Source organism: Diaphorina citri, unplaced genomic scaffold (assembly GCF_000475195.1).
Source record: "Diaphorina citri unplaced genomic scaffold, Diaci psyllid genome assembly version 1.1 scaffold532, whole genome shotgun sequence".
In the NCBI taxonomy this organism is placed as follows: domain Eukaryota; kingdom Metazoa; phylum Arthropoda; class Insecta; order Hemiptera; family Psyllidae; genus Diaphorina; species Diaphorina citri.
Genome location: NW_007377966.1, coordinates 1 through 58,336, shown reverse-complemented (window position 1 = coordinate 58,336; position 58,336 = coordinate 1). Strand labels below are relative to the sequence as shown.

The following is a 58,336-nucleotide window of genomic DNA, read 5'->3' as shown; positions in this document are numbered from 1 at the left end:
ACTCTCTCTCTCTCTCTCTCTCTCTCTCTCTCTCTCTCTCTCGTGCTATTGAGAGAGATAAACATATTGGGTACCTACCTACATTCATAAAAAGATTTGACTAATCGCATTAGGGCTGTCTCTGTCTAAATTAATCTTTCTCTCTCTTTATAGGTCATTCCTTTTATCTCTCTACCTCTCTTTTTATATTTCCTTTTCTCTCTCGCCCTCTCCCTCCCTTTCCTTCTCTTCCTCTTTCTTCCTCTCTAACTCTCTTTCTCTCGTCTCTTGGATTTTTTTATCTCAGACGAATTAAATTAATACAACTACCTACATCTCTGTAAAGTCTGGCACTCGGTTAAAAACTTCTCTTCTTCTTTAGGCGCTCGAGTCACCCCTACAGCTGGAAAGTTCGAGAGTCAAACCCGGATCTCCTGTATGCTGGGCTAGTGTGACCACGCGGCTATGTATCTTGGATACACTCTGTGTACAGTACATATATGTAGGTAGTATGTATACTATTCAGTCTAATCAGTTATATCCTGTATTAGCTTTGCAGATGAAAAAGGAGAGAGAAGGAAGACAGAGAGGGAGCGAGAGAGAGGATAGACGGAATATCATATTTAATAAATCCCCCAAAAACACCTCTCCGTGGTAAAAAGTTCCTGCCAAGGTGTTATAGCCCCGCTCTTTTCCCTCCTATAATGATATCAATTCTGTAGTAAGTCCCTCATCAGATGGGCGAGAAGAGACACAATTACTTCCCATTTAGGTGCTGGGTCAACACGAGAACACCAGAAAGTACCCCGTTGAAACATTCGCAATCGAAAAACGAGTAGGTACAAATTTTTGTCAATGGTGTGGATCGAACCCGGGACCTTCTGCATGGCAAGCAAGCGCTTTTCCACTGGACTTACTTACTTACCTATCCGTGTCCACAATACACATAAATTCAGCATGTGAACCTCCAGAATTCTAAGTAAGTTTTGGCGGAATGAAGCGCTACCAGCACTCATCATATATTTACAATTTACAATGATGACCCATGTCCTCGTTAGTGGATGTTGCGTGCACTCTATAAAATACGAGTATAGGTACAAATTTTTGTCAATGGTGGGGATCGAACCCGGGACCTTCTGCATGGCAAGCAAGCGCTTTTCCACTGGACATACTTAGTTACCTATCCGTGTCCACAATCCACATAAATTCAGCATGTGAACCTCCAGAATTCTATTAAGTAAGTTTTGGCGGAATGAAGCGCTACCACTCATCATATTTACAATTTACAATGATGACCCATGTCCTCGTTAGTGGATGTTGCGTGCACTCTATGTATTTATCTATTTACACACTGTACCTATGTACATATTGTATCTATACATATTTAGATATTTCTAATATTTACAATGTCAGGCCAGCGTAGCTGGTGGCGTAGTTTTTGAAGTTGTTAACGCTCTCGACTGTAAGATACACACTGTATAAGTATAGATATCTATTTACATACTGTAGGTATATCTATGTTCATATGTGCACACACTATGGTCATATTACTATGATCTACGAGCTAGAGTGTTCATATGTTTACCTTCTACAGGGTGTCGAAATCTTAACGTACCACACTTTTTTGAGAGGTATGATAGAGGAAACTGTATTAACAACGGAGTTCTTTTCGTCCAGAAATCGAAAAGAGTACAGGATAGGAGAAAGCTATCCGTTCCAAGAACGAATCTTATCTATTTAGGTCGTTTATTATAAACTTCGCCCGGGATTAAACTCTAATCAAGCTAACTATTCTGGAATTACCAAATTCAGAAGAATGAATTACTCATGCGTTAAAATAAGACTGTTTTCCTTATTTTCTATAAACAAGTATGCAAATGGTCTCAATTCAAGGTATGTACAGGGAGTCCTCAGTTGCGTCTACAAAAATGGAATTATCGTTACGAAGATAAAATGAATTTTGATAACTTTCTTAACTTTTTGACACCCTGTATGTAGGTCTAATGTAGGTACATAATTATGATCCACACTGTGCGAGGTCCAGTGCAAATATTATATAGGCTCTCTGTTATCCAGTGAAGAGTTTAGAGTTCGGTTCCCGGATTGAAAAACTCGTAACCAATGGAAACCAAATCGGGCCAATCTGGGTCATGCGAAATAAAAACAAACAAAAATAACAAAAAAGGTCTGTACAGCGTGTAGTGGATGAGTAATACTGTTTATGAATAGGGAGATAGACGGAGATGGCCTAGCAGGTACACCTACTGTTGCCAAGAGTATCCGTGATTTATGGCAAAGTAGTTGTTGATCAACAAAACTTGTAATTGCTTGCACGTAATTATAAAGATATCAAATTGTTTACCGCTCCTCTTAGTAAAATGGTGGTTTGGTGGTTCCAAGTGGTGCAGAAGTCACAGGGAAATTTTGGTCGTCGACGGCTACCAATTCTATCAAAGGCCGACCTATGGGGCCGAAATACTAATGAAAAACTTTCCCTTGTTTATGTTGATCGTTTTGGGGAAATTTCATCAAATTATAGACACAGCGTACAGTATAGTTATCATGAAACAAACAGACAGACAGACAGACTAATGTATAATAAATAGCTCATACCTCATTCCTAAAGGGGATTTAGCTAGAAACGTCGAAACTTTAAACTCACTTCGTTCATGCATTTACACTGACAAAGGACAAAACTTTGTTGTCAAGAGAAGCGTGAGTATACCTGAGATTCTACTGGCCTTACCAATGTGATGTGGAATATTTTTTGCTGATAAATATTTTACAACTCTTGATGATAATGTCTTCCGAGTACCTATTATTATTATCATAGGTAAGTAGTAATTTAGTCATGTACATTTATGTTTGAACTGAAGGGCCCAATTTGGTGAGTCATAGTCAACGGCTGTCGATCGACGAGATGAATCTTTGTTGTCGTGGCGACGTCGATCGACGACCGTCACCTATGTGTGGACACAACTTTAGAAATTGTGCCCAGACAACCCTACATCGCGCGATCGAATCATATGCCACGCCCCGAAGTCTAAGGTCGGCCACTGACGCTCCGACTGGCTGACAGACCTAGGTCTGATCACCGATATGGTGGGAAAAAAACGTTTCTAAGTCTCTCAGACGGCCTACATCTCGAAAGTGGTTTTTCCTGTACTACTGGAAAATGGTACGACTTTTCCGAAAATTTCTTTCGCCAAACGATGTAAACCGCCGTTTTGCATATGGCCTTGAGGTCAGTCAGCTAATTTTCGCACTCCTTATGGCCAATCAGTTGAATTCTCAACGATTCCAGTCTAGGAAACTTCCTTGGTGCAGTTCACACCTGGTTAGCCATCCGAAGTCCATGGAACACTACTCTGTTCAGCTTTACAAGTGCCGACTTCAAACGTGGTCTGGTCAACAAGGTGTCGCTAGGCAGATCCTCTGTCGACGACAAACTAAAGAAGAGAAAGCCCAATGAGGAATTCACATTCGACATCACAGAACGGCAGCATACTCAGCTCCTACAAGCGATAGAAGACTTCTACAAGACGCGTCCCAAGTATAGTCTCCTCCCACAGGATGATAGCACGTACAACTGTGTCACGGCCGCAAACCGTCTGTACCTCTTAATTTTAGTTACTTTGTTTTTTTACCTAACTCTTTACTTTTACAAAATATAAGTATTTTGAAGAAAATGGGAAAGCTCTTTTTTTTAGTTCCTCCACCTTTTTTTATCCACGATCTACGATATGTAGGTACAACAAGCTGTGCAATTGTGCAAGGAATATACGAATTATACCATTCACCTTGGCATTCTTGCTCAGTAGGTACACGAGATTGATTTATGATGAGAAGATAATTTATCCATAAATTAATTGAAACAATATCTACTATAATCATGATTATTATGAATGATAAACAATACCTAGGTATAAATTTTCCAGGTCGATGTAATAGATTAGAATAAATTCGCAAAGCTAAAACTTACCATTGTGAGAAAAAAAACCCTGAATGGTGACAGCTAGTGCATCCACCTTCATACAAAGTTATTGCCATGTATATTAATGTAATTATCAGTTAGGTATTCCCTGAATGGTGACAGCTAGTGCATCCACCTTCATACAAAGTTATTGCCATGTATATTAATGTAATTATCAGTTAGGTATTTAATTAAATTGAGAATAACTTAATTAATCTTACAACTTACATTGATATGTATTTATTTGTCTACCTTGGCACCTCGGTGGTACCGTGGTTAACCTGCCTCGGTAGTGTAGAAGTCAAGGCGCTCGCTTGGTGAACAGGAGGGCATGGGTTCGATCCCAGCAGAGAAACGGAATTTGTCCTTATTTATTTGATTTGTTGAAATTTGAAGACGGAATTGCAAAATATCTGTTCATTTATTTGAGGACAGAATTTGCCCACATAATGAATAGAGATAGAGCTCTTGACTGGTTTTTGTTAATAGGTAGAGAATCCCTTTGGGTGTTAATTTTGCTTCCAATCCTTCCACTTGGGACTATATTATCATTGTTAAGTGTTCGCCTGCTGAATGACTGACTTGCCACGTGGAAAATTCTACACAACATATTTTACAGTAGGTAGTTACCTAGGCTAGGTGTTATTCTATTCATAAGTAGATACTATATAGGTACAACTAAGTAAGTAGTGTTGTAGTAGGTGAATATGTGCATAAGTTCTCTTATAAATATGCTAATAGGTCTGATACCATGTTCATTCAGACCTTGTTGATTTGGGCAGTTTAATTTGTAAGTAAAATTACGTCTATAAAATTCATTATGATAACACACATGGTAAGAACGGAATTTGTCCTTATTTATTTGATTTGTTGAAATTTGAAGACGAAATTGCAAAATATCTGTTCATTTATTTGAGGACAGAATTTGCCCACATAATGAATAGAGCTCTTGACTGGTTTTGAGTTAATAGGTAGAGAATCCCTTTGGGTGTTAATTTTGCTTCTAATCCTTCCACTTAAGACTATATTATCATTGTTAAGTGTTCGCCTGCTGAATGACTGACTTGCCACGTGGAAAATTCTACACAACATATTTTATTGTAGGTAGTTACCTAGGTGTTATTCTATTCATAAGTAGATACTATATAGGTACAACTAACTAGGTAGTGTTGTAGTAGGTGAATATGTGCATAAGTTCTCTTATAAATATGCTAATAGGTCTGATACTGTGTTCATTCAGACCTTGTTGATTTGGGCAGTTTAATTTGTAAGTAAAATTACGTCTATAAAATTCATTATGATAACACACATGGTAAAATTATAAATTTTCCTGTCTTTATATGAAGTTACTTGTCTCTACATTTTGGTCAATTCTTGCACCTAGACCTAGAGCAATTATCTATGGGAAAACTCGTCCTCTGCAATAATATTATACCATAATACGAGTGAGGACTCGGTAATATCGAGCGTAATCCACGATTATACAAACCTTAGTCCTTAGTGGTCACCCCAGGCAGGCAAGGAATCTGATGGCATGTCCTTGTGTTATTATGTTCCAGCCAAGGCCTGGGGTGCACCTAGTGATCCTCCCATCCTGTGTGTCCACGCCATGCAGGATAACGCTGCCTCCTTTGACAAGCTCCTCCCTCTCCTACCTGCCCGCTACTATTACGTCTGCATAGATCTTCCTGGACATGGACTATCCTCACACTTCCCGCCTGGTATGCTACTGGACTGGCTCAACTATCTACTGGCCTGTCACCGTGTGGTCAATCACTTTGCCTGGACCAAGTTCATCTGGCTAGGGCATAGTCTAGGAGGACAGCTTGGTACGCACTATGCTGCCATGTTCCCACAACTCATGGACAGGTTGATCCTCCTGGACGCGATGAACCAGCGTAAAACCAAAGTAGAAGACACGCTGACGAAAGTGAGGGACATCTTAACCAATCAGATGAATCTGGAGGAGAAACTAAACAATGGAACACAACCAGTGTACACGAAGGAGCAAGTAGTGAGTAAACTCAAGCAGCGTCTCTTACTCAATGAGATATCAACCGAGTCAGCAGAGATTCTGTTCACCCGCGCCGTGTCAGCACGGGATGGAGGCTTTGTGTTCAACTTCGATCAGCGCCTCAAGAACAAAATCTACCTGGTGATGACAGAAGATCAGCAGCATAGCATTATCCGTAACATACAATGCCAGACGTTGTGTATTCTGTCACAGGATAGTTTCAATAGAGTGTGGATTGTGAATGAGAACTATATCGGAACCTATTGTCTGTACTCCAGACATCCCAAGTTTCATGTTGAAATGGTGGACAGTGGACATGATATGGAGTTAGAGGAACCAGAGAAACTGTCCGGACTTATTAGTGACTTCTTAGACTGAAACCCCGTTCAGATAATAGAGCTTGGTAAATTCATCATTATCTAGGAACTAGGACTTCTAGGAAGGCTTGGTATTAGAAACATAAAATAAACCTTTTGCACTGCCTTCTGTATTCACAAATTGGAAATTTAGGAATAAACAAAAGTTTACCTGTCATAATTGTACAGAATGTCACACACCTGTGTCTTGTAAATTGCTTGATGTAAAAGTGCATCCTACATTCGTATAAATTTCGACACGAAGTAAATAGGTAAAGTCTAGACTGAAACCCCGTTCAGATAATAGAGCTTGGTAAATTCATCATTATCTAGTACCTAGGATGTCCTAGGACTTCTAAGAAGGCTTGGTATTAGAAACATGAAATAAAGCTTTTGCACTGCTTTCTGTATTCACATATTGGAAATTTAGCAATAAACAAAAGTTTACCTGTCATAATTGTACAGAATGTCACACACCTGTGTCTTGTAAATTCTAAAGAAACAACATCAATTGATAAGGATATTGAGAAAACTACATCTGAAACTGCTGAACCCATACTAACTGATCCTAAAGTTACGGAGCTATCTAGTACCTAGGATGTCCTAGGACTTCTAAGAAGGTTTGGTATTAGAAACATGAAATAAACCTTTTGCACTGCCTTCTGTATTCACATATTGGAAATTTAGCAATAAACAAAAGTTTACCTGTCATAATTGAACAGAATGTCACACACCTGTGTCTTATAAAACATTGTGTATGGTAAAATACATAATATTGAGACTTAAAATGATGAAGGTCATTCTATTCCACATAACCTAATTTTCCTAATACCAATTCAAAGTACGGTGCATCCTACATTCGTATAAATTTCGACACGAAGTAAATGGGTAAAGCGAAATGAACATTTTCAATTTCCATACTCTTCCTGCAGTTCCTCCTTTATCAAAAGAAAATCCCATCATCCCATTTTCCCAAGTTCACTCTGAGGAAATGTTACTAAATGGAAAATTGTACAAGAGAATGTGTGGAAATGGGAAAGGGTTGAATGAGAATTCATCTGATAAGTTTTCTACTTTTCTAGTAAATGTGTAGATTTAAAGGAAATTGGAAATGGATTGAGAGACAAAAGAGAGAGATTTAGGCGAAACAATCTAGTAAATGTGTAGATTTAAAGGAAATTGGAAATGGATTGAGAGACAAAAGAGAGAGATTTAGGCGAAACAATTGTAGATTTTCTAGTAAATGTGTAGATTTAAAGGAAATTGGAAATGGATTGAGAGACAAAAGAGAGAGATTTAGGCGAAACAATTACAAACCTTAGTCCTTAGTGTTCACCCCAGGCAGGCAGGCAAGGAATCTGATGGCATGTCCTCGTGTTATTATGTTCCAGCCAAGGCCTCACCCCAGGCAGGCAGGCAAGGAATCTGATGGCATGTCCTCGTGTTATTATGTTCCAGCCAAGGCCTGGGGTGCACCTAGTGATCCTCCCATCCTGTGTGTCCACGGCATGCAGGATAACGCTGCCTCCTTTGACAAGCTCCTCCCTCTCCTACCTGCCCGCTACTATTACGTCTGCATAGATCTTCCTGGACATCAAGGCCTGGGGTGTACCTAGTAATCCTCCCATCCTGTGTGTCCACGGCATGCAGGATAACGCTGCCTCCTTTGACAAGCTCCTCCCTCTCCTACCCGCCCGCTACTATTACGTCTGCATAGATCTTCCTGGACATGGACTATCCTCACACTTCCCGCCTGGTATGCTACTGGACTGGCTCAACTGTAGTAAATGTGTAGATTTAAAGGAAATTGAAAATGGATTGAGAGACAAAAGAGAGAGATTTAGGCGAAACAATTTACGAGGATATTGAATTGGAAAATTCACATTATTAATATGTAGGTAGGTATTATGGAAAAAGCAAAATATATAATGTCCATTATCTAATAGAACATCGTCAGGAAAAAACAAATTAATAATAAATCTGTTTAAAAAACATTGTGGATGGTAAAATACATAATATTGAGACTTAAAATGATGAAGGTCATTCTATTCCACATAACCTAATTTTCCTAATACCAATTCAAAGTACTTTAATTCCTTTTTTACATCATAATCATAAAAATCATATGTAAAGTAGTTCTGTAAGTAGTGATATGATTCAATAAAACAATTTGTAGTTTTGATAGTGTTATCAAATGGAAAAAAAAATGTTGGTCTTATTTACGTTCAATGAATATCAAAATTCATTCATCTAAGCTTCGCTTTCGCAGACACAATAAGGTTTTACCCTATCCTATGTAGTCTAATGTTCTACTCCTTCTACTATTTGTAATGTGGTGTTATTACAATTACCAAAGTGTCGCACCTATGTAGTAGAGTATATAGTTACTGAATCGTGTAAAACCGTGTGTTTTGTGGTCTGCGCGGAAAGTTTGAATCTAAAGGTATTGGTTCGAGTTCGAGTCAAGTTATAAAATCCAACTAGTTTTAATCGTAGAATTCCTTTTTTACATCATAAAATTCATATGTAAAGTAGTTCTGTAAGTAGTGATATGATTCACTAAAACAATTTGTAGTTTTGATAGTGTTATCAAATGGAAAAAAATGTTGTTATTTACGTTCAATGAATATCAAAATTCATTCATCTAAGCTTCGCTTTCGCAGACACAATAAGGTTTTACCCTATCCTATGTAGCCTAATGTTTTACTCCTTCTACTATTTGTAATGTGGTGTTATTACAATTACCAAAGTGTCGTACCTATGTAGTAGAGTATATAGTTACTGAATCGTGTAAAACCAGTTGTTTTGTGGTCTGCGCGAAAAGTTTGAATCTAAAGGTATTGGTTCGAGTTCGAGTCAAGTTATAAAATCCAACTAGTTTTAATCGTAATTCAAATTCCTTGAAATTCTACTCCTTCTACTATTTGTAATGTGGTGTTATTACAATTACCAAAGTGTCGCACCTATGTAGTAGAGTGTATAGTTACTGAATCGTGTAAAACCAGTTGTTTTGTGGTCTGCGCGGAAAGTTTGAATCTAAAGGTATTGGTTCGAGTTCGAGTCAAGTTATAAAATCCAACTAGTTTTAATCGTAATTCAAATTCCTTGAAATTCCTATTAAATCGTGTGTTGTATTGTTTTGCTAGTATCAAGCTCCTCTACAGATCTTGTGTGTTTCGTTCTTTTGGTTGCAGCAAATTCAAATGAAGGAACATGTGAAAAGGAAGGAAAACTAATGAATGATCAAGAGGAGAAGGAAAAAGGAAATGCATCCAAGAAATGTGATCTAATACGTGGTATCATGATCAAACCGAAACAAACAACTGTAGAAACTAATAGCGAGGTTAAAATAGACAATCAAAAGGTAATGGAATCAAACACGGAAGCTGAAACACTGCTTTCGAAACTGAATATAAAGTCTGTCAAAGTGACAAGCGATCAAAGTAAAATAAACCCTGTTAAAAGTATACTGAAACAAAATCCGGTAACATCAAACACAACAAAGCAAACGAAACAGTCGGTGGGAAATAAAACTAAACCAAATACTCCAGAGAAAGTTTCACCATCTAAAGTGAAACATGTGAAAACTAAAACCAGTGAGATGTCCAAGTCTGAAGACAAATCTACCAGTAGATCTACTGCTACTGAAATAAATACCTCTTCTGAAATAACTCAGGATTCAGAATTACTGAAACAAAATCCGGTAACATCAAACACAACAAAGCAAACGAAACAGTCGGTAGGAAATAAAACTAAACCAAATACTCCAGAGAAAGTTTCACCATCTAAAGTGAAAACTAAAACCATTGAGATGTCCAAGTCTGAAGACAAATCTACCAGTAGATCTACTGCTACTGAAATAAATACCTCTTCTGAAATAACTCAGGATTCAGAAGAGAATACCGACTTCCTGAGGACTACATACAATATGATAAAAATAAACAATCCTAAACTACTGGCATCTAGAGCAGCTAAGTTGAACTTGGTCAAGCAAACCCTATTAAATATTGAAAATGAAAAGAGCTCCAAACCTTTAGGCAAAGATAAAACTGAGAAGCGATGTGATGACTGTGGTGCTCCTTTGAGTTCAGGACGAGATTTCATCATGCACAGAGACAAGTGTGAAGTTAGACAAAAGAAACTGGAAAAAATACTAAGTGGGCTCAAGCTACCAAAGTCGCTTCAGAATACACCACAGAAAGACGAGTCACTTGACAGTCCTACCCATGTTCCAAGCAGAATCATTATAAATCTTTCAGACCGGTTTGAATCCAATGAGTCTGATCCTAGGCCAGAGAATATAACAGAAGATGTGGAGAAATCCGCCAGTGATAGTGATGAGCCGATTCCAAATCCAGGTGATATGGATGAACAATCAATGACAGAAAGTTCTCAATCAAACACATCTTCAGCTTCACAGAAAACACCAAGCAAAACTAACAAGTCACCTTTTAGAAGTTTATACAATCTCTATGACGGCCTAAATAGAGAACATATTGATATTATTTTAAATGCTTCAAGAAATGAAAGAACTTTGAGATCGAGGCCTCAAGAAAAAGAAGACAAATCTGAAAAAAGTTCTAAAGAATACAAAGACAACAATTATGAAGTTGAAAAGACACAGAATGAAATCATAATAACAACTCGTATCACCGGTAATGTTATCGAGCGAAATACTCTAATAAGACCTGTACAAAATGACTCTAATACCACCACAAGTACTGAATCAAACACTGTAGATGAAGCTCAAGCTAATAGTAGAACACTTTATGAAACATTGAAAAACACCTAAAGTACTGAATCAAACACTGTAGATGAAGCTCAAGCTAATAGTAGAACACTTTATGAAACATTGAAAAACACCTATCAGAATGTACCGTGGTTAACCTGCCTCGGTAGTGTAGAAGTCAAGGCGCTCGCTTGGTGAACAGGAGGGCATGGGTTCGATCCCAGCAGAGGCAGTAGAACACTTTATGAAACATTGAAAAACACCTATCAGAATGCACATTTAAATACAGACTCAGATTTCCAAGAAGTCCAGGAAACACCTCAGCCTCATCGAGAACTCATATCTGATTGTCCTCAAGGTTTACCACGGTCGGCCAATATTAAGAAACTACTGAAGAGAAATGTACTCAATCCTATCAGAATGAAAGGCCCACTATTACCTGACGGCAAGAAATTCTTCAGATTGGATAGGAAGAGCTTCCCATTGGAAAAATCCAAAGTGAAATCCATGAAGAAAAAAGGCAAACTAGTGAAGATAACATCACTGTTGAATAATTTCATCGAAAGTCCAAGTGCGAAGAAAAGCACAATAAGTAAGAAGAAAAAGTTCTTGAAGGAGTGTCAGAAAGATTTGAAAACCAGTTGGCAAATTGAAGAAACCGAGAAGAGAAATGATGAAATTAAAAATGCCAGAGCCATGAGAGCGAGTAACCGAAGTATACGCAAGATGGAAGATCCAACACAAGAAGAAACTGAAGATATCCTAATAACTGAGCAAAGTAATGTTACAAATGAAACTCAAACCCCTAATGAACCTCAAGCTCAAGTTGTAAATAACTCTGAGGATGAAGAAGAAGAGACAGGTGAGGAAGAACAAGTAGTACCTGTTGCTAATCTGTTCATCCCGTATAACTTTGTCAGCACAGTTTCTACTCCTTCTAAAGAATAGCATAACTCGGAATTGGGAATATTGGGTTTTGGGTAATATTATTAGGTTTATTAATAAAATGGAGGAGTTGCAATTGGGAAAATATTATTAATAAAAGGTCGATTCCTATGTAAAAAGAGGTCAAAACTCCGAAAAAGTAACTTTAAAAGGTTGAAGATTCAATTTTTAATTGCCGTTCTAATGAAAAAGTTCAAAGAGTTGTGACGTCCGATTTCACGTCAAAATGCGCAGAAACGCTTGCGCGCAAACAAACGAAGCGAGATTCATAGATTATGACGTCATCACCTACGGGAGCGTATGCCGTGACGTCAAAGTTCACGATTTACCGGTACTTCTTTAATCGATTTATCTCGGGATCTAGAAGTCGTAGAAGAAAAAGAAAAAATCCGTTGATCCTCATTTTTCCTGCTCTATGACTTTGAAACATCACCCAAGTAAGCGCATTTAAACAATGAAACTTTGAGCAAATAAGATTACGTTTCGAAAGAATAAATTTAAATAAAAAGAAAATTGACAGAGCTCTTTCAAAAGCAAATAAAGGCAGTACGATTTTCAAAGCCTCACACGAGCTATTTTGGTGATTATTTAATAATTGTCATTACTTCAGAAAAAATGTGACTGCTGTAATAAATATCCAATACGGAATTAAAACAGAAAATATGTAGATAGAAAGACCTAATGACAATATTTAAAATGAAATTAAACGATTTTCTTGAAAAATAATAATTATTTTGAAAATTATCCAAGGGGAAAATACTCGTAGTAAAAAAAGGAAGTTACTTCTTAATCTAAATAAACAAAAGTCCATCTTGTTTCTTCGATTCCAATATTATTAGATTCTTAATTTGTACATACATATGTAAAAAATTGCTTTTCTAATGTGGAGCATATTGTTTCATGAATGAATGACAGTGGTTTTAGACAGAAGGAGTAGGACTTTTAGTCCTCCACAAGTAGGTTAAACAAGATAACATATTATACTATTTAATCTTTGAAGGTACAAATCAGAAGAAAAGCATCCCTAACGTTACATTTGACGATTCGCCCTAGAAGTACATATTCAAATATGTATAGGTTACTGATCAAATAGAACGGTAAGAACACATTTCTTCGTCAGTACTGACTTTTTAATATGGACATTATTAACCAAAATATTCAGCATACACCGCAGTTTTACACCTTATACAATCAGAAGTTTCACTTTAAAACAATAACATCCCAAAGTTTTCCAACATTCTATTATGTACAGGTTTGCGAGAGCTCCGTCTCAAGATTGTCGGTTTACATTGAGAAGAGCTCTTCGTATACTTCTCAATTCGTTTTGAATGTCTTCGTCAAGGAAACAAGGCTGTCTTGATAACACCTCTCCCTTCCAACTCATTTACTAATTTTGCGGCTGCCGTCTTGTGCATTTGTGTCGTGTAATGCCTATGCAGCTGATTATTCGTTGTGAAGCTCACTTTACAAACAGAACATACTTTGGTTTGATAACACCTCTCCCTTCCAACTCATTTACTAATTTTGCAGCTGCCGTCTTGTGCATTTGTGTCGTGTAATGCCTATGCAGCTGATTATTCGTTGTGAAGCTCACTTTACAAACAGAACATACTTTGGGGAAGAAGAAGCTGTTGAACTGTCAGAAGAGGAAAAAGAAGAAGAACCTGTGCAGAAGAAAGGACGAACTCGGAATACTCTATCTTCAAGTGAAAATTCCAAGGATCCAGAAGCTGTTGAAATGTCAGAAGAGGAAAAAGAAGAAGAACCTGTGCAGAAGAAAGGACGAACTCGGAATACTCTATCTTCAAGTGAAAATTCCAAGGATCCTGTGATCCTCCCATCCTGTGTGTCCACGGCATGCAGGATAACGCTGCCTCATTTGACAAGCTCCTCCCTCTCCTACCTGCCCGCTACTATTACGTCTGCATAGATCTTCCTGGACATGGACTATCCTCACACTTCCCGCACTGATGATATACAGAAAGAAAATACCTTTGTGCAGAATAAAGGAACACCTCAGAGCAGTAAGAACAAGGGGAAGATGTGCACGACTTGCAATGTAAGCTTCCCTAGTGACGTGCAACTCAACAAACATTACTCGAGCAAGATGCACAAAACTGCAGCCGCCTTGATAGCAGATGGAAAACCCAAAGTATGTTCTGTTTGTAAAGTGAGCTTCACAACGAATAATCAGCTGCATAGGCATTACACGACACAAATGCACAAGACGGCAGCCGCAAAATTAGTAAATGAGTTGGAAGGGAGAGGTGTTATCAAGACAGCCTTGTTTCCTTGACGAAGACATTCAAAACGAATTGAGAAGTATACGAAGAGCTCTTCTCAATGTAAACAGACAATCTTGAGACGGAGCTCTCGCAAACCTGTACATAATAGAATGTTGGAAAACTTTGGGATGTTATTGTTTTAAAGTGAAACTTCTGATTGTATAAGGTGTAAAACTGCGGTGTATGCTGAATATTTTGGTTAATAATGTCCATATTAAAAAGTCAGTACTGACGAAGAAATGTGTTCTTACCGTTCTATTTGACCAGTAACCTATACATATTTGAATATGTACTTCTAGGGCGAATCGTCAAATGTAACGTTAGGGATGCTTTTCTTCTGATTTGTACCTTCAAAGATTAAATAGTATAATATGTTATCTTGTTTAACCTACTTGTGGAGGACTAAAAGTCCTACTCCTTCTGTCTAAAACCACTGTCAATCATTCATGAAACAATATGCTCCACATTAGAAAAGCAATTTTTTACATATGTATGTACAAATTAAGAATCTAATAATATTGGAATCGAAGAAACAAGATGGACTTTTGTTTATTTAGATTAAGAAGTAACTTCCTTTTTTAACTACGAGTATTTTCCCCTTGGATAATTTTCAAAATAATTATTATTTTTCAAGAAAATCGTTTAATTTCATTTTAAATATTGTCATTAGGTCTTTCTATCTACATATTTTCTGTTTTAATTCCGTATTGGATATTTATTACAGCAGTCACATTTTTTCTGAAGTAATGACAATTATTAAATAATCACCAAAATAGCTCGTGTGAGGCTTTGAAAATCGTACTGCCTTTATTTGCTTTTGAAAGAGCTCTGTCAATTTTCTTTTTATTTAAATTTATTCTTTCGAAACGTAATCTTATTTGCTCAAAGTTTCATTGTTTAAATATTGTTGTATAAAATTATTATGGGCTCTTTTCAATCGGTAAAAAAAGTTTTTTCTTCTGTTTATTAAAATATTTATTAAATAAATTTAATTTATTTTTATGAGATTAATCCTGGTTATTTGGGAGGAGATAATGGTTTTTGACTTACAGCATTTGAAATTTTGCTACGTACATTATTTCAGATATGATGAAAAATTAATATTGTTATACTTTTTCTTTCAATCCTCATTATATTATTAGATTGTGTAGAGTTTTATTCTTGTACCTACCTAATTTACCCAATTCTTCCTCTCTTTTTTTCCATTTCTATTAAAATAAAATAAAGTTACATTATTGACTACGATTTATTTGAAACCTGTTTTCCATTTTCTTTTCATTTTCAATGATTATTTATTTAAATGAAACTTTAGGAACCAAAAAATAAGAGTAGATAATAATATCCAATCTACTAATAATGATAATTTGAAGAGTAAAAATAATATGGTCCTGGGCTTATCACTGACACAATGTTGCCTTTAGTTTGTCCATGTACATTTCAGATTTTCAATGCATGTAACCTCAGGTGATGACGGTAGTATCTAGGTTGAGGTGAGGGGTAATGTCGGGGGACTATTCCCATCATCTAACCCAACCTAACCAGTATGAAGGTGATGGTCACACGCTAGGAAGAAATGAGAAATTGAAATGAACTTAAGTATAGCATGCATAATGGTGATCTCTATCCTGGTATATCAATGTACAAAGAGACCATCAACCCCGTGTATAGCAGATACAAAAAGATATCTTTTCTTTATCCTGCTATCGCCATTCGGCGAAAGCTAAAGCCGCTACAACAACAACAACAACAACAACAACAACAACAACCAATGCAGTATGAAGGTGATATGGTCACACACTAGGAAGAAATGAGAAATTAAAGTGAACTTAAGTATAGCATGCCTAGATAACATCGCCATTTGGCGAAAGCTAAAGCCGGTACAACAACAACCACCAATGTACAATGATAATTGTACAATGTATATGTACATGCAATGACTGTGCTACTTGTATTCCACGCACATAACAAAGCATGTATGTACCTATTTGATGCAAGTGCTTTATTATCTAAGTAGCTTCCAATGTGTTGTTCCCAGGTAAGGTGTGGGGTAACAAGTCTCACCCCCCTGTCCTCTGTCTGCACGGCATTCTAGACAACTGTAACACGTTCGACCGCCTCCTCCCTCTCCCACCAATGTACAATGATAATTTTACAATGTACATGCAATGACTGCTACTTGTATTCCACGCACATAACAAAGCATGTATGTACCATTGTACCTACTTGATGCAAGTGCTTTATTATCTAAGTAGCTTCCAATGTGTTGTTCCCAGGTAAAGTGTGGGGTAACAAGTCTCACCCCCCTGTCCTCTGTCTGCACGGCATTCTAGACAACTGTAACACGTTCGACCGCCTCCTCCCTCTCCTCCCCTCTTGTTTCTTCTACATCTGTCTGGACTTTGCCGGTCATGGTCTCTCCAGTCATCTACCTCCCGGATTCCAGGATAATGCACTCATCTTCGTGAAGACAGTAGAGCGAGCGGTACGACATCTCGGTCTCAGCAAGTTCATCATCATGGGACATAGCTATGGTGGGAGGACAGGTGTCTTGTACGCATCCATGTTCCCGGAGAAAGTAACCAAGCTGATCCTACTGGATACGATAGGGTTTGGATACGTCCACCTCAATGAAACACAAGGTCTGTTCAGACGCAACATTCACCTTGCACTCAATGTAGAGCATGCCCTAGCGACCAAGCAGCGGCCCAAGTATACATACGAGGATCTGATCAACAGAGTAATAGCAGGCAGAAGTCGACAAGACTCGAGTTTCAAGCGAGAAGCAGCTGAGATCGTACTAGCACGACATATTGAGAAAGTCCCCAATGAAGACAAATATTACTACACGCCGGACCAGCATTGTAAATTCTATGATGATTTCACCCCCGGCTTCACACTGGAGCAGCTCAAGTATTTATATACGAAACACATTAAATGTAAAGTTCTCATCATAATATGCTCGGAGTCTTATGAGAAGCCTTCACACTGGAGCAGCTCAAGTATTTATATACGAAACACATTAAATGTAAAGTTCTCATCATAATATGCTCGGAGTCTTATGAGAAGCATAATGCGAATAATTACAGAGATCTGCTTTCTGTCTGGAAGACTAAACCGGGTACTGAGATACATTATGTGGAAGGCAATCATGATGTTCATATCAATGAACCACAGAGAATAAATAAATTCGTTGAAACATTCCTGCTTGATCCAAAGGATTTAGGAAGATCCAAGCTCTAGAATGCAGAATGGAACCAAGAGAGAGTTCTGGAATCTGGATCCATACTATGAAGCCTCTGGTACAAGAGGCGATTGTTGAGAGCCGCCAGCTTGTTCAGCCTTTGGTACACCCTCACCCTTAGCATAACTGGAATATTGGGTTTTGGGTAATATTATTAGGTTTATTAATAAAATGGAGGAGTTGCAATTGGGAAAATATTATTAATAAAAGGTCGATTCCTATGTAAAAAGAGGTCAAAACTCCGAAAAAGTAACTTTAAAAGGTTGAAGATTCAATTTTTAATTGCCGTTCTAATGAAAAAGTTCAAAGAGTTGTGACGTCCGATTTCACGTCAAAATGCGCAGAAACGCTTGCGCGCAAACAAACGAAGCGAGATTCATAGATTATGACGTCATCACCTACGGGAGCGTATGCCGTGACGTCAAAGTTCACGATTTACCGGTACTTCTTTAATCGATTTATCTCGGGATCTAGAAGTCGTAGAAGAAAAAGAAAAAATCCGTTGATCCTCATTTTTCCTGCTCTATGACTTTGAAACATCACCCAAGTAAGCGCAAAACATGATACCTAATAATTCATTTGACCTGATATGGCTATTTAACTGTGTTAAAAGGAACTTGAACTGTGTTAAGACTTAAACATGAAAATAACACAAATCTTTGTTACAAAAAAAAATGTCGCTTCCCGTCCCTTGTAGGTATTAACACCTCGGCTCATTTTATAACTTGAGTAGGGCTCAAACCACCAACTTCCAGATTCGAAGTCCGCGAGAAAGGGGAATGGTCTCAAGGTTATGCAAATGCAAATGCAGTTTCTTTGTGTTATTATGTCACAACTTTGGTGCTCACTGCAGCATTGTAGGATTTTCCCAATATCTCAATAATCCTAAAATCCAATGTTTACCTACCACGCTGGCACCGGTCGCTATGCGCATTTATATGACAAAGCTACTCATTTTCCTCACGAGGCTGAGTGGGCCCCGCAACAGCCAGTCACGGAATCAATCATTTGCATGGTACAAATTTCTTGACCCCGCCGGGAATCGAACCCGGGTCTCCCGCGTGCAAGGCGAGCGCAGTGACCACTACGCCATGGGAACTCACTCTATCTGTAGATAAATTATAGGGTAATGGGTTCGAGTCCCACACATAGTGAATTGTTTATTATTATTACCTATTTATAGTTTTATAGTACCTATGTAAGTATTTATTATTTTACTTTGATGTTTAAAGTGGAGTAGTGTTGTGAATGGGGGGAGTTCAACGTTACTCCCTCTCTAATGTAGAGAGGGAGTAACGTTACTCCCTCTCTAATGTAGAGAGGGAGTAACGTTTTACATTACCTTCTGTTGTTCTGTTACCATGACTACCAAGAATACAAACATTTTCCATTCAAATACACATCCAACTTACGTTTATTTCACACAGAACTCTTGTGACTCTGATGATATACAGAAAGAAAATACGTTCGTGCAGAATAAAGGAACACCTCAGAGCAGTAAGAACAAGGGGAAGATGTGCACGACTTGCAATGTAAGCTTCCCTAGTGACGTGCAACCTTCAATTTTTTCATTGTTGTGTAATATTGTAACATTCAGTAAATTCGGTCTCGCTGTTCGGTTTATCAAAATAGTTTATCCTTAGAAATTCATCTAGCTACCTCAAAATACAAAATAGTAAAACTCCTTAGAAATCCATCTAGCTACCTATCTACTACTTGAAAGTTGTTTATTTTCCCAAAGTTGTGTGGCGAGTTCTATATCGATTGTGAGGCGTATCATAATTATTATTATGTGCAAGTATTAATGGTAGGTACCTACCTAGAATCTCCTGCTTTGACCAGGTCATTACGTAAATTTGAGTGATACAACTTGCATGAAAGATACCCAAGATAGAGGCTATAGTTAAAAAAAGAGAGTACCTGCTTACTTACTTTCCGCGTCCTCAAAAAGAGAGTTATCTAGTACCTGTAGATAGGTAAATCCGCGAAAAGTTCATCTAAAGGGTAGGATTAGTGAAATCGTAAGTGCATCCATGGTACTCTAAAATCATGAAAGTGTAATATTCTAAATATAGCGGTAGAATCAGTGAATCATGAAAGTGTAATATTCTAAATATAGCGGTAGAATCAGTGAATCAAGAAAGTGTAATATTCTAAATATAGCGGTAGAATCAGTGAATCATGAAAATGTCAACTCCGGCCGGTGGCGGTGATGGGTCCATGGACAAAATGGACAAGTCCATAGTGTTTAACGCGTCCAAAAATGAAAAGTTCAAGGTGAACGATAACTACCGCATCTTCCAGAGGAAGACCAAAGCCGCCTACTCCAATGTGATGGTCAATAAGGACATGATAACGCCGGAGCTGTTGAGAGCCGCCAGCTTGTTCATATGTACAGGTGAGTTTTTTTCAGCTTCATACGTCAGCCTCTCAACCAGCCCTAACGAGGGTGATTGCTTTGGGCTGACATTTGGTTTTGGCTACAATAGTAATAATAATAAAAACGGTAAGAATATTGCTAAGGTCTTATCGTCCCGAAAGCGAACAGAGAAGGAAGACAGGATAGGAGAAAGCCAGCCGTTCCGAGAACGAACCTTANNNNTTTTTTTCAGCTTCATACGTCAGCCTCTCAACCAGCCCTAACGAGGGTGATTGCTTTGGGCTGACATTTGGTTTTGGCTACAAGCTGTCATTTGGTTTTGGCTACAAATTTTATGAGTGGATGCCCTTCGCACTCAACCTTTGTCATTTCTTTAGCAAGGGAAATTCAGCTTGAATCCATACAGAAAAAGTCCACCCCGAAACTTAGGTGTAGAGGCAAACAGCCCTAAAGGATGGGTTGAGCTTCTACGAATCTACAGGTCAGTTTGACTGCTGACCGCATAGAGTTAAGATGTGTCCAAACATAGTCGACTGGCCGTCGATCGACGAGGTGAATCTAGGCAGTGTAGACGGTTCAGTCGACTATGTGTGGATACAACTTTAGGGAAAGTGGAGGGGGAGAAAGAGAATTTTCAAAGAGGTTTGATGGAGGGAACTGTAACTACTGAAGTCTTATCGTCTCGAAGTCGAAGAGAGAAGAAGGAGAGGATAGGAAAAAGTCAGCAATTTCGAGAACAAACCATATCTGTTTAAGATAAAGTCAGCCCAAGGCGGGTATTGAAGCCGCGACCTTGTGCTTACAAAGCAGGCGCCCTACCCTCCAACCTAACTAAAGGCCCACAACCGGGGTTGGTACCTATAGGTGTGGATTACCATCTGTACAATCAGGTCTTGCTGGCGGGTAAAGGGACGTTTTACCCCTCTTCGGGCAAGGTATACAAGTTACATATATTCAGATTCTATTCTATCAATATGTATACGTACATTCCAGGTCCCAGGGAACAGTTCACTATCACCGAACTGAACAGTCTCAAGACTTACCTGGACGAGGGAGGTAGTCTACTAATCGCTCAATCTCCACACTTAGCTAGGTCCTATTCCACAGTCATTTTGCACTTCGCATTTAACTCAAAAAATATTATATACCTAATAATAAACTTACACTTGTCAAATCTCTTCAAGCACTCAATACCCAGCAGCGGAAAGCTTGACAGGTCCAGAACATTTTTCACGTTAGTAAGTCGCTCTGTTATATCGGCAACAATGGGCTCCACATGTCCCCCTATCAAATGACAAGCCTGAATAACGTCACAGGGTACATTGTATTCAAGCTTTTCATTGGGTACATTGAATTTAAGTTGTTCTTTTGCAGGAGGATATATTTGTTCCGTTTGGTTCTTTGACTCAGAACAGTGGCTACTTAGTTCCATATTGAGCAGACCATTCCTGCATGTCACTGCTAGCATTAGTTTGTCCATCTGATTATCAGTAATATTAATATCTGTATCATTGATTTCATCCATTGCGTTAGGAACTCTTTTTGTGTCCATATGACTAATGGTAAATTTGTTTATACTACTAGGAGTAGTATTGAGTTTGGTTTCATTATGGTTCATAGTGACTTTGTCAATCTCATTTAGAGCGGTATTTGTGTTCTTATGGTTGATAAGGACTTTGCCTATCTTACTAAAAGTGTTATTTGTGTCAGTATGTCTAGCAGTGACTTCATCCATCTCATTAGAAGTGGTATCTGTGTCAGCATGGTTTAGAGCAAATTTGTTAACCTCTGGAGTAGTATTTATGTCCATATGATTAACAATAACATCATTGACTACAGGAAAGACAGCCTGTTCCCAGGAATTACTCTCCTGAATGCTGGAACTCAGAGTGATGTTCTTGTAGAGATCTAACTCAAACCAAGCTATAACGGCCGGATTTGGAATATTATATACAGGAGGCGGGGAGGGTGGTTAATGTAAAGCCGGGAGGGCCGCGTGCTGTGCTGGGGGCTGTTGTGGCGGCCATTGTCGAGTTTAAGAATAACCGCTAGTCGCTGGACAATTAGACCAGGAAACGAACGGTTTTTGACAAACCTTGATTTTCGGGCTTCGTTTCCTGGACTAAATGTGCGGTCTTATTTATTAACTGATACGGCCAATATTAGTGAGAAGAATGGGTACTGCAAACTAGCCTCATGGCTGTTGACTTATGATGATGATGGCCAATATTGGAGAAATCGAAAATTTTGAGAAAAGGTTGCGCTACAGGCAACACAATTGGTGTCATTATCTGTACAAAATAAAGAAAATAAATATTTTTGTTTAATGTTGAGAAATCTAGACTTGTGTGCTTTTATTTGTAAATTCTATATTATTCCAGCTACTCACGCTCAGATTGTCTGACAAACCGTCGGAAAGTGTGTGGCGTAAATAGCTTGAGACCTAGGTCTGTCAGACCGCCTGAGACCTTGGGCTGAGCATGAATGGTGGGCATTACTTTTGCACGATGCATATCACAATTTACTTACATTTGATTCAGAGAAATCTTTTAAAAGGTTGAAAATTCAATTTTTAATTGCCGTTCTAATGAAAAAGTTCAAAGAGTTGTGACGTCCGATTTCACGTCAAAATGCGCAGAAACGCTTGCGCGCAAACAAACGAAGCGAGATTCATAGATTATGACGTCATCACCTACGGGAGCGTATGCCGTGACGTCAAAGTTCACGATTTACCGGTACTTCTTTAATCGATTTATCTCGGGATATAGAAGTCGTAGAAGAAAAAGAAAAAATCCGTTGGTCCTCATTTTTCCTGCTCTATGACTTTGAAACATCACCCAAAACAACTATGAATTTGAAAGCGCAACTGATCTATTATAAATAATTAGGTAGGTACCTACTGTTCTGAAACAAACAACTATGAATTTGAAAGCGCAACTGATCTATTATAAATAATTAGGTAGGTACCTACTGTTCTGGGAACAGGAATCACAGTCATGCTCTTGTCCTGTTTCAAGGGTGCTCGTATAGTGTGTCTCTTCTCACCCATCTGTTGGACATGCTAAGGACAAGGACCTGTAAAAGTTCGACAGACCTGCAAGAATCTCTTGGACATTTTGGGGAGAAGGAGAAACAGCAAACGTTTCTGTTTAGGGATCATCTTATACTCTAATATACGTTTCCTGTGTTTTAACTAAAAAGCATTAGGATGGGTCAAAAAAGGAAGAGGTTAGACATATCCGTTTTAGGGTCCCTTGGGTTCAAAACTAAATTTTTTATACATACAAGGTACGGAGGCAAAATTTCTGATCAAAATATATGTAAGTGATACCTATCTGTAGATAAAATGTAAATGTAAATGCAGTTTCTTTGTGTTATTATGTCACAACTTTGGTGCTCACTGCAGCATTGTAGGATTTTCACCTTGAGGAGGAGTTTAGTAGTCCCCGCCTACGTCTAGGGCATCTAGCTAGTAAATATACAGGGGGGCGTGGCTTCAATAGAGTGGGAGGGGAAGGGGGCGTGGCGGATTTGGAATATTATATACAGGAGGCGGGGAGGGTGGTTAATGTAAAGCCGGGAGGGCCGCGTGCTGTGCTGGGGGCTGTTGTGGCGGCCATTGTCGAGTTTAAGAATAACCGCTAGTCGCTGGACAATTAGACCAGGAAACGAACGGTTTTTGACAAACCTTGATTTTCGGGCTTCGTTTCCTGGACTAAATGTGCGGTCTTATTTATTAACTGATACGGCCAATATTAGTGAGAAGAATGGGTACTGCAAACTAGCCTCATGGCTGTTGACTTATGATGATGATGGCCAATATTGGAGAAATCGAAAATTTTGAGAAAAGGTTGCGCTACAGGCAACACAATCGGTGTCATTATCTGTACAAAATAAAGAAAATAAATATTTTTGTTTAACGTTGAGAAATCTAGACTTGTGTGCTTTTATTTGTGAATTCTATATTATTCCAGACACTCACACTCAGATCATCTGACAGACCCAGGTTGTCTATCAGACCGTCGGAAAGTGTGTGGCATAAATAGCTTGAGACCTAGGTCTGTCAGATTGCCTGAGACCTTGGGCTGAGCATGAATGGTGGGCATTACTTTTGCACGATGCATATCACAATTTACTTACATTTGATTCAGAGAAATCATTTGACTCACTCCACACCTAGTCAAGTTCACTGTACAATGTCCAGCTTCATATAACCAGGCTCGTAGGTCATCTCGACAACCAGGGGGCTATGAGGATCACACCTAACCCCAGGGTTCACACAAAACACGCCCCTGGTTTTAGTAAGGTGTACCGCAGGGGTGAGTACTAGGTCCATCCAGTAGGATATGCCGTTGATGTGACCTTGGGCTGAAGGTGATATGGTAAGGCGTTCGGTGGAAGAGCACAAGAGGTCCTGAGTTCGAAGACAGGCAATGACGTGAGAGGGAGAGAGAGGGGTGTGGGGGAGATGACGCATGTCGATGTCTGGAAGTTGAGGTACCTGTCAAGGAAGAGAGAAAAAGGGGGGAAGGTCATGGATTTTTTGTAAGGGTTTGATAGAGGGAACTGTAACTGCTAAGGTCTCATTTGTTAGGTTTATATTAGACATCCTATGTATTAACATTATTCTTACCAAGGTCATGGATTTTTTTTAAGGGTTTGATAGAGGGAACTGTAACTGCTAAGGTCTCATTTGTTAGGTTTATATTAGACATCCTATGTATTAACATTATTCTTACCGTTTTCTAATAATAAAAATAAAAACGGTAAGAATAATGCCAAGGTCTTATCGTCCCGAAAGCGAACAGAGAAGGAAGACAGGATAGGAGAAAGCCAGCCGTTCCGAGAACGAACCTTATGCGTTCAGGATGAAATCCGCCCCGGGCGGAAATCAAACCCGCGGCCTAGCGCTTACAAGGCAGATCCGCTACCAACCAAGCTAACTAGGCTAGATGCTATGACTATAAGCACGTGAGTTCACGTGACGTGATAGTTACCTGATATTGATTAATGATCGGGCCAATCCCGTATCGATCTCCCTGTGACATCATATGACCTTGTCTATCCAACCAATCAGATTGCAGAAGTTGACAATGAATATTGATCTGAGTTGGTAGCATCTATCTTCCATTTGATTCTTGCTTAAAGCTTGAGATGCAACATGTATCATAATATTGGAATAATCACAGGCATACACTTCTCTAGCACCTGGTGTCAGCAGACTTAGAGTGGGGTTTACCAAATCAGAATTGAGATCAATCTAGGATTGGGCTACCCAGTTCAATCCAGAATTTCTGGAGTTCTCGTGTTGACCCAATACTTATGTAAATGGGAAGTATTGTGTCTCTTCTCGCCGGTCTGATGAGAGGCATACTACAGGATGGGCATGCTACAAAACAGACCACATGCGTCTAATGTAGCAGTTATTTCATTGTTGGAAATAAAAACGGCGGTGGAACAATCTTTTTTTTTTTTTAATCTGCAAACGGTGATACTAGATTTAGAGTGGGCTTTACCAAATCAGAATTGAGATTGTTACCTACCATTTTGTACTTTATGATTTACTTAAATAAAGAAAGTGGTGCGATATTAAACTGTTGAGATAATGGGACTACATGTCCTAATTCGACAGTCTAAATAAAGCACTAACTAACTAACTAATCTAGGGTTGACCTATGTTCAATCCAGAATTGGCCAGCCTAGTTAGCTTGGTTGGTAGCGCGTCTGCCTTGTAAGCGCTAGGACGCGGGTTCGATTCCCTCCGGCGCGGATAATGTTCGTTCTCGGAACGGCTGGCTTTCTCCTATCCTGTCTTCCTTCTCTCTTCGATTTCGGGATGATAAGACCTTAACCTTGGCAGTAACAGTTCCCTCTATCAAAACTCTTGAAAAAAAAAAAAAAAATCATAGAACTCTCCTCCTCCGACTCAGGCTTAACCTAATGGAGGAAGAGAACCTGACCCTAAAAACCTACTTTGTTTACATATGTACCTTAGCGCGTTTGCCTTGTAAGCGCTAGGCCGCGGGTTCGATTCCCACCCGGAGCGAATTTTATCCTGATGGGATAATGTTCGTTCTCGGAACGGCTGGCTTTCTCCTATCCTGTCTTCTTTCTCTCTTCGCTTTCGAGACGAGTTCGCTAACTTTATCAAACTTCTAAAAAAATCATTGTTAAACTAAATAGGATCAGTGGTTATAGCGCAGGGTTCTCATGTATTTGACAATAACAGTGTACTTGACAATTTGCAATAGAACAAGAAACCTGTTGCGTGGGGACTGGGGACCTTACTTAATACAATATTGAAAGTTGAATGCACCGACGAAGTTATCAAGTGTTAAACAACATCGTAGGTAGGTAAGTATTTGGTATCTGACGGTTTGTCTTGGGTGAAATCAGCCTCGTGAGGACAATAATTGAAGCACTGGTTTGAATCCCAGCAAAACGATAAGGCCGCTTTAACCCCGGATACCCTTAGTTAGTACCATAAATTTAGCTCACACTACTGGACCTATGGCTTAAAGGCTTACACCAATTTTTGACAATAACAGTGTACTTGACAATTTGCAATAGAACAAGAAACCTGTTGCGTGGGGACTGGGGACCTTACTTAATACAATATTGAAAGTTGAATGCACCGACCGAAGGTATCAGTGTTAAACAACATCGTAAGTATTTGTTATCTGACGGTTTGTCTTGGGTGAAATCAGCCTCGTCAGGACAATTGAAGCACTGGTTTGAATCCCAGCTAAACGATAAGGCCGCTTTAACCCCGGATACCCTTAGTTACTAGCATAAATTTAGCTCACACTACTGGACCTATGGCTTAAAGGCTTACACCAATTGATGTGATAGAATTCCTGGGACTACCAACTACAGGAGGAGTTTGAATCCGTTTGACTTGGGCAATAGCTACAACAACAAATTTAGCTCCCCTGCAGTGGATGAAAAAATCCAACAGAGGTGATCCAACTTACCTCACAGGCGACAGGTAATGTAGCGCGCTGAAGTCACCCCTAGCGTCCAAAACATCAACTAGTACTCGCAATTGCAACTCCTCCATTGATGAGATAATTACATTTCATTTCAGAGGAGACACAACTACAGTACTGGGGTGCATATCGGGCATTTATCTGGGTGCCTGTATTATTCATCAGTTCATGCTACGACAGGAACCTCCGCCAGTTATCTATGTAGAGTACTTGGTAGCTTCACCACGCCTTCAGCTTGCAGGTAATAAAAATCACTCGGGGGGTGAACTTAATACTAAACAGATAAAATATGTTCTAAGAACAGCCGGCTTTGTCTTTTTTTTTGCTTCTACTTTATTTTTTATCTCCACACTTAGCTAGGTCCTATTCCACAGTCATTTTGCACTTCGCATGTAACTCAAAAAATATTATATAATAATAAACTTACACTTGTCAAATCTCTTCAAGCACTCAATACCCAGCAGCGGAAAGCTTGACAGGTCCAGAACATTTTTCACGTTAGTAAGTCGCTCTGTTATATCGGCAACAATGGGCTCCACATGTCCCCCTATCAAATGACAAGCCTGAATAACGTCACAGGGTACATTGTATTCAAGCTTTTCATTGGGTACATTGAATTTAAGTTGTTCTTTTGCAGGAGAGTATAATTGTTCCGTTTGGTTCTTTGACTCCGAACAGTGGCTACTTAGTTCCATATTGAGCAGACCATTCCTGCATGTCACTGCTAGCATTAGTTTGTCCATCTGATTATCAGTAATATTCACTCTGAAGAAGGGTCCCTAAGGACTGTAAGGAGTTTAGATGAAGCCCAAAATATAGTGGAGATAATCTACTTTACAAACCTATTGAAATTTCTTTTCCTACTTTCATCAAAATCAGATGAACTTTTTTTTTTTTACTCAATTTTCCCTTGCAAAAGAAATAACAAAGGTTTAGTGCGAAGGGCATCCACTCGTAAAATTTTGTAACCAAAACCAAATGTCAGTCCAAAGCAATCACCCTAGTTAGGGCTGACAGTATACAATATCATCATATTAGTGATACAATGATACATAATATTTTTCGGAGAATTAATATTAATAACGTGATATAATTACCGTGTAAGGTCAACCCGCGTGTTAATCATGTTAGCTGAGTTGTTGTTAATCATGTTAGCTGAGTTGTTGTTAATCATGTTAGCTGAGTTGTTGTTAATCATGTTAGCTGAGTTTCAACAAAATTGGAACCCACAACTTAGTGCTTATAAGGTAGACGCGGTACCCACCAAGCTAACAACTAACTAGGCTGGCAATAATGTTCTTAATTGATGAGATAATAATAATAAGGTTTATTTAGTTTCTTCATATATCTCATCGTGTTCCTATAAGTATATGTAAATACTTTTCAGGAACATTTTAGTTTCTTATATCATATCATTTTATTTCAGAGGAGACACAACTACAGTACTGGGGTGCATATCGGGCATTTATCTGGGTGCCTGTATTATTCATCAGTTTATGCTACGACAGGAACCTCCGCCAGTTATCTATGTAGAGTACTTGGTAGCTTCACCACGCCTTCAGCTTGCAGGTAATAAAAATCACTCTGAAGAAGGGTCCCTAAGGACTGCAAGGAGTTTAGATGAAGCCCAAAATATAGTGAGACAATCAACTTTACAAACCTATTGAAATTTCTTTTCCTACTTTCATCAAAATCAGATGAACTTTTTTTTTACTCAATTTTCCCTTGCAAAAGAAATAGCAAAGGTTTAGTGCGAAAGGCATCCACTCGTAAAATTTTGTAACAAAAACCAAATGTCAGTCCAAAGCAATCACCCCAGTTAGGGCTGATTTGAGAGGCTGTCGAAAAACGCCGCGCCTACCTCATCTGGACACCGGGAAGGAAAGATCAAATTCCTCTCATGTTACATACAAAGTTTCAATCGATCTCGATCGACTTCAGCCAACTGTAGTGTTAACATATATTGTTAGAACTCCCTTCATTCATCCAATAATACAACCTCTCTTTCCCTCGTCAGGTATCTATCTGGTCCGCTTTCTACTCGGTATTCTCATCATCATTCTACTAGAGATCCTACTCAGCACTGCCTCACACACAGTAGCAACTTCTCTTTCCCTCCTCAGGTATCTATCTGGTCCGCTTTCTACTCGGTATTCTCATCATCATTCTACTAGAGATCCTACTCAGCACTGCCTCACACACAGTAGACCGGTGTCTAGGGCTGGACCCGAACGAATCTCGTCTCCAGCGGAAGCAAAGATTACCAGGCCTGGACTTGACATATAAATACATCACGTATATGATTCTCGGCTTCACGGTGGCCATTCTGCCCCTGTTTGTTACCATTGGGTTTAATGTGAGGAGTCTGCTGTGAAGGGGTTGTATATGTTCCGTAGAAGGTTAATCGAATTTTGGAGGTGAGGTCTAACCTTCTGTTAAGGGGTTATGGAGGGAAACAAACTTACGATAGATCGATATGCGATACGATACCCATTCCGATGTTTTAAGCTTCAAAAAGTGGATTTCACGAAAGATTTCTCTCACTTAACGTACGAAGGAAAAATCCTACCGTTTCGTTTGTGCCAAGTTTTTCTGCTTGGAAATTGTCAAGTGCGGAATGTGATGTTCGAATTATTTCCTGGAACAACACCCCGTGTGTCCAATTGATTAGTGAAATATCGGTACTCTTATCATGTCGATTATCGATGGGCCTTTTGTAATTCATCGGACTTTATCCACATTGTAGTATTGTACGGAAATTTTCATCGACATCCAAAGAAAACCATACAATCATCAAGTGATCACTTTGACATAAATTTAATCTCTCTGTGTATCCAATTGGTTAGTGAAATATCGGTACTCTTATCATGTCGATTATCGATGGGCCTTTTGTTATTCATTGGGCTTTATCCACTTTGTAGTATTGTACGGAAATTTTCATCGACATCCAAAGAAAACCATACAATCATCAAGTGATCACTTTGACATAAATTTAATCTCTCTATCAAATGGTAAGAAACACTGATTTGGAGTTCATATACTCTGACTCAGTGGGGAAAAAAAACCTTTATGTTAATAATTATGCGAACTCGAACAAATTGTGCCAAATGACATATTTTTGTTATATATATGTATTACCTTCGAATTTAAAGCACAAATTTCTATATTATATCCATATAACTCTGTGATTTAAACTTTGTTGTTTATTTCAGCAAATATTTTTGTGTCTCTTCTCTCATGGTGAGGTAGTTAACAATAAACAATAAGTAAGAAACACTGATTTGGAGTTCATATACTCTGACTCAGTGGGAAAAAATCTTAATGTTAATAATTATTCGAACTCGAACAAATTGTGCCAAATGAGATATTTTTGTTATTTGTATTACCTTAGAATTTAAAGCACAAATTTCTATATTATATCCATATAATTCTGTGATTTAAACTTTGTTGTTTATTTCAGCAAATACAATCGCCAAATCCGCGAACAAAATCGCGGAATCCGCGAACATAATCGCGAAATCCGCGAACATAAAAGTGAATATGTATGTAAAGAATATTGTATAACAGGATAAAAAAAAATATCTACCTACCTATGTATCCAATTCACCGAAATGTTGATTTTGCTGATGGCTCTTTCGGGTCTTGATTTTGATTCATTTAAAACCCACCGTGTTTTGAACATGTACTTAGTTTACCTCAGGAAGTTTTGTTTAATTTTCATTAGTAGGTAGTATGTTGTTGTTTTCGTTGAAATTTTAGGAGCGTTATTTCATTGTTACATTTTTTTCTTCTATTTATGCTTTAAATCTTAAATGCTGTATCTTTAGATGGTAATTAATTATGTACATAAAGTGATGTAGACAAGGGTTAATAGGCACAAAGAGGAAACTATTTTTACAGTAGCGGGTAACTATGTAGGTATATTATACATACATAGGTGTGATATGTGACACAGTAATACAAACTAACATACATACTATCTCATATAAATCATACTGTGTGGCTTTACATCTATCAGAGCGGTTAGGTTAAAATAGATTTAACGATGGCGAAATCTCCACCTCGGTGGAGATTCGAACTCGTGCCTCCTTAATTGTAAGGCGAACAAGCGAGCGGCGAGGGCTTAACCACTGTGGCAAGACTTCTTGGCAGGTTTGCCAAGGAAACCGGGTGAAAATTCGTAAAGCTTCTCTCGGGCCAAAGTCGTACAAGCGAATACCAACATTACCAACTTTGGAATTTTAATTCCGGAGAGTAGGTAATTTAATAGAAATGTAAAATAAGAAATAACTCCGAAAGCTATGGAAAAAAGAAACATGGCTGCGATAGTTAGCAAGAAGAGGTACGGGGTACGAAATGGTCTAATTATGTTATTGCATTCTAACATAATTAACATGTTCGCATGTAACAGGGACATAAAGAGTGTGGGAGTACCCTCTCCTAATCTCCTATGCAAACATGAAACTTCATTATGTGCATAGCGCCCATAGCGTTTTGTAGTGGTAAGCTCGATTTTAGGACCTGATGCCACGCAGTATTTGTTCCGTTTGGTTCTTTGACTCAGAACAGTGGCTACTTAGTTCCATATTGAGCAAACCATTCTTGCATGTCACTGCTAGCATTAGTTTGTCCATCTGATTATCAGTAAAATTAATATCTGTATCATTGATTTCATCCATTGCGTTAGGAACTCTTTTTGTGTCCATATGACTAATGGTAAATTCGTTTATATTACTAGGAGTAGTATTGAGTTTGGTTTCATTGTGGTTCATAGTGCCTTTGTCAATCTCATTTAGAGCGGTATTTGTGTCCTTATGGTTGATAATGACTTTGCCTATCTTACTAGAAGTGTTATTTGTGTCAGTATGTCTAGCAGTGACTTCATCCATCTCATTAGAAGTGGTATCTGTGTCAGCATGGTTTAGAGCAAATTTGTTAACCTCTGGAGTAGTATTTATGTCCATATGATTAACAATAACATCATTGACTACAGGAAAGACAGCCTGTTCCCAGGAATTACTCTCCTGAATGCTGGAACTCAGAGTGATGTTCTTGTAGAGATCTAACTCAAACCAAGCTATAACGGCGTCTGCCCGACCTGAAACCAAAATAAGTTGAACGAATGAAGTGGGTTCGAGGCTTTGATCCGACGTTTTTTTAAGAGGTTTGATAGGGAACTGTAACTCCTAAGGTCTTACCGTCCTGAAACAAGTTTTTATCCCACAATTTTTTAAGAGGTTTGATAGGGAACTGTAACCGCTAAGCTCTTATCGTCCCGAAACAAGTTTTTATCCGACAATTTTTTAAGAGGTTTGATAGGGTACCCTAACTGCTAAGGTCTTATCGTCCCGAAACAAGTTTCGCTAAGCTCTTATCCCGAAACAAGTTTTTATCCGACAATTTTTTAAGAGGTTTGATAGGGTACCCTAACTGCTAAGGTCTTATCGTCCCGAAACAAGTTTTTATCCAACAAATTTTCAAAGAGGTTTGATAGAGGGTACTGTAACTGCTAAGGTATTATCGTCCCCAAAGCAAAGAGACAAGGAAGACAGGATAGGAGAAAGCCAGCCGTTCCGAGAATGAAGCTTATCTGTTTAGGATAAAATGCGGACCGGGCGGGACGGAGATCGAACCCGCGACCTAGCGCTTACAAGGCAGACGCGGTACCAAGCTAACTAGCTGACTCAATTAATCTGTCTATCCGTTTTACGATAACTCTCGCAGATTTGGTTCGATTTTAATGAAATTTGGTCAAAAAAAAAAAAAATGCTAAAAATGTTCCCCACACAAAGAGGGAATTGTCTCATTAGACGAGAAATTTTTGATTTCGTCTCGTATATTTCGAGACAGGACGAGAAATGACTTTTGTCACGTGAAACCCACTAATTTTTGGCAATTAATCTTTCCCAACCACTCACCTGTCCCAATCGTCTCCAAAGGAATACTCTGCGTTACTCCATCCAGAACTCTGGTAACATCTTCCAAACTATTCAAATCCACAGCAAGTACTTGTACAGGTTGAGTTAGTACTTTGTGAGGTATATGTAAGAAATTCTCGCTGTCATAGTTGGCGTTGAGGTGTTTTCGAGCGTTCAGTTCTAAGGTTACATATTGGGATGTCGAGTTAGTTGAATCTTTGATGGGCTGATTTGGGGTATCCTTGGATTCCTTGGTAACCTTATTTGGTACAACCTTGATGAACTTATTTGGCGTATCCGTGTTAACCTTATTGGCTGCATCCCTGATGGACTCTTTTGATGAGGCTTTGGTGAACTTAATTGGTGCATCTGTGATACCTTTGTTTGCTGTATCCTTGTTGAACTTATTTGAGGGATTCCTTGGTAACCTTATTCGCTGCATCCTTGATGGACTCTTTTGATGAGGCTTTGGTGAACTTAATTGGTGCATCTGTGATACCTTTGTTTGCTGTATCCTTGTTGAACTTATTTGATGAGGGTTTGGTAAACTTATTTGGTGCACTATTAGTGGAATCTTTTGGTGCATCCATGGAGCACTTGATTGATGACGCCTTGGTAACATCTTCGTCAGATGTACTCTGAGGCATTGTTTGATTGTTAGGATCATTTGATTCTATTCTAAAATGCTTTTTTGAAAAAAATTCAAGATTTGGCCCCAAACTACCAGTAGAAAACAGGGTCTCCACTCCAAATTTTGAAAAATCACTAGATTCAAGGAAAAGAAATCACTAGATTTTTAAATTCTCCCAAATGGTAGTTTATTCGTGGTTTTTGAGGGTAGAAGTCTCATATAATATTTTTTATAGTGACGATTTGAAGTTTCATCTGAATTGTATTTCCCATTTGAACTACAGTTTCCATCAATACTAAAATTCCCATTTGAATCTTTTCCATGAGCAAAATCTTCTCTGTCAGGCTTACACTGTCCAGAACAGCTAGGGTTGTCCATTTCATTCTCAACCTTTTCACCGTCACAGCCTCGGGTCACATTATCACCTGCGTTCCGCTTCTTGCATCGCGTGGCGCTCATTTTAATTTCATATTTGGACCTGAGATATTCTACAGTTTCCATCAATACTAAAATTCCCACCTGAATCTTTTCCATGAGCAAAATCTTCTCTGTCAGGCTTACACTGTCCAGAACAGCTAGGGTTGTTCATTTCATTCTCAACCTTTTCACCATCACAGCCTCGGGTCACATTATCACCTGCGTTCCGCTTCTTGCATCGCGTGGCGCTCATTTTAATTTCATATTTGGACCTGAGATATTTCTTTTCCATGAGCAAAATCTTCTCTGTCAGGCTTACACTGTTCAGAACAGCTAGGGTTGTTCATTTCATTCTCAACCTTTTCACCATCACAGCCTCGGGTCACATTATCACCTGCGTTCCACTTCTTGCATCGCGTGGCGCTCATTTTAATTTCATATTTGGACCTGAGATATTCACATTCGACGACTTGGGCGAACATTTTCAGTCGTGAGGGAATGACCACTCCCTGAGGGTTGTCTGGCGTGGTAGGAAGAACGAGCTGTTCCAAAGCATGCTTCACAGTTTGCAGAATGTGTTCGCCTATACCTCCTGCGTCTACGGTTTCAGTGACTATCAGGGAAACTCTGAAACAGGAGGGATAAAATAAATAATCAATGCTAGATCTTCGGATGGGCACATGCTCCACCACTATGTTCAAAGAAAAACTGTCAGTGGTGTCAGCAGACTTAGAGTGAGGTTTACCAAATCAGAATTGAGATCAATCTAGGATTGGGCTACCCAGTTCAATCCAGAATTTCTGGAGTTCCCGTGTTGACCCAGCACTTATATAAATGGGAAGTATTGTGTCTCTTCTCGCCCGTCTGATGAGAGGCATACTACAGGATGGGCATGCTACAAAACAGACCACATGCGTCTAATGTAGCAGTTGTTTCATTGTTAGGAAATATTGAACCTTTGACACGTTTGGCAACGTAGCCTACTTTTTAGATGAATCCTTGCTGCCATATTCAAATGGATGAACCATAGTAAGTACTTATCTTTTGCATGGCAATCAAACACAGTACCATTGGACCAAGCAAGCTATTTTTAACACATCACTCACTACTAGTTATGTGGTGAATTTTCCGTGGAATATTGCTACCAAAGGAACTGGCACAAACAAGCAGTGACCAGTGTTATTATAGGGTTAGGTTAAATGCAAGAAGGAGTTTTCACAATTAGAGCAGTGATTAGTGTTATTATAGGGTTACGTAAAATACGAAAAGGAGCTTATCTTTTCCATGGGCGTGACTTCTGCATAGTTACCGAAGTTTCCTCCTCTTAATCTAGTGGTGAATCTCCGATTCCCTACTCTTATCAATGGATCTTATCTGATATGTATACTCACAGAGGGTGTTGACAAATATGTCCTTGGTTAGGTTAAATACGAAAAGGAGCTTATCTTTTCCATGGACGTGACTTCTGCATTGTTACCGAATTTTCTTCCTCTTATCTAGTGGTGAATCTCCAATTCCCTACTCTTATCAATGGATCTTATCCAGAGATGTGCGAACCACAAAATGCAAAATGGAAAATGCAAAATGCAAAATGTAAAATGTACATTTACATTTTACATTTCAAATTGGTTAGTTATGTGGTGAATTTTCCGTGGAATATTGCTACCAAAGGAACTAGCACAAACAAGCAGTGACCAGTGTTATTATAGGGTTAGGTTAAATGCAAGAAGGAGTTTTCACAATTAGAGCCTGCAGTGATTAGTGTTATTATAGGGTTAGGTTAAATACGAAAAGGAGCTTTTCTTTTCCATGGACGTGACTTCTGCATAGTTACCGAATTTTCCTCCTCTTATCTAGTGGTGAATCTCCGATTCCCTACTCTTATCAATGGATCTTATCTGATATGTATACTCACAGAGGGTGTTGACAAATATGTCCTAGTACAAACAAGTTATTATTATGAGGAACAGGCGGAACAGCACAAATCTTTATCAGAAATCACTCTTGGTGGGTCAAGACGCTCGCGTAATAAACAGGAGGGCGTGGGTTCACTCCCAGCGATGTGAAATTTTGTTCTCAACACATTTGAGAAGTAATAATGGTGGCTGAGACTGAACAAATTTAAACTTTCTCTAATCTCTACCATCCAACCCTGAGTTTCGAGGACCCTAAGAGCTTACTGCCAGCAATATTGATACATAGAGGGATTTATCCCAGGATGGATTTCTGTGAGTATTCCTAAATCTAAACGAGGGCTACTATTGAGTGGACCATATGTATCAACTAGCTGAATTCCGTCGCTTCGCTCCGGAATCCCGCTAGTTTATCCCGAGGCATGGCCAAACTTGTGGAAAAGGCATGGCCGAACTATCAATCTCTAGGATTGGGCTACCCAGTTCAATCCAGAATTTCTGGTGTTCTCGTGTTGACCCAGCACTTAAATGGGAAGTATTGTGTCTCTTCTCGCACGTCTGATGAGAGGCATACTACAGGATGGGCATGCTACAAAACAGACCACATGCGTCTAATGTAGCAGTTGTTTCATTGTTAGGAAATAAAAACGGGGGTGGAACAATCATCTTTTTTTTTAATCTGCAAACGGTGATACTAGATTTAGAGTGGGCTTTACCAAATCAGAATTGAGATCGTTACCTACAATTTTGTACTTTGTGATTTAAATAAATAAAGTGGTGCAATATTAAACTGTTGAGATAATGGGACTACATGTCCTAATTCGACAGTCTAAATAAAGCACTAATTATCTAATATGTATACTCACAGAGGGTGTTGACAAATATGTCCTGGATATGTTGTGAGCACTGGGGAGAGAGATATATCACAGTTAGAAGCAAGGAGAACGCTTTCTCCACTTCATTACTCTCCAGTAGCTTCTCAACTTCCTTCTTGATGTTCTCGACTATGTTCGTTGAACTCATGAGGGATTTGAATAGGAGCTCTTGTACTTGATTTGTTGATAAGAAGTTGTGTAGGATAAGTAACTATTGAGCTTCCATATCTCCTGTGTCTCTGATAACAAGAATGTAAAAACTTTCAGGAAAACTGCAAAAAAATTGGCAAAAATGCAACAAAAAAAAAAATCAAATTCAATTTTTAAAATTTTGAACTTCCCGCTCTCTACACCAGTGCATTGTCTGTTCACACGATGATCAAAATGGAAAAGGTGGATCGTGCGTAACAATCTTTTTGTAAACCCGCGAATTTTTAAAAAATGCTAATCCCGATTTTCGAATGGCAAAGTGGTCAAATGGCAAAAGAGTAGATTAAATAAAAAAATTGGCAAAAATGCAACAAAAAAAATCAAATTCAATTTTTAAAATTTTGAATTTCCCGCTCTCTACACCAGTGCGTGCATTTTCTGTTCACACGATGATCAAAATGGAAAAGGTGGATCGTGCGTGACAATCTTTTTGTAAACCCGCGAATTTTTAAAAAATGCTAATCCCGATTTTCGAATGGACGAATGGCAAAGTGGTCAAATCAAATGGCAAAAGAGTAGATTGTGCTGGAATGTTTTTGTTCTTTATCTGATAACGGTGTTTGATTGCAAATATTTCCACTGTAGAACATACTTGATTTGTTGATAAGAAGTTGTGTAGGATAAGTAACTATTGAGCTTCCATATCTCCTGTGTCTCTGCTAACAAGAATGTAAAAACTTTCAGGAAAACTGCAAAAATTTGGCAAAAATGCAACAAAAAAAATCAAATTCAATTTTTAAAATTTTGAATTTCCCGCTGTCTACACCATGCAGTGCTGTTCACACGATGATCAAAATGGAAAAGGTGGATCGTGACGTCTGCCTAGACCGCACAGTTTTACGCGTCAGGATCCCGCTAGTGTCGCTAGTGTTGTTTTTTCAAAACGAGTTTTTTGTTTACATCTATGGATTCTGGTTTTTTTTTCGTCTTTCTTTTTTCTTCTATCTCTCGGTATCTCTAGATTCTCTAGCTAGGGATGACAAAGAACCTAAAATCAACTTGATACTTAATACCCAGTTCAATCCCGAATTGGCCAGCCTAGTTAGCTTGGTTGGTAGCGCGTCTGCCTTGTAAGCGCTAGGACGCGGGTTCGATTCCCCTCCGGCGCGGATTTTATCCTGAACAGATAATGTTCGTTCTCGGAACGGCTGGCTTTCTCCTATTCTGTCTTCCTTCTATCTTCGATTTCGGGATGATAAGACCTTAACCTTAGAAGTTACAGTTCCCTCTATCAAAACTCTTGGAAAAAAATCCAGAATTGAAGCCAACTTCTCAATGGATCACTGAAGTTATGAGTGGTTAGTATCCGAAAAGGCGTGGGTGACCAAATGGGCAATCGCATTCTGCTGGCTTTTCCCGGCCCCACTCAGGCTGGGTAATATTGATGTGAGTAGGTGGGTTGCTTGTTAACGAATGGTGTGTAAAACCCAGGTCACTAAAGACCTTCCCAGATATCAGTCATCAACTTACTTGTGGGGTAGATCTTGAGGAACTCTGATATCGTTGGAAATTTTGTTTATTAGTTTTATCCTATCTTCCATTTGATTCTTGCTTAAAGCTTGAGATGCAACATGTATCATAATATTGGAATAATCACAGCCCCATTCAGGGCATCCTGAGGTCTGATGGGGTCCAAAAAAGTTCCTTTGTATTGAACACATTTGTCAAATTTCGTGAAAATCAGATGAACCATACAAGACTTATTGTGAAATTGACAGATTTAAGTACAAACAAATGAAATGCAAAATTGATGAGCTAAAATTTAGAGCTAGCCTTCAATAAATATAAACTTGAAGATTAAACAAGTGGTGTGAAATGACCTGATATTCTAGAGTTAAAGCACTTTAAAGAAGAAGAAAAAAAAAAGTAAGCACAATTTTTGTTTTGTTTTCAGGATGTTCTAGTGGGAGTTGTACTGGCTGTCAGCTTAGTAGTAATCACCGTACCCATTGTACGCAACTTTGACACTCATGCTGTGGCATGGAAAGGTACCCCACTTGTGTTCTTCATCGTTACCTTAAGTCTAGTCATTTTCTATCCTAAGTGTGACCAGTGGACTCCTACACGGAAGCATGTTGAAAGAACTGGTTTCCAATAGACCACCAAAGTTAAGCAACGTTGGGTATGTTTGGTCTTTAGATATGTGACCATTTGGACAACCACATGTTGCTGGCTTTCGCAGCTCCACGTAGGCTGGGTGAGCTTAATGAGAGGCATTTAGCTTGTCACTGAATGGTGGTCACTAAAAACTTTAGCAGTTGTACAGTGACATTTTTTTTTAATCGTTTCATAGAGGGAAATGTAACTGCAAAGGAAGTTTTTATCACCCCGAAATTGAAGGGAGAAGGTAGACAGGATATTATCATCTAGCTATTGGGGTGCATGCCTTTGTTCCGGGTAAAAATCGGGAAATCCGTATTTTTTCACCATTTTGCTAGTTTGTACCGTATATGCCGAAAAAAAAAAGTTGGCAACCCTACTTATAAGGTAGACGTGGTACCCACCAAGCTAACAACTAACTAGGCTGGCAATAATGTTCTTACTTGATAAGATAATTACATTTTATTTCAGAGGAGACACAACTACAGTACTGGGGTGCATATCGGGCATTTATTTGGGTGCCTGTATTATTCATCAGTTTATGCTACGACAGGAACCTCCGCCAGTTATCTATGTAGAGTACTTGGTAGCTTCACCACGCCTTCAGCTTGCAGGTAATAAAAAACACTCTGAAGAAGGGTCCCTAAGGACTGTAAGGAGTTTAGATGAAGCCCAAAGTATAGTGAGACAATCTACTTTACAAACCTATTGAAATTTCTTTTCCTACTTTCATCAAAATCAGATGAACTTTTTTTTTACTCAATTTTCCCTTCTTGCAAAAGCAGCAAAGGTTTAGTGCGAAGGGCATCCACTCGTAAAATTTTGTAACCAAAACCAAATGTCAGTCCAAAGCAATCACCCTAGTTAGGGCTGATTTGAGAGGCTGTCGAAAAACGCCGCGCCAACCTCGTCTGGACACCGGGAAGGAAAGATCAAATTCCTCTCATGTTACCTACAAAGTTTCAATCGATCTCGATCGACTTCAGCCAACTGTATTGTTAACATATCTTGTTAGAACTCCCTTCATCCATCCAATAATACAACCTCTCTTTCCCTCCTCAGGTATCTATCTGGTCCGCTTTCTACTCGGTATTCTCATCATCATTCTACTAGAGATCCTACTCAGCACTGCCTCACACACAGTAGACCGTTGTCTAGGGCTGGACCCGAACGAATCTCGTCTCCAGCGGAAGCAAAGATTACCAGGCCTGGACTTGACATATAAATACATCACGTATATGATTCTCGGCTTCACGGTGGCCATTCTGCCCCTGTTTGTTACCATTGGGTTTAATGTGAGGAGTCTGCTGTGAAGGGGTTGTATATGTTCCGTAGAGGGTTAATCGAATTTTGGAGGTGAGGTCTAACCTTCTGTTAAGGGGTTATGGAGGAAACAAACTTACGATAGATCGATATGCGATACGATACCCATTCCGATGTTTTAAGCTTCAAAAAGTGGATTTCACGAAAGATTTCTAAAAACTTACGATAGATCGATATGCGATACGATACCCATTCCGATGTTTTAAGCTTCAAAAAGTGGGTATCACGAAAGATTTCTCTCACTTAACGTACGAAGGAAAAATCCTACCGTTTTGTTTGTGCCAAGTTTTTCTGCTTGAAAATTGTCAAGTGCGGAATGTGATGTTCGAATTATTTCCTGGAATAACACCCCGTGTATCCAAATTGGATATTAGTTTTACTTCTACCAACTCATGAATGATATTCACAATTGCATTTTGTTGTACAGAAACTTTATCAATTAAATATCCACATTTGTATCCATGAGACACACAAAATAAGTTGGTAAAGAAAGTGTTGTAATATTTTTTGTATTTCTTGTCTGGTAGATTCTTGTTGAAAATTTCACTAGAGTGTTCATTTAATAGGAAGTTTCCCAGTTGAGCATTTTCTGGTTGGTCCATTATGGCCCATTCAAACATCAATTCCAGGATTTTATACTAATGAAAAATGTTTCTGTTTTAATTTTAGTAACATGAGGATACTTTGGTATTCTTGAAAGTAGTTCTAAAATTCCAAGTTTATAATCTCACCTGAACAGATGAGCTCCTAAGTTTGAGTAAATTATTTGACTGTCAGGATAGTGTTTGATTCCTTCTTCGTACAACTTGAATAGTTTACTGAGGTTGTTGTTCTTCTCTTCTTTCTGGCCTATGATACCTGGAATAAAGAAGAATTTGTCATAGAGGACATATGTTTGGATATAATGTATAAACATACTTATAAACGTCCATAAAAGAAGTGTTTTATCAGTTTATCCCTCATTAGATAAGTGATACAAGACATACAATAACACCTGTTGAAATCAAAATAGGTACTCTTGTGTGTGTGTGTGTGTGTGTGTGTGTGTGTGTGTGTGTGTGTGTGTGTGTGTGTGTGTGTGTGTGTGTGTGTGTGTGTGTGTGTGTGTGTGTGTGTGTGTGTGTGTGTGTGTGTGTGTGTGTGTGTGTGTGTGTGTGTGTGTGTGTGTGTGTGTGTGTGTGTGTGTGTGTGTGTGTGTGTGTGTGTGTGTGTGTGTGTGTGTGTGTGTGTGTGTGTGTGTGTGTGTGTGTGTGTGTGTGTGTGTGTGTGTGTGTGTGTGTGTGTGTGTGTGTGTGTGTGTGTGTGTGTGTGTGTGTGTGTGTGTGTGTGTGTGTGTGTGTGTGTGTGTGTGTGTGTGTGTGTGTGTGTGTGTGTGTGTGTGTGTGTGTGTGTGTGTGTGTGTGTGTGTGTGTGTGTGTGTGTGTGTGTGTGTGTGTGTGTGTGTGTGTGTGTGTGTGTGTGTGTGTGTGTGTGTGTGTGTGTGTGTGTGTGTGTGTGTGTGTGTGTGTGTGTGTGTGTGTGTGTGTGTGTGTGTGTGTGTGTGTGTGTGTGTGTGTGTGTGTGTGTGTGTGTGTGTGTGTGTGTGTGTGTGTGTGTGTGTGTGTGTGTGTGTGTGTGTGTGTGTGTGTGTGTGTGTGTGTGTGTGTGTGTGTGTAAATCCATTATTAATTACTTATTTGAATGCTATAGGTACTTTGGTACGTATAGTAGATAATAGAAAGTAGAAAAAAAAAAACAAGTTTTTTCTTCTTCTTCTTCTTTTTTTTTCAATGACAATAAAGTCCAAATCAATTCCCCACTGATTTTTAACATGACATTAAATCAGTCAAGTAAGTATTTATATTCAGAAGAAGAGACCACCATAAGATAACAAGTATTTATATCTTAAATTTATCCAAGATGATTTTCTCATGTAACTCATATCCATAAACAAATTATTCATAACATGTGATATTTTCATTTCATAAACTAATTGTTCATAACATGTGGTATTTTCATACATTGTACTTATCTACTGTGAACAGTATGCTGGCCATGGGAATTGCCACTGCAATCATGGCATGTGTGCTTGGCATTCCATACTCTAGGGACCATTTGGATTGCACTCGTACAGCAGGTGGACATATGGGCCTTGGCCATTGAATAACATCCTTAAGAGATTGACCTGTAAACAGAACACAGTTTAATATGAGTTTTATTGATTCTAAATGGTAAAATGCAGCAAGTTTTTGTTATAATTATGTATAAACCATGGAGGGAGAGACTGAAATGTTGAGAATCACTGTTATTAATAATTCAAAAACTTGTGAGTTTTAAGTCCATTTTTTTTTTTTTTTTTTTTGAGAACACAGTTTAATATAAGTTTTATTGATTCTAAATGGTAAAATGCAGCAAGTTTTTGTTATAATTATAAACCATGGAGGGAGAGACTGAAATGTTGAGAATCACTGTTTTTTTTTTCAATAAAAGATCCTAAAAAATATACCAGAATTGTATCTGGGTATCTGGGAGTTACTCCATAAATGTTGCTCATGAGACTTCCTCAGAACACATAATACTTACCAATATACATCACTACAGCCCATACTGTTATGATTCTTCTGCCAACATTGTAATCCACATTCCAGAACCAAAATGGAAAATAAATAGAATAGAATATCTCATCACCCAAGTATGTTCCAATATAGAAGAAATAGTAGAGAAATTTGTTCTTCACAGTAAATGAACTCTACTCATTCAGTAGTCCAGAACAATTTCAGAATGAAGCCTTTGTAAAACACTTTGTAAATAGTTTGAAGACAAACTCACATTACCAGATGGGAGGTGTATCAATTGAATTGGTTCAAACACAGGAAACAGTTATCAATGTTCTGTTGTAACTGAAGAGAACATTTGTTGTAATTCAAAGGAATGATACTTAAAAAGTAAGTATGAAGGAATACTTCTCTCAACTATTAAAATTTTCACATTGCATTTAAAAAAAAAAAAAAAAAAACCTAAAAAAATAAACTGTAAAAATCTTTGGGGTTTTTGTAAAAAAAAAAAAAAAAAAAAAAAAAATGCTATCCTAGCTTAGGTACTTTACATGCATTCTTCAGCTTACATTGTTGAGTAAAATATTTTAATTTGTGTTTCAGACTGGGGTACATTGATGAATCCATATCCTACTTTGAGAAAGCTCTCTGTCTAGGTGGCTCCTATTTACCTGCTCAATGCAACCTACATAACATCTATAATCTCCTCGTACCACGATGGCACTATGCCATGCTCAATGATCAGAAGAGAAATCAGAGTTTTGAATCAGCCATTGCTGAAGCAATCAGAGATGGCTATGATAGAGTTCTGGATATTGGAACAGGGACTGGACTGTTGAGGTAAGAGTGATTGATGAAGAGACAGGAATGTCAGATTAATGTACAAGTCACAAGCATTTAAGTTTTTCCCCCCAAAAGAAGAAAAGCCTTTTCATGGTTTTAATGAGGCCGTGGGTTCAATTCCCGCCCGGGGCGGTTTTATCCTAAATGGATAATGCTCGTTCTCGGAACGGCTGGCTTTCTCCTATCCTGTCTACCTTCTCCCTTCAATTTCGGGGAGCCAGCCTAGTTAGCTTAGTTGGTAGTGCGTCTGCCTTGTAAGCGCTAGGCCGCGGGTTCGATTCCCGCCCGGGGCGGATTTTTTACCCCCCAAAAGAAGAAAAGCCTTTTCATGGTTTTAATGAGGCCGTGGGTTCAATTCCCGCCCGGGGCGGTTTTTATCCTAAATGAATAATGCTCGTTCTCGGAACGGCTGGCTTTCTCCTATCCTGTCTACCTTCTCCCTTCAATTTCGGGGTGATAAAAACTTCCTTTGCAGTTATAGTGCGTCTCCCCCACAAAAGAACAAAAGCCTTTTCATGGTTTTAATGAGGCCGTGGGTTCAATTCCCGCCCGGGGCGGTTTTTATCCTAAATGGATAATGCTCGTTCTCAGAACGGCTGGCTTTCTCCTATCCTGTCTACCTTCTCCCTTCAATTTCGGGGTGATAAAAACTTCCTTTGCAGTTACATTTCCCTCTATGAAACGATTAAAAAAAAAGTCACTGTACAACTGCTAAAGTTTTTAGTGACCACCATTCAGTGACAAGCTAAATGCCTCTCATTAACCTCACCTAGCCTGAGTGGAGCTGCGAAAGCCAGCAGTATGTGGTTGTCCAAATGGTCACATATCTAAAGACCAAACATACCCAACGTTGCTTAACTTTGGTGATCTATTGGAAACCAGTTCTTTCAACATGCTTCCGTCTTTGTGCTTTCAGTATGTATGCTGTGGAGCATGGTGCTAGACATGTGGTTGTCCAAATGGTCACATATCTAAAGACCAAACATACCCAACGTTGCTCAACTTTGGTGATCTATTGGAAACCAGTTCTTTCAACATGCTTCCGTCTTTGTGCTTTCAGTATGTATGCTGTGGAGCATGGTGCTAGAGAAGTGTATGCCTGTGATTATTCCAATATTATGATACATGTTGCATCTCAAGCTTTAAGCAAGAATCAAATGGAAGATAGAATAAAACTAATAAACAAACTTTCCAACGATATCAGAGTTCCTCAAGATCTACCCCACAAGTAAGTTCATAACTGCCTCACAAGTAAGTTGATGACTGATAGCTGGGAAGGTCTTTAGTGACCTGGGTTTTACACACCATTCGTTAACAAGCAACCCACCTACTCACATCAATCTTACCCAGCCTGAGTGGGGCCGGGAAAAGCCAGCAGTATGCGATTGCCCATTTGGTCACCCACGCCTTTTCGGATACTAACCACTCATAACTTCAGTGATCCATTGAGAAGTTGGCTTCAATTCTGGATTTTTTTCCAAGAGTTTTGATAGAGGGAACTGTAACTTCTAAGGTTAAGGTCTTATCATCCCGAAATCGAAGATAGAAGGAAGACAGAATAGGAGAAAGCCAGCCGTTCCGAGAACGAACATTATCTGTTCAGGATAAAATCCGCGCCGGAGGGGAATCGAACCCGCGTCCTAGCGCTTACAAGGCAGACGCGCTACCAACCAAGCTAACTAGGCTGGCCAATTCGGGATTGAACTGGGTATTAAGTATAGGTCAACCCTAGATTAGTTAGTTAGTTAGTGCTTTATTTAGACTGTCGAATTAGGACATGTAGTCCCATTATCTCAACAGTTTAATATTGCACCACTTTATTTATTTAAATCACAAAGTACAAAATTGTAGGTAACGATCTCAATTCTGATTTGGTAAAGCCCACTCTAAATCTAGTATCACCGTTTGCAGATTAAAAAAAAAGATGATTGTTCCACCCCCGTTTTTATTTCCTAACAATGAAACAACTGCTACATTAGACGCATGTGGTCTGTTTTGTAGCATGCCCATCCTGTAGTATGCCTCTCATCAGACCGGCGAGAAGAGACACAATACTTCCCATTTACATAAGTATTGGGTCAACACGAGAACTCCAGAAATTCTGGATTGAACTGGGTAGCCCAATCCTAGATTGATCTCAATTCTGATTTGGTAAACCCCACTCTAAGTCTGCTGACACCAGTGACAGTTTTTCTTTGAACATAGTGGTGGAGCATGTGCCCATCCGAAGATCTAGCATTGATTATTTATTTTATCCCTCCTGTTTCAGAGTTTCCCTGATAGTCACTGAAACCGTAGACGCAGGAGGTATAGGCGAACACATTCTGCAAACTGTGAAGCATGCTTTGGAACAGCTCGTTCTTCCTACCACGCCAGACAACCCTCAGGGAGTGGTCATTCCCTCACGACTGAAAATGTTCGCCCAAGTCGTCGAATGTGAATATCTCAGGTCCAAATATGAAATTAAAATGAGCGCCACGCGATGCAAGAAGTGGAACGCAGGTGATAATGTGACCCGAGGCTGTGATGGTGAAAAGGTTGAGAATGAAATGAACAACCCTAGCTGTTCTGAACAGTGTAAGCCTGACAGAGAAGATTTTGCTCATGGAAAAGATTCAAATGGGAATTTTAGTATTGATGGAAACTGTAGTTCAAATGGGAAATACAATTCAGATGAAACTTCAAATCCATCGGGGATGTGTAATTTAGATGAAGAATATAATTCAGATAAGGAATGTGATACAGACAGTAAATGTAAACCAGACAATAAATACAATCCAGATATTCCAATGGAATTCACTTCACGATGTCGAATAGAATCAAATGATCCTAACAATCAAACAATGCCTCAGAGTACATCTGACGAAGATGTTACCAAGGCGTCATCAATCAAGTGCTCTATGGATGCACCAAAAGAGCCCATTAATAGTGCACCAAATAAGTTTACCAAAGCCTCATCAAATAAGTTCAACAAGGATACAGCAAACAAAGGTATCACAGATGCACCAATTAAGTTCACCAAAGCTTCATCAAAAGAGTCCATCAAGGATGCAGCGAATAAGGTTAACACGGATACGCCAAATAAGTTCATCAAGGTTGCACCAAATAATGTTACCAAGGAATCCAAGGATACCCCAAATCAGCCCATCAAAGATTCAACTAACTCGACATCCCAATATGTAACCTTAGAACTGAACGCTCGAAAACACCTCAACGCCAACTATGACAGCGAGAATTTCTTACATATACCTCACAAAGTACTAACTCAACCTGTACAAGTACTTGATGTCGATTTGAATAGTTTTGAAGATGTCACCAGAGTTCTGGATGGAGTAACGCAGAGTATTTCTTTGGAGACGATTGGGACAGGTGAGTGGTTGGGAAAGAATTGCCAGAAATTAGTGGGTTTCACGTGACAAAATTCATTTCTCGTCCTGTCTCGAAATTTACGAGACGAAATCAAAAATTTCTCGTCTAATGAGACAATTCCCTCTTTGTGTGTGGAACATTTTTAGCATTTTTTTTTTTTTTTTTTTTTTTTTTTTTTAAAAATTTTAATAAAAATTTTGGAAAAGTGTAACATTTGCATCTTGCATTGTTTGATATAGCACTAGCAATGATAAATGCTCGTATTCTTATTGAGTTAAACTTACCTATAACCAAAACCAACTAGGTATACAAACAAATAAAAACATTTTAACCTAGTGTGTTCTAAAAGTATAGAATTCAACAGAGGTGTGAAAATTTTAATTTTTTCTCCTCCGTGTTGGCCCAGAAGTATTCTGTCTCTTATCGCCCATGTGATGACAAACATACTACGGTATGGGCATGCTACGACAAACATACTACGGTATGGGCATGCTACGACAAACATACTACGGTATGGGCATGCTACGACAAACATACTACGGTATGGGCATGCTACGTCTCTTATCGCCCATGTGATGACAAACATACTACGGTATGGGCATGCTATGACAAACATACTACGATATGGGCATGCTACGACACAGACCACACGAGTATAATGTAGCAGTTACCTATTTCTTGCTTCGGGTCGAATCCGGCCCAGATCATTATATTAGGGTTAAAAATAAATAAATTGTACAATTGTACATATCTAATAATTCCATCTATATTTTGTTTCTACATCTACACATATTTCGTTATTTCTAATATGTGTAGGTATTTGTTGTATAATAAACCTAATAGGTATTTTGTCTATTTCTACAGGGTCTAGGCTTCCTCATTGTTCCATTCCTCCCAGCCTCCAATCTGTTCTTCCCAGTGTTGGAATTTTCGTAATTTATTCGCGAAAACGCATCAATACTTTGGGGGGGATTATAGAGCTTTATTTTCTACAGCCTCTGGAGGATCAATTAGAGGAAGCAGCAAGTTAAGCAAGAACTCCCAAGAAAGTTTTGTGAAGGCAATATGTTACGGGAGCTGATCATGGCTGAGAAACATAGGGACCGACTTACCAAGCTGATTGATGGTAAGTACGAGAATTTCTTCTTTCCCCCCAGAGATTTGATAGAGGGAACTGCAACTACTGAAAGCACTGTGAGGTCTTAATGTCTTATCTTCCCGAAATCGAAAAGAGGAGGACAGGATAGGAGAAAGCCATCCGTCCCGAGAACGGACCTTTAAAAGTTCAATTAGTTTTCCCTACTCTTGTGTGTGTGTTTGTATTATTTATTATTATTATTTTTTTTTGAGGTCAAGAGTAGAAGGGAGGTTATTTTGACCTAATTAACATTATTTGTCCATCTAACCTACCTTCATTTAGTACGCATGGTTTTTAAAAATGGGTCAAATTTGCATTCTCATGATAAGATTCATAAGGAATTTTAACTGTGCGATGCATGAATATTACAAACGTCATTCCCCCATACAGCTTGATAAATTTTATGACATGATTTGGAATCGAACCACCAACCGCCAAATTCGAAGTCGACTGCACTCTACACTACTGTGAGGTTGGTTCACAAAACTACCTTGGTAGGTACTTGTTATGGATTGCTTCTACTTTTTTGTACCTAATAGTGAAATTGGATACAAAATTACAAATATGTATACCTAGTCTGTGATTGGTCAATTGAACGGTTTTTCATGTAAACTACCCTTTCATTGGCCATTTTTCCCAGAGGCATAAAGTCACTGTATAACTATAACTACCAAAGGTCTGTCTAAAGACGCACATTTTACCCTCCATTCAGCAAAATTAGCCTCATCCCGCCGAAAAAGCCAGCATCACGCGATTGCTTAGAATCCCAGATGGTCATCAATACCTACTAACCACGCGCAACTTTGCTTAACTTCAGTGATCTATAGGGATACTTGTTTAGCCAATGTAGGTATTTGGTACGTGCCCAGACTAGCGTTATCATACCTACTTACAAACTTAATTAGGTACGTACGTGCTCTATTGAAAATACTCCAATACCTAAGTAGGTACCTACTTAATGATAAAGGTGAACAAAATAATCATGTCCATTATGTCAGGATTGATAAGAGATATTAATTTAAATTTGATTTATTGATGAATAGATAAAAATGTAGGGTAGGTACCTTTATCTTCTTATCAATCTCTAACTGAAGTCCAATGTACCTAATTCTTACCTATATCGTCTAGTAAGGTACCTACCTATTTCTGAGTCATCGCATTAGTAATCTGATAGGTACCTACGGAATCAAGTGTAGGTGTGGGTAGGTACCTATTCTTTATTATTATTTATGCAATTGCAAGTTCAATGAGAGGTAAAAACAAGGTTAGTTAGGTACATTTAGTTTTAACTGACAATGTCTGTGTGACGAAGCAGCTATATATTTATATAAAAACCTTTTTCTTCCAAGCAGCTGCATTCGCTAAAGATATAGCAAAGGTTGAGTGCGAAGGGCATCCACTCAAAAAATTTGTAGCCAAAACCAAATGTCAACCCAAAGCAATCACCTTCGTAAGGGCTGGTTGAGAGGCTGACGTATGTAGCTGAAAAAACTCACCTGTACATATGAACAAGCTGGCGGCTCTCAACAGCTCCGGCGTTATCATGTCCTTATTGACCATCACATTGGAGTAGGCGGCTTTGGTCTTCCTCTGGAAGATGCGGTAGTTATCGTTCACCTTGAACTTTTCATTTTTGGACGCGTTAAACACTATGGACTTGTCCATTTTGTCCAGCCCATCACCGCCACCGGCCGGAGTTGACACTTTCATGATTCACTGATCCTACCGCTATATTTAGAATATTACACTTTCTTGATTCACTGATTCTACCGCTATATTTAGAATATTACACTTTCATGATTCACTGATTCTACCACTATTAGAGTTCCATGGATGCACTTAGGATTTCACTAATCCTACCCTTTAGATTAACGTTTCGCGGATTTACCTATCTACAGGTACTAGATAACTCTCTTTTTGAGGACGCGGAAAGTAAGTAAGGAGGTACTCTCTTTTTTAACTATAGCCTCTATCTTGGGTATCTTTCATGCTTTCAAGTTGTATCACTCAAATTTACGTAATGACCTGGTCAAAGCAGGAGATTCTAGGTAGGTACCATTGACACTTGCACATAATAATTATGATACACCTCACAATCGATATTATAGAACTCGCCACACAACTTTGGGAAAATAACAACTTTCAAGTAGTAGATAGGTAGCTAGATGGATTTCTAAGGAGTTTTACTATTTTGATAATCCGAACAGCGAGACCGAATTTACTGAATGTTACAATTAATATTACACAACAATGAAAAGATTGAAATCACAAGAGTTCTGTGTGAAATAAACGTAAGTTGGATGTGTATTTGAATGGAAAATGTTTGTATTCTTGGTAGTCATGGTAACAGAAGGTAATGTAAAACGTTATGTATATATATGATATGCTATGCTAGTTCTTCCTCAACTACATTAGAGAGGGAGTAACGTTGAACTCCCCCCTTTCACAACACTACTCCACTTTAAACATCAAAGGGGGCACGGTTGGTCCAGTGGTAACGCGCTTGCTTGCCATGCAGAAGGTCCCGGATTCGAATCCCACCATCGACAAAAATTTGTACTCGTTTTTCATACTAGTTGATGTTTTGGACGCTAGGGGTGACTTCAGCGCGCTACATTACCTGTCGCCTGTGAGGTAAGTTGGATCACCTCTGTTGGAGAGGGAGAGCTGTCTGGCTAGGGGACGTTAAACAGAGAGAAGACTAGCGTCTGGCTGTGGGACTATAAACAGGGAGGAGAACAGCTAACCCTAACCAGCCTAGCAAGCTGGCAGTTCCTCAAAGGGTTCTCTCTGCTTTTAAAGACCAAGCACAAGTCCTCACGATGGTTGACTGCGGTTCAGGACGAGCCAGCCAATTTAACATGGCTAGAGCTAGAGACCATCACCCCGGTGTATAGCAGATACAAAAAGACATCTTTTCTTTATTCTGCTATCGCCATTCGGTGAAAGCTAAAGCCGCTAAAACAACAACAACCTCTGTTGGATTTTTTCATCCACTGCAGGGGAGCTAAATTTGTTGTTGTAGTAGCTATTGCCCAAGTCAAACGGATTCAAACTCCTCCTGTAGTTGGTAGTCCCAGGAATTCTATCACATCAATTGGCGTAAGCCTTTAAGCCATAGGTCCAGTAGTGTGAGCTAAATTTATGGTACTAACTAAGGGTATCCGGGGTTAAAGCGGCCTTTTCGTTTTGCTGGGATTCAAACCAGTGCTTGTCAGATACCAAATACTTACGATGTTGTTTAACACTTGATACCTTCGGTCGGTGCATTCAACTTTCAACATTGTATTAAGTAGGGTCCCCAGTCCCCACGCAACAGGTTTCTTGTTCTATTGCAAATTGTCAAGTACACTGTTACTGTCAAATACGTGAGAACCCTGCGCTATAACCACTGATCCTATTTAGTTGAACAATGATTTTTTTAGAGGTTTGATAAAGTTAGCGAACTCGTCTCGAAAGCGAAGAGAGAAAGAAGACAGGATAGGAGAAAGCCAGCCGTTCCGAGAACGAACATTATCCCATCAAGATAAAATTCGCCCCGGGTGGGAATCGAACCCGCGGCCTAGCGCTTACAAGGCATACGCGCTACGGAAGATGCGGTAGTTATCGTTCACCTTGAACTTTTCATTTTTGGACGCGTTAAACACTATGGACTTGTCCATTTTGTCCAGCCCATCCCCGCCACCGGCCGGAGTTGACATTTTCATGATTCACTGATTCTACCGCTATATTTAGAATATTACACTTTCATGATTCACTGATTCTACCGCTATTAGAGTTCCATGGATGCACTTAGGATTTCACTAATCCTACCCTTTAGATTAACGTTTCGCGGATTTACCTATGTACAGGTACTAGATAACTCTCTTTTTGAGGACGCGGAAAGTAAGTAAGTAGGTACTCTCTTTTTTAACTACAGCCTCTATCTTGGGTATCTTTCATGCTTTCAAATTGTATCACTCAAATTTACGTAATGACCTGGTCAAAGCAGGAGATTCTAGGTAGGTACCATTAACACTTGCACATAATAATTATTATGATACGCCTCACAATCAATATAGAACTCGCCACACAACTTTGGGAAAATAACAACTTTCAAGTAGTAGATAGGTAGCTAGATGGATTTCTAAGAACGCGCTACCAACAAAGTTAAGTAGGCTGGACTGATCATATTTAGATAAACAATGAAATTAAAGTTTTTCCTCCACATTCCAGATCGTGTTTGTCAGATACCGGAGTTCTGTTACCAACTCAGATCAATATTCATTGTCAACTTCTGCAATCTGATTGGTTGGATAGACAAGGTCATATGATGTCACAGGGGGATCGGCTCGAAAGCGAAGAGAGAAAGAAGACAGGATAGGAGAAAGCCAGCCGTTCCGAGAACGAACATTATCCCATCAGGATAAAATTCGCCCTGTGGGAATCAAACCTAACGCTTACAAGGCAAACGCGCTACCAACAAAGTTAAGTAGGCTGGACTGATCATATTTAGATAAACAATGAAATTAAAGTTTTTTCTCCACATTCCAGATCGTGTTTGTCAGATACCGGAATTCTGCTACCAACTCAGATCAATATTCATTGTCAACTTCTGCAATCTGATTGGTTGGATAGACAAGGTCATATGATGTCACAGGGAGATCGGTACGGGATTGGCCCGATCATTAATCAATATCAGGTAACTATCACGTCACGTGAACTCACGTGCTTATAGTCATAGCATCTAGCCTAGTTAGCTTGGTTGGTAGCGGAACTCGTCTCGAAAGCGAAGAGAGAAAGAAGACAGGATAGGAGAAAGCCAGCCGTTCCGAGAACGAACATTATCCCATCAGGATAAAATTCGCCCTGTGGGAATCAAACCTAACGCTTACAAGGCAAACGCGCTACCAACAAAGTTAAGTAGGCTGGACTGATCATATTTAGATAAACAATGAAATTAAAGTTTTTCCTCCACATTCCAGATCGTGTTTGTCAGATACCGGAGTTCTGTTACCAACTCAGATCAATATTCATTGTCAACTTCTGCAATCTGATTGGTTGGATAGACAAGGTCATATGATGTCACAGGGGGATCGGTACGGGATTGGCCCGATCATTAATCAATATCAGGTAACTATCACGTCACGTGAACTCACGTGCTTATAGTCATAGCATCTAGCCTAGTTAGCTTGGTTGGTAGCGGATCTGCCTTGTAAGCGCTAGGCCGCGGGTTTGATTTCCGCCCGGGGCGGATTTTATCCTGAACGCATAAGGTTCGTTCTCGGAACGGCTGGCTTTCTCCTATCCTGTCTTCCTTCTCTGTTCGCTTTCGGTACCTAGTATCCAATAATAATAAAAACGGTAAGAATAATGTTATTACATAGGATGTCTAATATAAACCTAACAAATAAGACCGTAGCAGTTACAGTTCCCTCTATCAAACGCTTAAAAAAAATCCATGACCTTCGATCGTGTTTGACAGAGAGAGCAGAGTAGGCGTCCAATACCAGGGGAACAGTGGACATGTCCACCTTGCTCAGGTCCAGGGAGAAGAACCTGGGAGAATGAGAGATAACGTTCAGTTAGAGTGTGTTTATCAACACGGTGGGTAGTGTAACTCAGGTTCGAATGTTTCAGGCTGTTTAAGCTATTGGCCTCTTAAATTAGCATTGATTCAAATTTCAATCCCGCCCGGGGAGGATTTTACCCTAAAGTCATAAACGGATAAGGTTCGTTCTCGGGACGGCTGGCTTTCTCTTATCCTGTCTTCCTTCGCTTTCGGGACGACAAGACCTTAGCAGTTACAGTTCCCTCTATTAAACCGGACGGTTGGCTTTCTCTTATCCTGTGTTCCTTCGCTTTCTGGACTATAAGACCTTAGCAGTTACAGTTCCCTCTATTAAACCTCTTTAAAAAAAGAAAAAAAATCACTGGGATTTCAACCAGTTTCTCAATTAATGGGCACTCAGCCTCGTGAGGACGAGGCTGAGTGCCCGAAATAGCTAATAATAATAATAATAATAGTGCTTATTTATACTGCTCGCATAGGACTGAAAAGTCCCTTTAGCAGGCGAGCGTCTTGACCACTACGCCACCGAGGCAGGTCTAAAAAGAAAAAAAAATCACTGGGATTTCAACCAGTTTCTCAATCAAAGGGCACTCAGCCTCGTGAAGACGAGGCTGAGTGCCCGAAATAGCTAATAATAATAATGGTCCGTATTTAATAGTTCTTATTTATACTGCTCGCATAGGATTGAAAAGTCCCTTTACCAGGCGAGCGTCTTGACCACTACGCCACCGAGGCAGGTCTAAGAGCACGTGAAATCAACTCACCTTGTATAATCATCCAGAACTTCCTGGAACTCCATTAGGGTGGACTTGAGTTGTGCCGCTGTGTATCTTATCTCAGGTACCAGGGTGTAATCAGTAACATCAGCATCATCCGCATCTATCTGGTTCAAATTGATGTCATCCGTCAGGAGGAATGAGAGAATAATCTGCGGAAATCAATTCAGATCTTAATTGTTTTATTCAGATGTCAGCATCATCCGCATCTATCTGGTTCAAATTGATGTCATCCGTCAGGAGGAATGAGAGAATGATCTGCGGAAATCAATTCAGATAATTGTTTTATTCAGATATCAGCATCATCCGCATCTATCTGGTTCAAATTGATGTCATCCGTCAGGAGGAATGAGAGAATGATCTGCGGAAATCAATTCAGATAATAAAATTGTATTCAGATAATTCTCGGGCCATTTGTAAGGCTGGGTGACGTTAAACACGAAGTAGACCAGTTTAGTTGGGCTGGCAGACTTTAAACACGGAGCATACCAGCCTGAAATTTCCCTTGCTAAAGAATTAGCGAAGGTAGATTGCGAAGGGCATACATATGTACACTCGTAAAATTTTGTAACAAAAACCAAATGTCAGCTGGCTGGCAGACTTTAAACACGGAGCATACCAGCCTGAAATTTCCCTTGCTAAAGAATTAGCGAAGGTAGATTGCGAAGGGCATACATACACTCGTAAAATTTTGTAACAAAAACTCAGACTTTAAACACGGAGCATACCAGCCTGAAATTTCCCTTGCTAAAGAATTAGCGAAGGTAGATTGCGAAGGGCATACATATGTACAGTGTACACTCGTAAAATTTTGTAACAAAAACCAAATGTCAGCCCACAAGTGATCACCTTAGCTAAGGCTGATTGAGGGCTGACCCGTCTAAACACGGGAAAAGGCGAAGAAGTGAAGAAGAAGCTGTGTTTGAGGGTGGCATACTTTGAGCCAGTCTATTGAAATCTAAAGACGTCCCAGTGGGGATTCGAACCCACAAAAACCAAATGTCAGCCCACAAGTGATCACCTTAGCTAAGGCTGATTGAGGGCTGACCCGGCTAAACACGGGAAAAGGCGAAGAAGAAGTGAAGAACAAGCTGTGTTTGAGGGTGGCATACTTTGAGCCAGTCTATTGAAATCTAAAGACGTCCCAGTGGGGATTCGAACTCGGATCACCTTAGCTAAGGCTGATTGAGGGCTGACCCGTCTAAACACGGGAAAAGGCGAAGAAGTGAAGAAGAAGCTGTGTTTGAGGGTGTTATACTTTGAGCCAGTCTATTGAAATCTAAAGACTAGTCCCAGTGGGGATTCGAACCCAGCGCCCCCAAACTCCAAGTCAAACATTCCCCCACCTGTCTCATCTTATCATTCTCCTCGCGTTCCAAATACTGATCGCTGAACAGAGCTGCCGACCCTAGGACCACGAGCTTTCCACCCCTGGTTTTATCCCTATAGAATGACACCACAGGGCGATTCAAAGGACAAGACGCACTACCGGTGGAGAATACAGGCACGGATGGTTTAATAACGTTGAGGCTGGCACCATACGGGTAGACAAAGTGGAGACTGGAAGCTAGGGAGTCTTCGGTGACGTCACGGTGTAGTGCTTCCGCGATACCTGAAATGGAAATAAAGAGTTTCTGCAAATAGCGGTACGTAAATTTTACCGGCACCTTGAAGCAATTAAGGGTCTGCTGGGTATTGAGTGCTTGAAGAGATTTGATAAGTGTAAGTTTATTATTATATAATATTTTTTGAGTTAAATGCGAAGTGCAAAATGACTGTGGAATAGGACCTAGCTAAGTGTGGAGATAAAAAATAAAGTAGAAAAAAAAGGACAAAGCCAGCTGTTCTTAGAACATATTTTATCTGTTTAGTATTAAGTTCGCCCCCGGGATTCAATCGAACCCGCGACCTACAAGGAAGGCGCGTTTTTATTCCCTATTCCGAAATGTTTCACTATGGCCATCTATCTGGTGTTTCTCTATTTCAGGCAAACTGTTCTACCTATTAGACGAGACCAAAGATTCGATCCTCTGGCACCATACGGGTAGACAAAGTGGAGACTGGAAGCTAGGGAGTCTTCGGTGACGTCACGGTGTAGTGCTTCCGCGATACCTGAAATAGAAATAAAGAGTTTCTGCAAATAGCGGTACGTAAATTTTACCGGCACCTTGAAGCAATTAAGGGGAAGAAGAAATTTGTGTTTTTGCAACTTTACGTTATTTTTTACGTTCTAAAACCACCGAGCACGAAAATTAAAAAAAAAAAGAAAAGAAAAGAAAAAATTCATTCTACCGTCGAAAATTAAGGTGACGCTGATGTGAAGAAAATAGCTTGAAACGTAAATTGAATAAGTAAACGTTTTACGTAGCTCTGAAATATGGAATGTGCAGAAAAGAGTTTTACTCGACGTTCGACGTTTTCAGATGACACCCGAATTTCACCTCTACGTAGTATATAGTCTCACCTCTATTGAGCACTCCATTTCCAATGAAGCACTCCTTGGGATGAAAATACTTGTAGAAGTGACATCGCACCACGCAGTCCGAGTTGACACTGACACCATATTGTTCCAATAGGAAGTTGATGTTAGTGGATGATCCTCTCTCACCCTCCTCTCCTAGAGCGATTAGTAGACTACCTCCCTCGTCCAGGTAAGTCTTGAGACTGTTCAGTTCGGTGATAGTGAACTGTTCCCTGGGACCTGGAATATACGTACATATTGATAGAATAGAATATAACTTGTATATCTTGCCCGAAAAGGGGTAAAACGTCCCTTTACCCGCCAGCAACACCTGATTGTATAGATGGTAATCCCCGGTTGTGGGCCTTTAGTTAGGTTGGAGGGTAGGGCGCCTGCTTTGTAAGCACAAGGTCACGGCTTCAATACCCACCTTGGGCTGACTTTATCTTAAACAGATATGGTTTGTTCTCGAAATTGCTGACTTTTTCCTATCCTCTCCTTCTTCTCTCTTCGACTTCGAGACAATAAGACTTCAGTAGTTACAGTTCTCTCCATCAAACCTCTTTGAAAATTCTCTTTCTTCCCCTCCACTTTCCCTAAAGTTGTATCCACACATAGTCGACTGAACCGTCTACACTGCCTAGATTCACCTCGTCGATCGACGGCCAGTCGACTATGTTTGGACACATCTTAACTCTATGCGGCCAGCAGTCAAACTGACCTGTAGATTCGTAGAAGCTCAACCCATCCTTTAGGGCTGTTTGTCTCTACACCTAAGTTTCGGAGTGGACTTTTTTCTGTATGGATTTAAGCTGAATTTCCCTTGCTAAAGATACCTCAAATTTGGATTTTTCACAACTTTTTACGTAGGAATCGACCTTTTATTAATAATATTTTCCCAATTGCAACTCCTCCATTCTCTTTCTCCCCCTCCACTTTCCCTAAAGCTGTATCCAAACATAGTCGACTGGCTGTCGATCGATGTCGACTGAACCGTCTACACTGCCTCGATAACATAGATTCACCTCGTCGGTCGACTATGTTTGGACACATCTTAACTCTATGCGGCCAGCAGTCAAACTGACAGTGACCTGTAGATTCGTAGAAGCTCTAGGGCTGTTTGCCTGTACACCTAAGTTTCGGAGTGGGCTTTTTCTGTATGGATTCAAGCTGAATTTCCCTCGCTAAAGATATAGCAAAGGTTGAGTGCGAAGGGCATCCACTCAAAAAATTTGTAGCCAAAACCAAATGTCAACCCAAAGCAATCACCTTCGTAAGGGCTGGTTGAGAGGCTGACGTATGTAGCTGAAAAAACTCACCTGTACATATGAACAAGCTGGCGGCTCTCAACAGCTCCGGCGTTATCATGTCCTTATTGACCATCAC

The 58,336-nt window shown here is 39.4% G+C and overlaps 8 protein-coding genes and 3 long non-coding RNA genes across 11 annotated transcripts; 5 read left to right on the top strand and 6 right to left on the bottom strand.

The window, feature by feature from the left end:
* The first annotated feature begins 5,471 nt into the window (after window positions 1–5,471).
* On the top strand, window positions 5,472–7,135 carry LOC103509800 (serine hydrolase-like protein). The gene is made up of 2 exons (XM_026824051.1): window positions 5,472–6,381; window positions 6,905–7,135. Exon 1 carries the CDS (start codon window positions 5,487–5,489, stop codon window positions 6,342–6,344), a length of 858 nt encoding a protein of 285 aa, XP_026679852.1. The 5' UTR covers window positions 5,472–5,486; the 3' UTR covers window positions 6,345–6,381; window positions 6,905–7,135.
* LOC113467705 lies at window positions 6,177–6,809 on the bottom strand. The gene is made up of 2 exons (XR_003391680.1): window positions 6,659–6,809; window positions 6,177–6,392 (listed from the first exon to the last, which is right to left on the bottom strand). It is a non-coding gene; the product is annotated as an uncharacterized LOC113467705 (long non-coding RNA).
* A 5,427-nt stretch (window positions 7,136–12,562) lies between the features above and the next one.
* On the bottom strand, window positions 12,563–13,616 carry LOC113467704. The gene is made up of 2 exons (XR_003391679.1): window positions 13,494–13,616; window positions 12,563–13,362 (listed from the first exon to the last, which is right to left on the bottom strand). It is a non-coding gene; the product is annotated as an uncharacterized LOC113467704 (long non-coding RNA).
* Window positions 13,617–19,578: 5,962 nt separating this feature from the next.
* On the top strand, window positions 19,579–21,814 carry LOC113467701 (intraflagellar transport protein 52 homolog). Its single transcript, XM_026824046.1, has 3 exons — window positions 19,579–19,920; window positions 20,896–20,995; window positions 21,742–21,814. The coding sequence occupies exons 1-3, from the start codon at window positions 19,704–19,706 to the stop codon at window positions 21,812–21,814; spliced, it is 390 nt and encodes a 129-aa protein (XP_026679847.1). The 5' UTR covers window positions 19,579–19,703.
* Window positions 21,815–23,811: 1,997 nt separating this feature from the next.
* On the bottom strand, window positions 23,812–25,022 carry LOC103509789. The gene is made up of 2 exons (XM_008474420.3): window positions 24,900–25,022; window positions 23,812–24,403 (listed from the first exon to the last, which is right to left on the bottom strand). Exons 1-2 carry the CDS (start codon window positions 25,020–25,022, stop codon window positions 24,089–24,091), a joined length of 438 nt encoding a protein of 145 aa, XP_008472642.2. The 3' UTR covers window positions 23,812–24,088.
* Window positions 25,023–26,087: 1,065 nt separating this feature from the next.
* LOC103509797 (dentin sialophosphoprotein-like) lies at window positions 26,088–38,447 on the bottom strand. The gene is made up of 9 exons (XM_026824045.1): window positions 38,326–38,447; window positions 34,305–34,484; window positions 33,952–34,129; window positions 33,680–33,740; window positions 33,238–33,482; window positions 32,810–33,068; window positions 31,541–31,989; window positions 27,319–27,649; window positions 26,088–26,185 (listed from the first exon to the last, which is right to left on the bottom strand). Exons 1-9 carry the CDS (start codon window positions 38,433–38,435, stop codon window positions 26,088–26,090), a joined length of 1,911 nt encoding a protein of 636 aa, XP_026679846.1. The 5' UTR covers window positions 38,436–38,447.
* Window positions 28,322–28,987, top strand: LOC113467703. The gene is made up of 2 exons (XR_003391678.1): window positions 28,322–28,460; window positions 28,909–28,987. It is a non-coding gene; the product is annotated as an uncharacterized LOC113467703 (long non-coding RNA).
* A 307-nt stretch (window positions 38,448–38,754) lies between the features above and the next one.
* On the top strand, window positions 38,755–40,425 carry LOC103509796. The gene is made up of 3 exons (XM_017444323.2): window positions 38,755–38,920; window positions 39,425–39,569; window positions 40,018–40,425. Exons 2-3 carry the CDS (start codon window positions 39,497–39,499, stop codon window positions 40,266–40,268), a joined length of 324 nt encoding a protein of 107 aa, XP_017299812.1. The 5' UTR covers window positions 38,755–38,920; window positions 39,425–39,496; the 3' UTR covers window positions 40,269–40,425.
* Window positions 40,426–41,127: 702 nt separating this feature from the next.
* On the bottom strand, window positions 41,128–42,999 carry LOC103509795 (sphingosine-1-phosphate phosphatase 2-like). Its single transcript, XM_008474426.2, has 3 exons — window positions 42,841–42,999; window positions 42,279–42,442; window positions 41,128–41,136 (listed from the first exon to the last, which is right to left on the bottom strand). The coding sequence occupies exons 1-3, from the start codon at window positions 42,848–42,850 to the stop codon at window positions 41,128–41,130; spliced, it is 183 nt and encodes a 60-aa protein (XP_008472648.1). The 5' UTR covers window positions 42,851–42,999.
* A 25-nt stretch (window positions 43,000–43,024) lies between these two features.
* On the top strand, window positions 43,025–47,960 carry LOC103509794. Its single transcript, XM_017444317.2, has 6 exons — window positions 43,025–43,202; window positions 43,416–43,652; window positions 44,716–44,883; window positions 45,925–46,274; window positions 46,311–47,024; window positions 47,923–47,960. The coding sequence occupies exons 1-6, from the start codon at window positions 43,189–43,191 to the stop codon at window positions 47,958–47,960; spliced, it is 1,521 nt and encodes a 506-aa protein (XP_017299806.1). The 5' UTR covers window positions 43,025–43,188.
* Window positions 47,961–53,226: 5,266 nt separating this feature from the next.
* LOC103509793 (intraflagellar transport protein 52 homolog) lies at window positions 53,227–58,333 on the bottom strand. Its single transcript, XM_026824056.1, has 6 exons — window positions 58,270–58,333; window positions 56,954–57,190; window positions 55,836–56,101; window positions 54,478–54,641; window positions 53,608–53,700; window positions 53,227–53,278 (listed from the first exon to the last, which is right to left on the bottom strand). The coding sequence occupies exons 1-6, from the start codon at window positions 58,331–58,333 to the stop codon at window positions 53,227–53,229; spliced, it is 876 nt and encodes a 291-aa protein (XP_026679857.1).
* Between the last annotated feature and the right edge of the window lie 3 nt (window positions 58,334–58,336).

Coding starts and splice junctions, on each gene's coding strand:
- LOC103509796 (XM_017444323.2), top strand. CDS start 39,497: ATGCTACGACAGGAACCTCCGCCAGTTATCTATGTAGAGTACTTGGTA. Junction 39,570..40,017: donor ACCACGCCTTCAGCTTGCAG/GTAATAAAAAAC, acceptor TTCCCTCCTCAG/GTATCTATCTGGTCCGCTTT.
- LOC103509794 (XM_017444317.2), top strand. Junction 46,275..46,310: donor TGCTCATGGAAAAGATTCAA/ATGGGAATTTTA, acceptor ACTGTAGTTCAA/ATGGGAAATACAATTCAGAT. Junction 47,025..47,922: donor TTTGGAGACGATTGGGACAG/GTGAGTGGTTGG, acceptor CATTCCTCCCAG/CCTCCAATCTGTTCTTCCCA.
- LOC113467701 (XM_026824046.1), top strand. CDS start 19,704: ATGAAAATGTCAACTCCGGCCGGTGGCGGTGATGGGTCCATGGACAAA. Junction 19,921..20,895: donor CAGCTTGTTCATATGTACAG/GTGAGTTTTTTT, acceptor CGTACATTCCAG/GTCCCAGGGAACAGTTCACT. Junction 20,996..21,741: donor CAATCTCCACACTTAGCTAG/GTCCTATTCCAC, acceptor CATTGACTACAG/GAAAGACAGCCTGTTCCCAG.
- LOC103509800 (XM_026824051.1), top strand. CDS start 5,487: ATGTCCTTGTGTTATTATGTTCCAGCCAAGGCCTGGGGTGCACCTAGT.
- LOC103509789 (XM_008474420.3), bottom strand. CDS start 25,022: ATGCTACCAACTCAGATCAATATTCATTGTCAACTTCTGCAATCTGAT. Junction 24,404..24,899: donor CGATCATTAATCAATATCAG/GTAACTATCACG, acceptor CTTCCTTGACAG/GTACCTCAACTTCCAGACAT.
- LOC103509797 (XM_026824045.1), bottom strand. CDS start 38,435: ATGATACATGTTGCATCTCAAGCTTTAAGCAAGAATCAAATGGAAGAT. Junction 34,485..38,325: donor CCTCAAGATCTACCCCACAA/GTAAGTTGATGA, acceptor CTCCTGTTTCAG/AGTTTCCCTGATAGTCACTG. Junction 26,186..27,318: donor CTTGAAGAGATTTGACAAGT/GTAAGTTTATTA, acceptor GTATTAAGTAAG/GTCCCCAGTCCCCACGCAAC.
- LOC103509793 (XM_026824056.1), bottom strand. CDS start 58,333: ATGGTCAATAAGGACATGATAACGCCGGAGCTGTTGAGAGCCGCCAGC. Junction 57,191..58,269: donor CAGCTTGTTCATATGTACAG/GTGAGTTTTTTC, acceptor CGTATATTCCAG/GTCCCAGGGAACAGTTCACT. Junction 56,102..56,953: donor AAATGGAGTGCTCAATAGAG/GTGAGACTATAT, acceptor TTTCCATTTCAG/GTATCGCGGAAGCACTACAC.